Source organism: Cervus elaphus, chromosome 15, assembly GCF_910594005.1.
Source record: "Cervus elaphus chromosome 15, mCerEla1.1, whole genome shotgun sequence".
Taxonomy (NCBI): Eukaryota; Metazoa; Chordata; class Mammalia; order Artiodactyla; family Cervidae; genus Cervus; species Cervus elaphus.
The window spans coordinates 59,426,185-59,498,273 of NC_057829.1; the positions used below are offsets into that span (position 1 = coordinate 59,426,185).

The 72,089-nt window shown below is 39.3% G+C and overlaps 1 protein-coding gene across 1 annotated transcript; it reads left to right on the forward strand.

Moving 5' to 3' along the window:
• The first annotated feature begins 8,424 nt into the window (after positions 1-8,424).
• LOC122709268 (cytochrome P450 2C9-like) lies at positions 8,425-42,878 on the forward strand. Its single transcript, XM_043926489.1, has 9 exons — positions 8,425-8,649; positions 11,041-11,203; positions 11,361-11,510; positions 23,639-23,799; positions 25,062-25,238; positions 31,036-31,177; positions 36,843-37,030; positions 39,729-39,870; positions 40,596-42,878. Exons 1-9 carry the CDS (start codon positions 8,482-8,484, stop codon positions 40,775-40,777), a joined length of 1,473 nt encoding a protein of 490 aa, XP_043782424.1. The 5' UTR covers positions 8,425-8,481; the 3' UTR covers positions 40,778-42,878.
• Positions 42,879-72,089: the final 29,211 nt, after the last annotated feature.

The following is a 72,089-nucleotide window of genomic DNA, read 5'->3' on the forward strand; positions in this document are numbered from 1 at the left end:
CTACAGTCAGCTCCCAGTCTTGTTTTTGCTGACTGTATAGAGCTTTTCCATCTTTGGATGCAAAGAATATAATCAATCTGATTCGGTATTGACCACCTGGTGATGTCCATGTGTAGAGCCTTCTCCAGTGGCTGAATGGCACTGGAGTGGTGGCTGCGTGGGGCTAGAGCAACTTTGAGGAGATATCCCATGACCAAAGCAGAGAAGCCCTAGCAAGAGGGTAGACATTATAGTGGCAGCTGCATGGTGATGGAGCAACTTTGAGGAGATACCCCATGTCCAAGGGCAAAGGAAAAGCCCCAACAAGACAGTTGGAGGGGCAAAATCAGTTTAGAATCAAACTTCATATCTGCCAGAGATGCTCAGAGGGCTCATAAAAACCTTGTGTGCACCAGGACCCCCAAATCCCCAGAGAATGAGACAGAACTGTGTTTGAGTATCTTCTGTGGAGATACAGGTCAGCAGAGGACTGTTGCAGGGGAAGGGACTCTGGGTACAGTAGACCTGGGTATGGCATAAGCTCTCCTAGAAGTGACCATTAACCCCACCATAGAGCCACCAGAACTTTCACAGGACTGGGGAAACAGACTCTTGGAGGGCACAAACAAAACTTTGTGTACACCAGGACCCAGGAGAAAGCAACAGTGACTCCACAAGAGACTGACTCAGACTTGCCCATGAGCATCCAGGAGTCTCTGGCTGAGGTTTGGGTCAGCAGCAGCCTGCTGCAGAGTTGGGGGCATTGAGTGCAGCAGTGGGTGCATGGGACCTTTTGAAGGAGGTGGTCACTTTCTTCATTACCTCCACCATAGTTTGGCCTCAGGTCAAATAACAGGGAGGGAACAAAACCCCACCCATCAACAGAAAATTTGATTAAAGGTTTACTGAGCATGGCCCTGCCCATTAGAACAAGATCCAGTTTCCCCCTCAGTCAGTCTCTCCCATCAGGAGGCTTCCTTAAGCCTTTTATCCTTCTTCATCAGAGAGAAAACAGAATGAAGAACCTATCATAGAGCCTGTAAACTCCAAGACTGGATATAATAGTGCAGATGGTCCAGGATCTTTGTAAAAGAATGGAGAAAATGCAAGAAATGTTTACCAAAGACCTAGAAGAACTGAAAAACAAGTAAACAGAGATGAACAATACACTGGAAGGAATTAATAGCAGAATAATGGAAGCAGAAGAACAGATAAGTGACCTGGAAGACAGAAAGGCAGAAACATTGGTATAAAACAGAATGAAAAAAAAGAATGAAAAACAAAACGAAGATAGCCTAAGAGTCTTCTGTGACAACATTAAATACACCATCCCTTGCATTATAGGAGTTCCAGAAGGAGAAGACAGGAAGACAGCTTCAAGAAGGGAGAGTATAAGGATGTGCACTCATCTTCTCCTGCGAGAACACCAAAATCACAAATAGCTGCTGAATAACCATCTACAGGATAATGCTGGAACACACTAAAAGAAGATACCCTACATAAAAGGACAAAGAAGGGGCTGCAACAAGATGGTAGGAGGGGTGTGATCATATTTAAAATCAAACCTCATACCCACCAGAGATGCTTGGAGAACACATACAAAACCTTATGCACATCAGGACCCAGGGAAAGGAGCAGTGACTCCCACAAGAAACTGAGCAGATTTTGTCTGTCTTTGAGTGTTTGAGGGTCTCTTGCAGAGGCATGGATCAGCAGTGGCCTGCCAGAGGGACAGGGTAGCAACAGTGGGAGGTGTGGCATGTGGCATAAGTCCTCTTGGAGGAGGTCACCATTAATAATATAGAGCTGCCAGGTGGGTGATCCACAAGCTGGAAAACAATTATACCAAAGAAGTTCTCACAGTGTTACAAAATTTCTAGGCCCCCAACAGACTTCCCAACCTGGGGATCCAGCAAAGGGACTGAGAATCCCCAGGGAATCTAACTTTGAAACTAGCGGGACTTGATTATGTAATTTCCACAGGACTGGGGAAACAGAGAGTCTTGGAGGGCACAAACAAAACCTTGTGCACACCAGAACCCGGGGGAAATGAGCAGTGACTGCACAAAAGAGTAAGTCAGACTTGCCAATGAGTGTCCGAGTCTCTAACAGAGGCATGGGTTGACAGTGGTCAGCATGGGGTCAGGGACACTGACAGCAGCAGCCCTAGGGTATGCTTTCATAAGTCCTTTTGGAGGAGGTCATAATTTTCGCTACCATAGTTTGGCCTAGGACAAACACAGCCCCACTGATTAGCAGAAATTGGATTAAAGATTTACTCAGCATGACTCTGCCTGTCAGAGCAGACCTAGTTTTCCCCACAGCCAGCCCCTCCCACCAGGAAGCTTGCACAAACCTCTTATCCTCATCCATCAATGGGCAGACAGAATGAAAACCATAGTCACAGAAAACTAACCAACATGATCACATAGATCACAACTTTGTGTAACTTAATGAAACTATGAGGCATGCCATGTGGGGTGATCAAAGATGGTTGGGGTCATGGTGGAGAATTCTGACAAAACATGGCCCCCTGGAGAAGGGAATGACAAACCACCTCAGCACTCTTGTCTTGAGAACCACATGAATAGTGTGAAAAGGAAAAAAGATATGACATGGAAAGATGAAAACCCAGTTTGGTAGGTGCCCAATATGCTACTGGAGAAAGAGTGGGGCAATAACTCCAGAAGGAATGAAGAGCCTGAGCCAAAGCAGAAATGACACCCAGTTGTGGATGTGACTGGTGGTGAAAGCAAAGCCCAGTGCTGTAAAGAACAGTATTGCATAGGAACCTGGTATGTTAGGACCATGAATCAAGGTAAATCGGAAGTGGTCAAGCAGGAGATGGCAAGAGAGAACATTTTAGTAATCAGTGAACTAAAATTGGCAGGAATGGGAGAATTTAATTCAGATGACCATTATATCTACTATTGAGGGCAACAATCCCTTAAAAGTAAGGAAGTAACCCTCATAGTCAACAAAAGAATCTGAAATGCAGTACCTAGGTGCAATCTCAAAAACAACAGAATGATCTCAGTTCATTTCCAAGGCAAACAATTCAATATCTCAGTAATCCAAGTATATGCCCCAACCACTAATGCTGAAGAAGCTGAAGTTGAATGGTTCTGTGAAGACCTACAAGGCCTTCCAGAACTAACACCAAAAAAATTATCACCTTTACATCATAGGGAACTGGAATGCAAAAGTAGGAAGTCAAAAGATACATGGAGTAACAAGCAAGTTTGGTCTTGGAGTACAAAATGAAGCAAGGCAAAGGTTAAAAGAGTTTTGCCAAGAGGACACACTGGTCATAGCAAACACCCTCTTCCAATGAAACTCTACACACGGATGTCACCAGATGGTCAGTACCAAAATCAGACTGATGATATTTTTGACAACTGAAGATGGAGAAACTGTATACAGTCAGCAAAAAACAAGACTGGGATCTGACTGTGTCTAGATCATGAGCCCCTTATTGGAAAATTCGGACTTACATTGAAGAAAGTAAAGAAAACCACTAGACCATTCACATATGATCTAAATAAAATCTCTTATGATTATACAGTAGAAGTGACAAATGGATTCAAGGGATTATATCTGATAGAGTGCCTGAAGAACTATGGACGCAGGTTCGCAACACTGTACAGGAGGCAGTGATCAAAACTATTCCCAAGGGGGGAAAATGCAACAAGGCAAAATGGTTGTCTGAAGACGCCTTCCCAATTGGTGAGCAAAGAAGAGAAGTGAAAGGCAAAGGAGAAAGGAAAGATATAACCATCTGAGTGAAGAGTTTCAAAGAATAGTGAGGAGAAATAAGAAAGCCTTCCTAAATGAACAAAGCAAAGAAATAGAGGAAAACAATAGGATGGGAAAGACTAGAGATCTCCTCAAGAAAATTAGCTATACCAAGGGAACATTTCATGCAAAGATGGGCACAATAAAGGATAGAAATGATATGGATCTAACAGAAGCAGAAGATGTTAAGAAGAAGTGGCAAGAATACACGGAAGAACTATACAATAAATGTCTTAATGACCCAGATAATCACGATGGTGTGATCACTCACCTAGAGTCAGACATCCTGGAGTGTGAAGTCAAGTGGGCCTTAGGAAGCATTGCTATGAAGAAATCTATTGGAGATGATGGAATTCCAGTTGAGTTATTTCAAATCCTAAATGATGAAGCTTGTAAAAGTGTTGCACTCATTAGGCCAGAAAATTTGGAAAGTTCAGCAGTCACGGGATTGGAAAAAGTCAGTTTTCATTCCAATCCCAAAGAAAGGCAATGCCAAAGAATATTCAAGCTACTGCACAATTGCACTCATTTCACATGCTAGTCAAGTAATGCTCAAAATTCTCCAAGCTAAGCTTCAATAGTATGTGAACAGAGAACTTCCAGATGTACACACTGGATTTAGAAAAGGCAGAGGAACCAGTGATCAAATTGCCAACACCCATTGGATCATAGAAAAAGCAACAGAATTCCAGAAAAAAATCTACTTCTGCCTCATTGACTACACTAAACCCTTTGACCACATGGATCACAATTAACTGTGGAAAATTCTTAAAGAGATGGGAATACCATAGCAGCTTACCTGCCTCCTGCAAAACCTGTATGCAGGTCAATAACCAACAGATAGAACTGGACATGGAACAACAGACTGGTTCAAAATTGGGAAAGGAATATGACAAGGCTGTATATTGTCATCCTGCTTAATTAACTTAAATGTAAAATGCAACATTCAAAATGTTGGGCTAGATGAATCACAAGCTGGAACCAAGATTGCAGGGAAAAATACCAATAACCTCAGATGTGCAGATAATACCACCTTAATGAGAGAAATAAAGAGGAACTAAAGAGCCTACTGATGAAGGTGAGTCCTTCATTGGAAGGACTGATTCTGAAGCTGAATCTCCAATACTTTGGCCACCTGATGTGAAGAGCTGACTCATTGGAAAAGATCCTGATGCTCAGAAAGATTAAGGGCAGGAGGAGAAGGGGGAGACAGAAGGTGAGATGGTTGGATGGCATCATCAACTCAAAGGACATGAGCTTGAGCAAACTCCAGGAAATAGTGAAGGACATGGAAGCCTGGCGTTCTGCAATCCGTGGGATTGTATAGAGTCAGACGTGACTGAGCGACTCAACAATGAACAAGAAGGCGAAGAGAGAGTGAACAGGACTGAGAAAACATTCGAAAAGATAATAGCTGAAAACTTCCCTAGCATAGGAAAAGAAATACTCAGCCAAATCTAGGAAGCACAGAGAGTCATAGGCAGGATAAACCCAAGGATGAACACACCAAGACAGGTAGTAATCAAACGGACAAAAATTAAAGACAAAGATAAAATATTTAAAAACAAGGGAAAAGTGATAAATAGCATACAAGGGAACTCCCATAAGTTTATCAGCTGATTTCTCAACAGAATCTCTACAAGCCAGAAGGGAATGGCACAATATATTTGAAGTGATGAGAAGGAAGAAGATATAACCAAGATTACTCTACCCATCAAGACTGTCATTCAGATTTAAAGGAGAAATCAAAAGCTTTACGAAGGCAAAAGTTAAGAGAATTCAGCACCACCACTCATTTGCTTTACAACAAATGAAAAAGGAACTTCTTTAGGCAGGAATCACAAGAGAAGGAAGAGACCAACCTATGAAGAATAAACTCAAAACAATTAAGAAAATGGTAATAGTAGCATATATATTGATAATAACCTTACATATAAATGGATTAAATGCACCAGCCTAAAGACAGGCTTACTGGGTGGATGAAATATAGCATGTATGCATTTCCACTTATGCATTTCCACATCACTCTACTTAAGCCTCCAAAATGTAATTATTTTCTACAGTTAGGTTAATTATGTTTCCATTATGGCTTGCAATTGCAATTATGCATTTTTTGTCTGGCTATTAATTGTGAAAACTGATAAACATCTTTCATTATTGTGATTACGTGACTAGTGTTCATTTAATACAATTGTGTCATGATTGTTCAACAGAAAATAATAGAATTCTATATCACTAAAACTACCATTTAATAGAAAAACCTGTAATTACTTTTTCAAATCCAGATGCATGTTAGAATTATCTGCGAATTTTTTGAAAAATACAAATGCTTAAGTATTGTTTTTTTCTCCAAAGTTCCAGATGTGATTCTAGTGAGCAGCCATGTTTAAAAGTAACTGGATCATATGCTAATCTTTTATTTTTATCTAGTTTGTTTCACTTTTTCTCTTTCGTATTCAGTGCTCCCATTTCATTTAGTTTGTTTTCCAATTTCTCTGTCTCTTTTTGTTGTTGTTCTTTCTCAAACCTTTATCAAGTGTAGCAGAAAAGCTTTCACTTATATATGTATAATACAATACATAACTTTAGAAAAGTTATGAATTTTTGCTTAGCTAAAAAATGTATGACATTTTGGTTCCACTTGTTTTACTACGTATGAATAGAATGCTAGAATGCTAGCATTCTAATTTATATTCACTCAAACCATTGCTATAATTCCATTTATTCTGGCATCAAGTATTACTGCTGAAAGTCTAGAAAGCTTATTATCTCAGTGATTTTTTAAAAATTTTGAATGAGGCTTGAAACTTCTAATCCAATTCTGAAAAATAGTAAAGAGATGCTATGTTGTAAACAAAACAAAACAAAACAAAACAAAAAAACCAGGAAATTAACATGTGGTACAGTATTAACTGGGCTTCCCTGGTAGCTCAGCTGGCAAAGATTCTGCCTGCAATGAAGGAGACCCCAGTTCATTCCTGGGTTGAGTAGATCTGCTGGAGATAGGCTACCCACTCCAGTATTCTTAGGCTTCCCTGGTGGCTCAGATGGTAGAGAATCTGCCAGCGGTGTGGGAGACCTGGGTTTAACACCTGGATTGTGAAGATCCCCTGGAGAAGGGCATGACAACCCACTTCAGGATTCTTGCCTAGAGAATTCCCATGGACAGAGATGAACCTGGTGGGCTACAGTCCGTGGGATCGCAAAGCAACTCGGACATGACTGTATTAATATTTAGTATTAACTAAAGTACAGATTTTGTTCAAATTTCACAAAATTTTATGCTAGTGTCCACTGTTTGTTTTCATACCTTATTCAAGATTCCACATTGTGTTTAGTTGCATTGAGCTGCTTCAGCTTCATGCAACAAATTCTGATAAATGCTCTTTTCATTTTTATTCCATTACAAATATTTTCTAATTTCCCTTGTTATGACTTCTTAGATATACCCATCATTTAAAAGTGGATATTTAATTTCCAGATACCTGGAGTTTTAAAATTATCCTTGATACTAATTTCTCATTTAGATGCTTTCTTCTCTTCAATCACCCTCTGTGTTTTTTCTTTTAACCTTTTTAAGGTTTTCAATGTCTAAGTCAAAGATCTGTCTTGATAAATATCACATTGCACTTGAAAATATGTGGGCTGTTTAAAAATATATTTTGATATTGATTTCTGACATAATCCACAGTGGTAAGAGAACACACTGTATGATTTCAATATCTTTAGATCATGAAATTTTTGCACCTTGTTTTATGTCCCTGGATATGTTCCACTGTCTCCTGGTTTATAGTATATGGGAACTTGAATAGAATTTGTATCTTGCTATTGTGTGAAAATTGTATAAATCTAGCTATGTTGAATAGGTTCATAGTGCTTTTCAGATCTACTGTATACTTCTACTTTTCTTTCTATTCATTCTATTAATTATTGAGAATTTGATATTGAAACTCCAACTAAAAACGTTAATTTATCTACTTAAAAAGATCATTGCAGTACACAGTGGAAATATATGCAAATTTGTTCTATATTTTCCATGTTGCCTGTAAATGTGGCATCATACTTTCAGAATTTAAAGTATTAAAAATATTTTAAAATGAAAAATAGATAACTAATTAGGACTTATTGTATAGCAAGAGGGTCTACTCAATATTCTATAATTGTCTATATGGGAAAATAATCTAAAGGATAAAAGGAATGGATATATGTATATGTATAACCTATTCACTTTGCTGTATACTTGAAACTAACATTTGTAAATCAAGTATACTCCAATAAACTTGTTTAATTTGGTAATAAATAAATAAATAAAAATGGCATAGAATATACTGATTGTCTTCAAAGTCATAAATTTGCAACTGATTATTGACTTGAATCCAGAGTTTTGAGCTGTTTTTGGGCATCAAATTATTTATTTCAGTGGTTCTCAATCCTGACTGCACAGTGGGATTTTTTTTTTTTTAATTATCAAACATGGATCCCAGCCCAGTACAAGTAAATGACAATCTCCAAAGTCATCACTGGACAGAGGGAAAACAAGATTAAAGGACACTTTAATTTTATCTTTATCAGTGGCCAAAGTCCACTCAAAATAGTGTATAAAGTGGATATGATTGATTGATACCTTTAGTCAGAGAGACCAGTGTTGAATCAGCAGGGACTTAGGTTTCAGGCTCACAGTTGTCTGAGTGAGAAGAGACGGCGTCAATGGATCTGGCTGTGGCCCTGGTGCTCTGTCTCTGCTCTCTGCTTCTCCTCTCACTCTGGAAACAGAGCTCTGGGAGAGGGAAGCTCCCGCCGGGCCCCACTCCTCTCCCGATTCTTGGAAACATCCTACAGTTAGATGTTAAGAACATCAGCAAATCTTTAACCAATGTAAGTAGACTTCATGTTCCTCCAGTGGCTTGAAAAGGGTAAGTAAATTAAGTCCAGTTTTAAAAATCATATATATTTCTCTGGGCACATTGTTTTTTTTTTTTTTTTTTTTTTTTTTTTTTTTTTTACTTTTACTTTTTAATGTGTATTTATTTATTTTTGAGTGCATTGTGTCTTCCTTGCTGCACACAAGCTTTCTTGAGTTGTGGCAGATTGGAGCTACTCTCTAGCCATGGTGCACAGGCTTCTCATTGTGGTGGCTTCTCTTGTTGTGGAGCATGGGTTCTAGGGCACATGGGCTCAAGAGTTGTGGAAAACAGGCTTAGTTGCCTTGTAGCATAAGGAATCCTTCTGCACTAGGGATTGAACTTTCATTAGCAGGTGAATTCTCAACCACTGGACCACCAGGAAAGTCCTGGGCACGTTGTTAAAACAGATCAGCAAATTACTCCCTGTAAATCCTAGTATTTCTTTTGCCTTCTCTGGCCTGTCATTGTCATAAGTAAGAAACAAAGTAATGTCTTTTGTGAGTAGGGAAATATTTGTCTTTGCATAATGTAATAGAATAAAAATAATAAATTGGCAAAAGCTGCAAGTGTTACTTCCCTTCTTTGTTTCACAGCCATTTGCTGTGGTTTGGGACTGAAAGTAAATGATAAGTGTTTTGTGATTAGAGATTTCCTTGCAGAAGTCTTTTACTATATAAGCTGTGTGTTTTGTAAAAAATGGCCATGAAAATAAAACTTTTCTGAAGAAGCACATTGTGCTTGTTGTTAAGGAAATAGCTCTGCATTCAGCACAAGCACGAGTGAATGAGAGAAAGAAGTCACCAGTCAGGGTCCCACTGGGGGCAGCAGCACTCATTTGGATTCTGCAGGAAGCTGCTGTCTGTACCCTGTGAATACTGCAGGATGGAAGATATTGTTCCTCCATGAGATATGCATGTCCTGATACTGCCTCTATGATGCTTCGTGACACCAGTGGATCTCAAACTAAGCTGCGCATTAGAGTTATCTGAATTTATTTTTTAAAATATGGAATTCTAGTATTCATCATAGGGCTAGGGAATATGAATTCCCATTGGAAGAACCCTACACGTGGTTCTGAAGCAGTCAGTTAGGTGATGGTTTAAAGGTGGGCCTCGGGGATTGATGCATTGCTCCTTAAGGATCAGAAGGTGAATAAGAGTTTCAAATTTAAATCTTCTATGTGGTACCCATGGGACGCTGGAAGGAAATGGAATTCCCCAACCTGTTTCCTTATTTATTGTTGTTGTTGTTCAGTTGCTCAGTTGTGTCTGACTCTGCTACCCTGTGGACTGCAGCACGCCAGGCTTCCCTGTCCATCACCATCTGTCGGAGCTTGCTCAAATTTATGTCCATTTAGTCAGTGATGCCATCCAACCATCTTGTGCTCTGTTGTCCCCTTCTCCTCCTGCCTTCAGTCTTTCCCAGCATCCGGGTCTTTTCAAATGTGTCACCTCTTCCCATCAAGTGGCCAAAGCACTGGAGCTTCAGCTTCAGTATCAGTCCTTCCAATGAATAGTCAGGGTTGATTTCTTTTAGGATTGACTGGTTTGATCTCCTTGCAATCCAAGGGACTCTGAAAAGTCTTCTCCAACACTACAATTCAAAAGCATCAGTTCTTCAGCACTCAACCTTCTTTATTATCCAACTCTCACATCCATACATAACTACTGGAAAAACCATAGCATTGACTAGATGGACTTTTGTCTCTGCTTTTTAATATGCTGTCTAGGTTGGTCATAGCTTTTCTTCCAAGGAGCAAGCGCTTTTAATTTCATTGCTGCAGTCACCATCTGCAGTGATTTTGGAGTCCAAGGAAATAAAGTCTGTCACTGTTTCCATTGTTTCCCCGTCTATTTGCCATGAAGTGATGGAACCGGATGCCATGATCTTGGTTTTTTGAATGTTGAGTTTTAAGCCAGCTTTTTCACTCTACTCTTTCACTTTTATCAAAAGGCTCTTTAGTTCCTCTTCACTTTCTGCCATAAAGGTGGTGTCACTGCATATCTGATGTTATTGATATTTCTCCTGACAATCTTGATTCCAGCTTGTGTTTCATCCAGCCCAGCATTTCTCATGATGTACTCCTTATTTATAAGCCAGGCAAATAAACCTGCTGAAGTTGCTAATATGAGGATTAATTATAATCTGGGTACCAGTTACTTGGGCCATCGCCTAGCATAATGGGCCATCCGTAAATGGAAACTGTAACAATCGCCATCATATTTATGTATTAAATTCAAAAATATTTAGGCTGTATGTGGCAGAATGAAAGCATAATAGTAGGATGATAACATTCTGCCTCAGGCACAATATAGTTTCAAATATTGACTTCTTTTGCTCTTTTGTGCACCTCCTTTCACAGATCTCAAAAGTCTACGGCCCTGTGTTCACTGTGAATTTTGGTGTGAAGCCCGTCGTGGTCTTGCATGGATATGAAGCAGTGAAAGAAGCCCTGATTGATCTGGGAGAGGAGTTTTCTGGAAGAGGCATATTTCCATTGGCTGAAAGAGCTAATAAAGGAAATGGTATGTGTTAAGCATTGGCAATGGAAGTGGGCAGGATGGAAACAGGAATTTGAAGAGCTCTCCAGCAGAGCTTCATCCATGTGGGAGGCTGCCAAGTGTCAGCTTACTTCTCCTTCCCTTGGACCTCCCTCCTAGTCTCTGTTTCTCCTCCTGGTAGGAATCATTTTCAGCAATGGGAAGGCTTGGAAGGAGATGCGGCGCTTCTCCCTCATGACCCTGAGAAATTTTGGGATGGGGAAGAGGAGCATTGAGGACCGAACTCAAGAGGAAGCCCGCTGCCTGGTGGAGGAGTTGAGAAAAACCAGTGGTGGGTGATTCTATGCTCTGTAACTCTATCATTAAGTCTTCTCTCTCTCCAGTGATGCCCCTTGGAAGCATTTCAGGATAGGCCACACCTTTCCTATGGGTCATGACTGTCAGCCCTCATGTGGAGGAGAGAGGGTTTGAAGCAGAGAACGAAGTGGGCTTTTGTGTATCTATGCTTGCTATGTGTGGACTTGAATGATTACACATACTGTGTGGTTACAAAAGGTCATCTATTCATAGTGTCTCCTGAGCCTTGTTTTAATATCAGAAATTGCTAAGAATAGTTTTGAGTCATTTCATGAAAGAGAGAGCAGTGGTTTTCCTGTATCATAAATGTGGTTATCTGTTTTGGAGCATTTCACCAGGGAATACTTGTTAAGTGGACAGGGTGGGAATGACCTCCTTATGCCCTTATGGAGCATGAACCAAGTGTCATATGTGTTTACTTAATTGAACTATATTGTTATAGTCAGTCTCACAGAAATAACTGACAGTTACTCCAGGATCCAGTCCTACAGTTCTGGCCAATAGTTATGTCATCTATGATTTCAGTCCATTAGGAATATCTCAGTTCAGTTCTCCTCAATCGTTGAGTTCCTCTGTAAAGGCACGAGTGCATGCTAAGTCCCTTCAGTCATGTCCGACTCTTTGTGACCTTATGGACTGTAGCCCACTAGGCTCCTCTATCCATAGGATTCTCCTTGCAAGAATACTGGAGTGGGTTGCTGTCCCCTCCTCCAGGGGATCTTCCCTACCCAGGGATTGAACCTGTGTTTCCCTCTTAAGTCTCCTGCATTGGCAGGCAGGCTGTTTACCACTAGCTCCACCTGGGAAGCCCTCTCTGTAAAGGCAGCACTATTTAAAGACACCAGCATCAATTATTTCTTGCTACTCAATACTCACTATATTTATGTTTTGAAAAAGTATATGCTACATCATAATTTGGCACAATACACCAAACCAAGTGATTAATATGAGATGTTTTATTTAACTAGATTTCAACCTAATGAATACCTTTTTACCCTGCCTTCTTGAACTAGAATTTGAATCTGTTTTCAGTTTACCAAACTTTGTTTCATCGTTATTGGGTTTTGATAACAAATTTATGGTAATTATTTACTTCCCACTACCAGGCACGAAGTATTTGTCATAATGACTCTGATTTTTCAGCTTGTATTACAGATTACACTGTTTTAATTTTTTTATTAAATAAAATAAAATAATTAAAGAATTAAATAAAAGTAAAGACTGAAAATCAGATTTCATGTGAATCACATATAGATGAAATTTCCCAAAGTTTTCATAATCACCTTCTACCTATAAAGTAAAATAAACTTTACTTTATCCTTACAAGCATGGAATATAAGGGAGATTGGCATAGGAACCACTAAGTATACATGCTCCTTTTGTTCCATGCCCTACCTTTCTTTACAACACTTGAAAAGTTTTTTATACTAAACAACATGTAACACGAGATCTATCCTCTTAACATTTTATTGTGTGCAGGGCAGTATTATTAACTATAATCACACAGTAAGCCTCTAGAGCTTTCATCCTTCATGACTGTTATTCTCTACCCATTGGATTCTCCATTTCCTTTCCCCAAGGCCCTGCTAACCAGCAATCTACTTTCTATTTCTGTGACTTTGACTTCTTTGGCTACTTCATCTAAGTGGAATTATGCAACATTGGTCCTTTCATGACTGAGTTTTTTATTTAGCAAAATATGCTCATGGGTCATCTATATTGTAGTATGTGACAAGATTTCTTTCATGTTTATGACTGAAATGTATTCCAGTGTGTGTATTTGCATATTTGATTTTTTGCTAATTATTGAGGGATATTTAGGTTCTTTCCACCCCACGGCTATATCTATTTGAGATCCCAAATCAGTTCAGTTCTTTTGAATAAGAACTCATAAATGGGACTTCTGGGTAATACAATAATTGTATTGAATATTTTTGATTTTTGAGGAGCCTCCACAGTCAAAATATGTACACAAAGGCTAGTCCAACCACACCTTTGGTTATTGATAAGCTGAGACAAGCACAAAACTTAATGATTAGTGATGGTGGCGTCATTTCAGATACCTATTGACCAATCTTCTTTATTTTTTTAAATGAACACAAGTAAAAAAATATTATATAACTCATTAATGAGGAAGTCAGTTACAAAAAGTAGTAACAGAGTGTTCCAATCAGGTTATAGGACAAGGATGGGAAAGTACAAATTTATTTAGAGTGAAAAAATGTTGATATGAATGTGCAAATGAAGACAAAACTAGGTAGGAAAGTCAACTGAATCTCTACTCTACAGAACAGAGTTTGTATGTTTAGAGATAAGAATTATTTTGTGTCACTATCTATTGTTGAAAATTGAAAAAGTTGCAAAATAACTCCCATAGAATTATAGAAGGGTGAATTATAGATAGTGCATAGTTTTCTACTGAACCATACATTTTCCCTATGTGGTAGCTGTAACTACACCTACATATCCAGGTTTTTAAAAAATCAACTTCCCAATATCTGCCTCCTTAGCACAGTAGGCAGTGCATCAGTCTCATAAAAAATCAACTTCCTGAATGCATGTGGTCTACACGCAATATTTCCCCCCAGCTTTATTGAGATATAATTGATACTGTGTAAGTTTAAAGTATACAATATGTTGATTTTATATACTCATATACTGCAATAGATTACTACCATAGCATTGTCTAGCACCTCCATCAAGTCCCATAATTACCTTTCTTTAGAGAACACATAAAAGCTAATTTCTCAGTAATTTTTAGGTATGTAATATGGCTATGTTAACTCTAATAATATTGTTGTGCATTACATTCCTAAGAACTGATTCATTTTCTAACTGGAAATCTGTACTCTTGGAGCGACATCTCCTTATCTCCCCAACCTCCTGCCCCCTAGAAACCATCCTTCTACTCTGTTTCTATGAGTTAGTTTTGTTTTTTTAGATTCCACATATAAGTGATTTCATAAAGTATTTGTCTTGTCTGTCTTATTTCACTCAGCATAATATGCTCACGATATATTGAGTGGTAGCAAATACAAGCATTTCCTTCCTCTCATGGCTGAATAGTATTCCACCTTGTGTGTGTGTGTGTGTATGTATATATCACTCAAGTGCTGCACTTAAAGTGATGTATATACAGTAGACACTTCAACAACATGGATTTGAACTCATTGGTCCACATATATGTGAATATTTTCCAGTAAGTACTTGCTACAGTACCACATGACCCATGCTTGCTTGGATCCTGGAATATGTAACTGCAGATATGGAAGGGCAACTGTAAAGTTATGCATGGATTTTGAACTGTGGCCAGGTGGAATGGGGGTCAGTGCTCCATTCACATGTTGTTCAAGAGTCAACTCTGTGTGTATATTTATTTTTTCTTTATCCATTCAGCAGCTGATGGAGACTTCTTTGTCTGCATATCTTAGATATTGTGAAAAATGCTGCAATAAACATGAAGTACAGAAACCTCTATGATATTCTGTTTTCATTTCATTCAGAAGTAGCAATGCTGAATCATATGGTAGTTCTATTTTTAATATATAGAGGAACCTCTACTCTGTTTTACATAGTGACTGTAGAAGTTTACATTCACACCAATAGTGTTTAAGTGTTCACTTTTCTCCACATCGCAGTCAACCCTTGATATCTCTTGACTTTTGATGGCAGCCATTCTAACGTGTCTTTTGTGGTTTCGATCTCCATTTTCCTGATAATTGGTAATGTTTAGAACCTTTTATGCACTTGTTGGCCATTTGCATGTCTTTTGGGATAAATGTCTGATGTCTGTTCAGTTCCTCTGCCCATTTTTAACCAGGTTGCTTTTCTTTTTATTGTGTTCTATGAGTTCTCTATATATTTTGGATATTAACCCCTTATAAGAAATATGGTTTGCAAATATTTTCTCACATTTTGTAGATTTCCTTTCATACTTATTTTGCTGTGCAGAAAAGCATTTTTCTTTGAGGTAGTCCCATCAGTTTACTTTTGATTTTATTGCTTGTGCTTTTGGTGTCACTTTAAAAAAATCACATTGCCAAAACCATTCTCAAGGAGTATTTTCTCGAAGCTTTATTCTAGTAGTTTTGTGCTTTCAGGTCTTCCATTGAAGTCTTTAATCCACTTAAAGTTAACTTTTGTGAGTGGTAAAGATAAGGGTCCTCTTTCATTCTTTTGCATGTGAATTTCCCATTTTCACAACACCATTTATTGAAGAGACTATCCTTCCCCCTTTAAGTATTCTTTGCTCCCTTGTCAAATATTAGTTGATAATATATGTATGGGTTTATTGCTGGGCTCTGAATTCTGTTGCATTGGTTTATGTGTTTGTTTTTATGCCAGCACAGTGCTTTATTGATATCTTAGCTTTGTAATATGATTTGAAATCAGAAATTTGAATGTGTTCAGCATTTTTCATTCTTCTTGGGACTTCTTTGGGTATTTGGGCTCTTTTGTGATTCCATGTGGATTTTAGAATTATTTTTTGTATTTCTGTAAGAAATGCCATTAGAATTTGATAGAACTTGATAGAATTACAGTGCTACAGACTGCTTTGGATATTAGGGACATAACAATAGTATTAATACTTCTGATTCATGGACACTAAATAGTTTTTCATTTATTCATGCCTTATTTAATTATTTTCATTAGTGTCTTTGAGAGATCAGTATACAACACTTTTATTTTTTTGGTTAAATTTATTACTAAGTATTTTATCATTTTATTGTGAGTAAAAATGGGATTATTTCATTTCTTTTTCAGAGAGTTTGTTTTTAATGAACAGAAATGCAAATCATTTTTTTTTTTTTTTTTGCAAATCATTTTTTATGTTGACTTCACATCCTGCAACTTTATTGAATTCACTGACTAGTTCTAACAGTTTTTAGTAGGGTCTTTAGGCTTTCCATAGATAAGATCATATGTGCAAGCAGACATTTTTTACTTCTTCTTTTTCCTTTGGACACATTTTATTTCTTTTTACTGAGAGATAACTGTGGCCTGGACCCCCAGTACTATGTTGAATAGGAGTGGTAAGAGGGGGCAATCTTATATTTTTCCTGATCCTAGAGGAAAAGCTTTCAGACTGTCACCTTTGAGTATGATGTTAACTATAGGTTTGTCATATATCACTTTATTATGTTGAGGAATATGGAAGTGTTTTTATCAAGAAAGAATTTCTAATTTTGTCAAATGCTTTTTCTACATCGATTGTGATGATTTTTGCTTTTCATTTTAATAATGTGGTATATCGCATTGATAAATTTGCATACATTCAAAAGAGTTTGAGAAGGATTGGCAATGTTTCTAATCATTAAATGTTTGTGCAATTCACCAGTGAAACCATCTGGTTCTAGGCTTTTTTTGTTGTTGGGTTTTGATTACTGATTTAACAACATTATCATTTTTGGTTTGTGAGATTTTCTGTTTCTTCATGATTCAGTTCTAACAGCTTATCTATCCATTTCTTCTATGATATACAATTTGTTGATGTCATAGTAGTTGCTTCAACATTTTTTGTATTTCTGTGGTATCAGTTGTAACATCTCATCTTCACTTCTGATTGTTTTTCATTTGAATTTTCTTTTTTAATTAAAAATTTTTTCCATTTATTTTTATCAGTTGGAGGCTAATTACTTTGCAATATTGTAGTGGTTTTTTGTCATACATTGACATGAATACACATGTAATTAAAAAATTTTAAATAGCACTTATTATTTGGAGTGAGACTTTCTTGTACACCTTTTCATCCATTTATTTATTTGTTGTGTTTTGGCTGCATGGCATGTGGGATCTTTGTTCCCTGACCAAGGATCAAACACATGCCCCCTGTATCAGAAGTGCAGAGCCTCAACCACTGGACTGCCAGGGAAGTCCCTGCCCTCTCTCTCTCTCTTTTTTTTTTAGATAATCTAGGTAAAGGTTTGTCAGTTTATCTTTGAATTTCTATACTAGAGGTAATGGTGGTTTATGCACCACCTCTACATTCTTGTGGGATTTTGGATTCATCTATATATTTACCTATATCAGCAAGCTTTATACTTTTGTGCTTTTGTGTTGCTGTTCAGTGTCCTATTGTTTCAACTTTAATGACTCATTTTAGCATTTCTTGTAAGACATGTCTAGTGGTGATGAACACCTTCAGCTTTTATTTGTCCTTAATTGGAGAATTGTTTTGCCAGATATATTAAGAGTTTTCTTGGCTGACAATTTTTTTTTTCTTTTTACTGTATCATCCCACTCATTTCTGGCCTGCAACATCTCTGCTTAGAAACCTGTTGTTAGTTAGTTGTATGATGCTTCTGTTGTAAGCGACTACTTCCTTGCTGCTATCACATTTCTCTCTTTATCTTTGGCTTTCGGCAATTTGATTATAATGTATTTCAAAGTGGATTCTTTTGTTCATCCTAGTTAGAGTGTGTTGGCCTTCTAGAATCTAAGTGTCAGTTTTCCCCCTGATATGGAAAGTTTTTGCCACTATTTCTTCAAATAAGGTTTCTGTCCCTTTCTATCTCTCTTTCCCGTAATATGCATATTGATATAATTATTGGTATTCTGTAAGTTCCTTAGGATTTCTTCATTCTTTTTCATATTTTTCCCTTTTGATCTTCTGATTAAATAATATTAACTTGGGCTTAGTTACTCTGAGGCATATAGAATCTTAGTTTCCCAACTAGGAATGGAACCCAGGTCTCCTGCACAGGAAGGCGTATTCTTAACCATTAGACTACCAGGGAAGTCCTTTTTTGATTCTTTTTTGTATTTTGTCTCTTTGTTGACATTCTCATTTTGTTCATGAATCATCCTCTTGAACTGGTGAAGTATCTTTATCACATTTTAAAAAATTCTTTGTTCATATAAGTAATATCTCCATTTTTTTAGGATCAGTTTCCAGAGATTTATTTTCTACCTTTGAGCCATGTTTCCTGCTTCTTTTTGTGTTTTGTGACTTAATGTTGGAATCCAGGATTTTGAAAAAAATTGCCAACCCTCCCAGTCTTTTTTTTTTTTTAAATGGGTAGTTCAGAGATGATTCTGCCTTCTTTTTTTGATTATTTAAATTTAATTTAATTATTTTTAATTGGAAGATAATTTCTTTACATTATTGTGGCCCAGTCTTTATGGGCCAACTTTATATGAGGCAAAACTCTCACAGGTATCTTGGCTAGGGATTCTGGGGGCCTCTGAAACCTTTTTCTTTTGAAAATGAAGATGCGACTTCTCTGACCTTGAGTGTAGAATTTCACAATTAAGAAAACTTGCCAAATTCATTTCAGGTAATCTCTTGTTCCCTTTGTTGTCTGTCTGCAGCAAGTTCCCCCTTAATACCCTGAATCAGATGAGACAGATACCATTCTCTTGGGTAGCTCTGCAAAAAGTCAGAGCACCAGATGCAAGCTCTACTTCTCTCCCATCCCCTTCAAGAAAAAGTCTGAAGTGGTTCAGTTTCTCTAGATTATGCCAAGCCATGCTGGCCATAGCAAACCACTATCCTCACTTTCCTTTATTCTCAGTGGTCCCAGACATCCATGCAATTCTAGTTCTGAGAACACCCCAAGTGAGTTAAGATAGAAACCATTTCCTAAAGAAGCCTCTGAAAAGTCAGTTCTTCGGATGCATGCTTCATCTTTCTCTTTCCTGCGATGGAGTAATCACCACCTAGGACATCCTCTTCCAGCATTGAGTTATGCCAGGTTGGGGGAGTTGCTAATACAGGAAAAATGAAATTTCACTTTTATAAGTTTTAATATGGCTGTTCTTAGCTGTGTATTCATCTATGGTACTGCCACACTTAACTGGATTCTGAAACCTCATTAAAATTTTTATTGCATTTATAATTTCTAAATCAGTGTTTCTAAGGGAGAACAAGGGCTAAGACTTCCTATTTCACCATTTTCCTTATGTCACTCTGTCAGTTGATTTTTAATTGAAGTAAATCTTAATCTATAGATATGAACATTTAATCTCTGGACATAATGAATTTTCATTGATCATTTCATTGAAGCAATTTTGTTTTATAGATCTCCTACCAAAAAAGAAAACTTTTCCTCTAATGTGATTTCTTTACTGGAAATATGAAAATTTTGGTTTAAATGATGCATTTAAAACTGATTGAAATAAACTAGTCTATTGCTAGCTACACAGAACAATATCACAGATGTTCACATAGGGCAACTCTGCCCAAATAATTAATTTTTGATCCGAAAGGAAATGATAAACATTTAATTCCTAAGGAGACAATTTTTAAAACATTTTCATCAATTTACCTTTTCTGCTTTACTTACCTGGGATTTATGCTTGAAATAGAAATTTTACATTTTATTCTTATTTTTCTATGATCCAGCATATGTTGGCAATTTGGTCTCTGGTTCCTCTGCCTTTTCTACATCCAACTTGTTCATCTGGAAGTTCTCGGTTCACGTACTGCTGAAGCCTAACTTAAAAGATTTTTGGGATCATGGAAAAAGCAAGGAAATTCTAAAAAAAATTCATCTATCTGCTTCTGCTTCAGTGATTCTGCTAAACCTTTTGACTGTGTATTATTGTTGTTCAGTTCCTCAGTTGTGTCCGACTCTTTGTGACCCCATGGACCACAGCATGCCAAGCTTCCTTGTCCTTCACCATCTCCTGGAGCTTGCCCAAACTTATGCCCATTGAGTCAGTGATACCATCCAACCATTTCATCCTCTGTCCTGCCCTTCTCTTCCTGCCTTCAGTCTTTCCCAGCATCAGAGTCTTTTCAATGCGTCAGCTCGTTGCATCAGGTGGCCAAAGCACTGGAGCTTCAGCTTCAGTATCAGTACTTCATTGAATATTCAGGGTTGATTTCCTTTAGATTAACTGATTTTGTATCCTTGTAGTCCAAGGGACTCCCCCACAACCTTCTTCAACACCACAGTTCAAAAGCATTAACTCTTCCACACTCAGCCTTCTTTATGGTCGAACTCCCACATCCATAACATGACTACTGGAAAAACCACAGCTTTGACTAGACAGACTTTTGTTGCAAAGTAATGTCTCTGTTTTTACTACGCTATCTAGGTTGGGTCATAGCTTTTCTTCCAAGGAGCAAGCATCTTTTAATTTCATGGTTTAAGACACCATCCGCAGTGATTTTGGAGCCCCAAAGAATAAAGTTTGTCACTGTTCCCATTGTTCCCCATTTATTTGCCATGAAGTGATGGGACTGGATGTTATGATCTTAGTTTTCTGAATGTTGAGTTTTAAGCCAGCTTTTTACTCTCCTCTTTCACTTTCATCAAGAGGCTCTTTAGTTTCTCTTCGCTTTTTGCCATAAGGGTGGTATCATCTGCATATCTGAGGTTATCAATATTTCTCCGAGCAATCTTGATCCAGCTTGTGCTTCATCCAGCCCAGCATTTCCCATGATGTACTCTGCATAGAAGTTAAATAAGCAGGATGACAATATACAGCCTTGTCATACTTCCTTCATAATTTTGAAAAGTCTGTTGTTCCATGTCCGGTTCTAACTGTTGCTTCTTGACCTGCATACAGGTTTCTTAGGAAGCAAGTTAGGTGGTCTGGTATTCCCATCTTTTAAAGAATTTTCCACAGTTTGTTGTGATCCACACAGTCAAAGGCTGTAGTGTAGTCAATGAAGCAGAGGTAGATGTTCTTCTGGAATTCTCTTGCTTTTTCTAAGATCCAACGGGTGTTGGCAATTTGACCTCTTGTTCCTCTGCCTTTTCTAAACCCAGCTTGAACATCTGGAAGTTCTTGGTTCACATACTGTTGAAGCCTCACTTGGAGAATTTTGAGTATTACTTTGCTAGCATATGAAATGAGTGAATTTGTGTGATACTTTGAACATTCTTTGGCATTGCCTTTGTTTGAGATTGGAATGAAAACTGACCTTTTCCAGTCCTGTGGCCACTGCTGAGTTTTCCAAATTTGCTGACATATTGAGTGCAGCACTTTCACAGCATCATCTTTTAGGATTTGAAATAGTTCAGCTGGAGTTCCATCACCTTCAGTATCTTTTTCACATGATGTTTCCTAAGGCCCACTTGACTTCACACTCCAAGATGTCTGGCTCGAGGTGAGTGTACACACCATCATGGTTATCTGGGTCATGAAGATCTTTTCTGTATAGTTATTCTGTGTATTCTTGCCACCTTTTATTAATATCTTCTGGCTCTGTTAGGTCCGTGCCATTTCTGTCCTTTATTGTGACCATCTTTACATGAACTGTTCCATTTGTATCTCTAATTTTCTCAAAGAGATCTCTAGTCTTTGCCATTCTATTGTTTTCCTCTGTTTCTCAGGATTGCTCACTTAGGAAGGCTTTCTCATTTCTGCTTGCTATTTTTTGGGACTCTGTATTCAGGTGGGTAAAACTTTTCTTCTCTCCATTGACTGTGTGGATCACAACAAACTGTGGAATATTCTTAAGAAGATCGGAATACCAGATCACCTGGTATGGATTGACTGGTTTCATCTCCTTGCTGTCCAAGGGACTCTCAAGAGTCTTCTGCAGCACCACAGTTTGAAAGCATCAGTTCTTCATCACTCAGCCTTCTTTATTGTCTAACTCTCACATCTATACATGACTACTTTAAAAACCATAGCTTTGACTATACGAACCTTTGTGGGCAAAGTGAGGTCTCTGCTTTTTAAAACACTGTCTGCCTTTGACATAGCTATTCTGCCAAGGAGCTAGCATCTTTTAATTTTGTGGCTGCAGTCACTGATTTTGGAGCCAAAGAGCATGAAATCTGACACTGTGTCCACTTTGTGCCAGTCTATTTGCCATGAAGATAGGATCACATGCCATGATCTTAGTTTTTTGAATGTTGAGTTTTAAGCCAGCTTTTTTCACTCTCTTCTTTCACTTTCATCAAGAAGCTCTTTAGTTCTTCTTCATTTTCTGTCATTAAAGTGGTATCATCAACACTGAATATGCTTTGGAAGGACTGATATTGAAGCTGAAGCTCCAATACTTTGTCCAACCAGATACGACGAGTTGACTCATTGGAAAAGATCTTGATGCTGGGAAATATTGAGGGAAAGGGGTGATAGAGGATGAGATGATTGAATGATACCACTGACTCAATGGACATGAGCTTGAGCAAAGTCAGAGAGATAGTGATGGACAGAGAAGCCTGGCGTGCTGCAGTTCGTGAGGTCACAAAGAGACAGACATGACTTAGTGACTGAACAATAACAACAATTCATATTTTAGACAAGAAACCCATTTTATAAAAAGTTACTTTTCTTGTTCTCATTTATTTTATTTTTTTTTAATTGGAAGATTTTTGCTTTACAATGTTGTGGTGGCCAACATTGTTCATTTGTATTAGTTTTTCTTCTCATACAGCATGGATACTTGTTGCTTTTTAAAATCTGTTCCTTCAAATACATGAATTCACCTACAATCTCTGTTTAAATTCCTTGTTGATTCTAGAGATGATTCTTTCAACTATTCATTATATAAAATGCATGTTGAGGTTCTCAACTATTCTCTTTTTTTCTTTATCAGTGCTTTATTTTCTACAGACTTTGCAAACAGATAATATTCAGTGCTGATAAATTTAGGTTATAAAATGATGTAAAAATAACCTTTTAAACTGTTTTCTTTTTTTTTTTCCCCTTGAACTTAGCATTCATTTTGGGTGAAAATAGTACAAGTAAAGGCAGTGGGTTTTAATTGAATTTTTTTTTCAAAAACCATTATTTACATAGCTAGGGTGAAATGATCTACTCAGGTTAAGGTAAAAGTGATGTGTTGATTTTATGCATGTGTAATACTTTGTTGTTAAGGGAATTAGTAGGTAAAATATTGCTTTGTGAAAATGAAAGTCATTCAGTCATGTCTGACTCTTTGCAACCCCATGGACTATCCGTGGAATTCTCCAGGCCAGAATGCTGGAGTGGGTAGCCTTTCCCTTCTCCAGTGGATCTTCCCAACCCAGGGATTGAACCCAGGTCTCCTGCACTGTAGGTAGATTCTTTACCAACTGAGCCACAAGGAAGTCCAAAATATTGCTTTAGAGTTCCTAAAATTACCTTTACCTGTTATCTTAAATACAAATGTCTCGTGTATGTTTTAATGACATGTTTAAGTTGTTTGTTATTCTTTAGGGTTGCCCTGTGATCCCACTTTCATCCTGGGCTGTGCTCCCTGCAATGTGATCTGCTCCATTATTTTCCAGAACCGTTTTGATTATAAAGATCCGATTTTACTAGATCTAATGGAAAAATTGAATGAAAACGTCAGGATTCTGAGCTCTCCATGGGTTCAGGTGAGGTCAAGGTCCTTTCTTCTCTGGGAATCATTTCTGCTCTTTTCTCCATGAGGTCCAGATACATCAAGCTGTGAGGTGAATGTGTGAACAGCACAGTCCTGCCCAGAGCTGAGAATCACAGAGTGCTCATCTGGGGATGATGGTGGAGCCCTTTAATGATAGACAGGAAAATTCATGCCCAGAATACAGAACTGTAATTCAGTCCTATTGACACTGTTCTGCAGTTTTCCCATCAATTTCCAAAGCCACTTTCCATAAACTATTTTGGTAGCTTCCTGAAAGTATGCCTACAGCAGTAGAAGGACTTCCGTGTCTTGGAAAGCCTTCCATTGCCCACAAGTCTTGTCACCCAGTCACCACGTAAGGACTTCTTTAGCACATTAAGTTGGCAGAAATATCTGTGTTTGGAAAGGAAAAGAATGTCTCAGGGGGAGAGTACTGCCAGGGGACACTGACTAGGACAGGAATGTTTGGTGCTTCAGTTTGCATCTTAACTGACAAGGTAATTGCTTTGGGGATGATAAAGGTGATTGGGGTTTTTTGGTGTAGGTACCACAAACCAACATCACAGGTGTAGATTTGCTGAGCTGACATGTTCTGCCCTCTACCTAAAAGACGATGATGTGACCTTGCAGAGGTCACTTAATTGCTCTGGGTCCCAGTGACTTTATCACGTTGAGTTGAGTTTCATGGTTTTTTTTTTTTTTTTAACCTTGACCAGATGGACCTTTGCTGGCAAAGTAATGTCTCTGTTTTTTAATATGTTGTCTAGGTTGGTTATAACTTTAGTATTCTTTCAATCCTGAAATATGATATTATGTTTGAGTCTATGAGGTAGCAGCAGAAATGTCAGGGACCAGCTCTGGACTGGATATCAGGTTGTCCAAACTCTCTTAACCTCTGCTGTTTGTCATCTACAAAAAGTGAGTCTTAGTATTTCATGCCATCCCATATTTCATGATAGTAGGGAAAAGTTGATATAAGAAAATGAGATAATTTTTATAAGAGTGCTTTTATACTATACATAAAATATATGATTATAGGAAATGTTTATCATCTTTGATCCCTGGTCAGAATGTTCTCCCTCATAGACATCTATCAGTATAGCAAATTGTGTACCTGTAAAGTAAGAATTTCCCTCAATACAGAGACCATATTATATTAATACTTATAATACCATTTCTGACCAGGGTTTGGCATATGGTATAGAATTATTATTAAAGTGATCTTTATTTAATTAACAGTTGTTTCTCTCCTAGGTTTGCAATAATTTCCCTGCACTTATTGATTATTTACCAGGAAGTCATAACAAAGTACTTAAAAATGTTGCTGATTTAAAAAGTTATGTGTTGGAGAAAGCAATGGAACACAAAGCATCCCTGGATATTAACAACCCTCGGGACTATATTGATTGTTTCCTGATCAGAATGGAGCAGGTAAAATGTTAATGACAGTTGAGTTATCTGATCGATTGTGCATTCTGTGGTTCAGTGACTAGTTCTGTATTCACCAGAGTTATTTTAATGGTCAGGCAAGCATTTTAAATACCTATTGTGTGCATGCTAAGTAGAAAAATTGATCCTGTTCTTTGTGCACTAAGAATCTACCCAAAGAGAGACAGAATGACACCTCAGGTGAAATGTAAACAATTATAAACAAGTTGTTTATTCGCTAAGTTGTGTCCGATTATTTTGATAATATCAGCAAATATCTTGCTGATAATACAGCAAATATCTTGTTGTAATATGAAGATGGTCACGGTAATTGCACACACTGTGTGAGGGAATGGAAAAGAATGGTTTAAGGCAGCTGTATTCGCTAAGTTGTGTCCGATTATTTTGATAATATCAGCAAATATCTTGCTGATAATACAGCAAAATATCTTGCTGTAATATGAAGATGGTCACGGTAATTGCACACACTGTGTGAAGGAATGGAAAAGAATGGTTTAAGGCAGCTGGCCTTCCTGTATGTCCAGTGGTTGGAAATATAATAATATATTTGCATTGAAGGACAGGGGAGGGAATTTCAGATAGGTGTATGCTGTATTCAGCAGTGCAGAGAAGTGTGATGGGAAAGAGTAGGTAGATGGAAGAGAGAAACTTTAATTGAGTGTAAAGTAAAATGGGTTGGCATAGATATGGAGTTGAAAGTTGGTGTCTGTGAGCACCATTTGTGGAAAAGACTTTTTCCCACATGAGTCATCTTGACATCCTTCTCAAAAATCAGTTGACTCAAAATATGGGGGTTTACTTGTGTAATCTCAATTCTATGTCAATAATCTCTGCCACTCCTTATGTCAGTATCACATCATCTGGTGGTCTTAATTACTAGCTTTGTAGTTAATTTTGAAATTGAAATGTAACTCAACTTTGTTGTTCTTTCTAAAGATAGTTTTGGCTTTAGTGGTCTCTTAAATTTCCATGTGGATATTAGAATAAACTTGTCAATTTATACCAAGAAGGCAGTAGTGATTTTGATAAGGATTGCAAAATTTTAATGAGTCTATGCCTCTGGACTGTAAACTTCATGTGTGTTTCTCAGTGTTTTTCTCCCTCCTTAGATGGGGCAGGAAAGCGAGAGTGGGCTAGAGCTGGGAATTTCACTTCTCCCACATGGAATGCTAGAGCTAAGTGGATGGGATATTTCTCCACCCTCAAGTTGGTTAGTGTCTGATAAAACCCCAGCAGGTGAGGCTCTGGTTAACTAGCTTCTCTTGAGGACAGGCCTTCTTAAGACTTTATTTAGCTACTCAATCTTGCAATATCTTTTTTCTTCTTTCTCATTCAATGTGTATTTGGGTCTTAAGTGACTTTCTTGTAAATAATGTACATTTTTATTTTTAATTTGAGGAATTAATATAATAAACATATAACATATTAGCTTTAGATGTACAACATAAAGATTCAATATATGCATGTATTGCAAAATGACCACCACGATAAGTCTAAATAACATCCATCTCACATACAAGTGCATTTTTTTCTTGTGATAAGAATTTTTAAGGTTTACACTCCTAGGAACTTGCAAATTTACAATACAGTATTAACTATAGTTATCATGCTGTATAGTACATCCTTAGGACTTATTTATATTTTACAACTGGAAGTTTGTAATTTTGACCACGTTCATTCATTTTGACCCCTTTTCATCTCTGATAGTCACCAATGTGTTCTCTGCATTTATGAGTTCAGATTTTTATTTTATAGTCCACGTATGTGTGCATGCTCAGTCACTCAGTTGTATCTGAACTCTTTGCGATCCCATGAAGCTCTTCTGTCCATGGGATTTTCCAGGCAAAAATATTGAAGTGAGCTGCTATTTCCTATTACAGGGGATCTTCCTAACCCAGGGATTTGAACCCAGGTCTCTTGTGTCTCCTGCTTTGGTAGGTGAATTCTTTAGCACTGCACCACTGAGAAAGCCTATAGTCCATGTATAAGTGAAATAATATGATATTTTATTTTCTCTTCCTGATTTATTCCATTTAGCGTAATGCCTTCAAGTCCCATCCACACAATCATAAATTGCAAGGTTTCCTTCCTTTTTATGGCTATATTATATTCCATTGTAAATGTGATATTTATCTACACAGTTTAAAATGATTAGATGTAGTGAATGATTTACTTCAGTATACTACTGTTTATTGTAAAAAGCACAATGCCAGAAACTTTCTGGTAAATTTTAAAATCTTTCTGGTATTGTACTTTTAGCTCCCAAATTTCTATTGGTTCTTTATTATAATGTTGTTCTCATTATTGATATTCCCTATTGTTCTGATACTTTTCTGATATTCTTAGTTCTATGTACATGGTTTAATTCATCTCTTTGCACATACTTAAGACATGTATCTTATCTAGTATCTTTAACATGTTAACATGTTTAATATCTTATCTAGTATCTTTAACATGTATCTTTTAACATGTATCTTTAATCTAGTAATTCCAGTGTCTGGGCTTCCTCAACAGTGGTTTGTGTCAATTTTTTTTCAGCTGTTACCGGACTATACTTACAAGTTTTATATGATGTGATAACTCTGGAAATAAGATTTTACGCTCTTCTAACAATTGTTATTGTTATTTGATGAAGACTGTATTCATTTCTTTTTGTAGTAACTTTTCCAGATTATTTTTGCCAAGACTATTTTATTATCTTGAATGGTCACTTGACTTTCTGTTCTATTATCTCCTTAGTTGGATAGTGACCTTACAAAGATTCTCTTAAATACCTGTACCTAAATATCAATAGGAAAAGAAGGCATTCTCTTTATGTTTTCAATGAAAGCCATGGAGATTGAAACAGTGGTTTTTCTCTGTGCCAGCCTCTCAATGATCCAAACACACAGTCCCAATGTAGAAGAATGTGGTCTAGTTTCCTGCTCTGAGATCCACTGGGTACACCACAAATACAGTCCATGCTTCCCATAACTGTCTGCCTTGGAACTGGGTTTTGAGGAGTGTTAGGCAGCATGGGAAATGTCACATTTACGAAACATTACACTTAAGCACATTGGCTGCAAGTGTGTAACTAGTTTTACAGAGTCCCAAAGTAGTCACTCAGATACTTTGTGCATGGCCAGTTGTTTCAGTGGAGGGATGGATTTCTGAAACTTCCTATCTGCCTTCTTTGGGACATTAATTCAGTAAAGCTATCATAACAATACTGAGTGTTTTGATCTACATTAAGAAAGGTTTTTTATTTATATGCATGCTAAGTCACTTCAGTCCTATCTGACTCTGTGGACTGCAGCCTGCCAGGCTCCCCTGTCCATGGGATCCTCCAGGCAAGAATACTGGAGTGAGTTGCCACGCCCTCCTCCTAGAGATCTTCCCAACTCAGGTATCAAACCTGTGTCTCTTCCATCTACCTGCACTGGCCAGTGGGTTCTTTACCACTAGCGCCACCTGGGAAGACCTTTATTTATATAAGTTTTCTTTAATCTTTCAACATTGTTTTATATAATTCCTTTCAGCAGTGTTTTCTATAGCCTAATAATGATAGGCTATGTACACATAACCACTTTATCTTCAAATCCAATTCAAGAAATGAAAATACTAGTATTGTTTTATGAGTTCACTGCATTTCTTACTGACTTTGAATAGTTTTGAATTGACAAGCTTACAGCTTGTGTAAAGTCAAAGGCAATGACTCTTTCTCTAAAAAGTATACTCTTTCAGAGTGTTTGGTCTCCCTTCAGTGTGTTTATTACGTAATATTAGACATGGCACTGGACCACTGGAGGTTGCAAATGCATTGTGAAATGAATACTGGCCTAAGGACAGGTTCACAATGTTTTTGCATGTTAACAGTCCCTTCTACTCAGTATTGAAAACAGCCTGTTTACTTTTACTTGTTAAGTGCTTTTCTTGTTGTTGTTCTAATTCTGTGAAAAAATGACCTTGGTAATTTGATAAGGATTACATTGATCTGTAGATGGCCTTGGGTCATATAGTAATTTTCACAATATTGATTCTTCTGATCCACGAACATGATATATCTCTCCATCTGTTTATGTCATCTTTGATTTTTTCATTGGGATCTTATAGTTTTCTGAGTACAGATCTTTTGCCTCGTTAGGTAGGTTTATGCCTAGATACTTTATTCTTTTTGGTGTGATGGCAAATGAGTCTGCTTCCTTCATTTCTCATTCCAATCTTTCATTGTTAGTGTATAGGAATGAAAGAGATTTCTTTTCTATGTATTAATGTTGTATCCTGCAACTTTACCAAATTCATCAATGAGATCTAGTAGTTTTATGGTAACATCTTTAGGATTTTCTGTGTATAATATCATGTATAATACCATTGGTTGCAGTGTGGTGGGTGTGTGCTCAGTCATGTTTGATCCATTGGTTATTTAACAACATATTGTTCAGCCTCCATGTGTTTGTGTTTTACACACTTTCCCCTGTAATTTATATCTAAATCTCATAGCCTTGTTGTTGGAAAAGTTTCTTGATATGATTTCAATTTTCTAAAATTTACGGAGTTTTGATTTGTGACCCAAGATGATATCCTGGAGAATGTTCCATGTCTGCTTGACAAAAAAGTATATTTTGTTGCCTTTGAATGAAATGTCCAATTAATATCTAGGACAGTAAGTTTATCTAGTCTAATGGGTTATTTAGGGCTTGTGTTTCCTTCTTAATTTTCTGCCTGGATGATCTGTCCAGTGCTGTAAGTTTAAGTTGCCCACTATTATTTTGTTACTATAGATTTCCCCTTTAATGGCTGTTAGCATTTGCCTGATACCCTGAGGTGCTCCTATGTTGGGTGCATATGTATTTACAACTGTTACATCTTCTTGGATTGATCCTTGATCATTATGTACTGTCCTTCCTTGTCTCTTGTAACAGTCTTTATTTAATCTACTTGTTTATCTTTATTTATTTGGCTGTGCCAGGTCTTAGTTGTGGCATGCAGGATCTTCTAATTGTGGCATGTGAACACTTAGTTGCAGCATATGAGATTTAGTTCCCCAACAAGGGATCAAACCTGGGCTGCCTGTGTTGGGAGTGCAGAATCTTAGTCACTGGACCACCAGGGAAATCCCAGTCTTTATTTTAAAGTCTATTTTGTCCAATATGAGTATTGCTACTCCAGCTTTCTTTTGATTTCCATTTGTATGGACTATCTTTTTCCATGCCTTCACTTTCAATCTATCAAATACTTGTTTTGAGTAAGAAAGAGGAAATGTACCAGTAGGCTTCTAATTATATCTTGTTTGCAAAAAATTAAGCTGCATAGCCTGAAAGTGAATGTGTTAGTCACTTGGTTGTGTCTGCCTCTTTGCGACTTCATGGACTGTAGCCCGCCAGGCTTCATGGAAGCCTGTCCATGGAATACTCCAGGTAAGAATACTGGAGTGGGTGGCCATTCCAACATCCAGGGGATGGAGAAGCCATTGCCTTCTCCAGGGGATCTTCCCTACCCAGGAGTCAAATTTCAGTCTCCTGCATTGCAGGAAGATTCTTTACCATGACAACCACTACTTAAATGCAAAAGAGGCTGATGAATGGAACTTTTAGGCAAATGAGGAATAAGGCAGGAGAAAGTGACATTTAAGTCAACTGATCTACAGTATTTTGTTTTTCTATACAGTGTTTTTGTTTTTTTTCTGTAATTGCCAAGTAGTTTGTATGTTGCCTTAATTTTAAAACACCATGAGCTATTTTGGATTAAGGGCAATTCTGGTAAACTAGCTTGTCAAACAATTTTATCAAATCATTCCTAGGAAAAACAAAATCAACAATTGGAGTTTACTTTTGAAAACTTGACAACCACTGTATTTGATTTGTTTGGAGCTGGGACAGAGACGACAAGCACCACTCTGAGATATGGGCTCCTCCTGCTGTTAAAGCACCCAGAGGTCACAGGTATGGTACATGGCGAGCTGGGTGACTGGAGAAGAGATATTGGAAAGAGACTGGGAGTGTCTTCCATCTTGTTGCTCTTAGTTCAGTTCAGTTCAGTTGTTCAGTCATATCTGACTCCTTGCGACCCCATGAATTTCAGCACACCAGGCCTCCCTGTCTGTCACCAACGCCCGGAGTTTACTCAAATGCATGGCCATCGAGTTGGTGATGCCATGAAGCCAGCTCATCCTCTGTCGTCACCTTCTCCTCCTGCCACCAAACCCTCCCAGCATCAGGGTCTTTTCCAATGAGTCAACTCTTTGCATGAGGTGGCCCAAGTACTGGAGTTTCAGCTTCAGCATCAGTCCTTCCAATGAACACCCAGGACTGATCTCCTTTAGGATGGACTGGTTGGATCTCCTTGCAGTCCAAGCGACTCTCATGAGTCTTCTCCAACACCACAGTTCAAAAGCACCAATTCTTTGGCACTCAACTTTCTTCACAGTCCAACTCTCACATCCATACATGACCACTGGAAAAACCATAGCCTTGACTCGGCAGACCTTTATTGGCAAAGTAATGTCTCTGCTTTTTAATATGCTATCTAGGTTGGTCATATCTTTCCTTCCAAGGAGTAAGTGTCTTTTAATATCATGGCTTCAGTCACCATCTGCAGTGATTTTGGAGCCCCAGAAAATAAAGTCTGATGCTGTTTCCACTGTTTCCCCATCTATTCCTGATGAACTGATGGGACCAGATGCCATGTAATTAGTTTTCTGAATGTTGAGCTTTAAGCCAAGTTTTTCCCTCTCCTCTTTCACTTTTATCAAGAGGCTTTTTAGTTCCTCTTCACTTTCTGCCATAAGGGTTGTGTCATCTGCATATCTGAGGTTATTGATATTTCTCCAGCTTGTGCTTGATTCCAGCTTGTGCTTCTTCCAGCCCAACGTTTCTCATGATGTACTCTGCATATAAGTTAAATAAGCAGGGTGACAATATACAGCCTTGACATACTCCTTTTCCTATTTGGAACCAGTGTGTTTGTCCATGTCCAGTTCTAACTGCTGCTTCCTGACCTGCATACAGGTTTCTCAAGAGGTGGGTCAGGTGGTCTGGTATTCCCATCTCTTCCATAATTTTCCACATTTTATTGTGATCCACACAGTCAAAGGCTTTGGCATAGTCAATAAAGCAGAAATATATGTTTTTCTGGAACTCTCTTGCTTTTCTGATGATCCAGTGGGTGTTGGCAATTTGATCTCTGGTTCCTCTGCCTTTTCTAAATCCAGCTTGAACATCTGGAAGTTCTTGGTTCACCTATTGCTGAAGCCTGGCTTGGAGAATTTTGAGCATTACTTTACTAGTGTGTGAGATGAGTGCAGTTGTGCGTTAGTTTGAGCTTTCTTTGGGATTGGAATGAAAACTGACCTTTTCCAGTCCTGTGGCCACTGCTGAGTTTCCCAAATTTGCTGGCACATTGAGTGCAGCACTTTCACAACATCATCTTTCAGGATTTAAAATAGCTCAACTGGAATTCCATCACCTCCACTAGCTTTGTTCATAGTGATGCTTTCTAAGGCCCACTTGACTTCACATTCCAGGATGTCTGGCTCTAGGTGAGTGATCACACCATCGTGATTATCTGGGTCATAAAGATCTTTTTTGTACAGTTCTTCTGTATATTCTTGCCACCTCTTCTTAATATCAGTCTCTGTTTGAGCAGCTTAATGTTTTCAGATTTAACAAAGGATTGGTGTTGGGACATCTTTACATAATACAGGAAGATGACAGACAGGCGTGAAGACACTGTGGAAAGTAACAAAAGTGATAAAGCAACATCTGGATTTCATGGGAGGTCATTGTAGCCCACTATTCTTGCCTGGAAAATCCCATGGACTGAGGATCCTGGTAGGTACAGTCCATGGGGTCGCAAAGGGTCGGACACGACTGTGCGACTTCACTTCACTTCACGTGTAGCAGGCACTCCCAGCATGAATTGGCCTTGGGCTGCATAATGGCTTTATTATGGAAAGGCCACTTTGTTGCCACCTCATTCTGAAAATGCAGTGTTCTAAAGCCAGGGTAGGGAAAATGGAAACTCTCCTTGCTGCTGCTGCTGCTGCTAAGTCACTTCAATCGTGTCCAACTCTGTGTGACCCCATAGATGGCAGCTCACCAGGATCCTCTGTCCCTGGGATTCTCCAGGAAAGAATACTGGAGTGGGTTGCCATTTCCTTCTCTGGAAACTCTCCTTACTGAAGCCTGAATGGAAATCCTAGAAAGTTAGAGAGGTAGCCAGAGATAGCGTCTACTTTCTAGGAAGTGACCTAAAAATTTAGATTCACAAGAAATTGTACTATTCAGGTTTAAGGTGCCTGTAAAAGTATTTTATTAATCCAGAAGTCTGGTTGTGGAGAAACAGTGCTTGCCAAAATAAGAACTTTGGTGGTCTATAATTTTATCCTTTGCAAAGAACATTATATAATACTTACATTTAAAGAGTTATGATTATTCACAGCAATTTAGAAACAATGTCCTGTCATGTGTCAGGATGTCTCTACAATGACTATGAACTATTACAAATGAGAATCAGTTTTCTAAAGTTGGACAAGAGGAGGCCAGGAAACAGCCACGGATAGATCTTTAACAAATTTCTAAAACACAGAGAACATATTGAAGGGTAATAATGAAGTCAGTAGAGAAGATGAAGTTGTATCCTAAATATCAGAAAAGGAAGATATTTCCCTGGAAGCTCGGTTGGTAAAGAACCCACCTGCAAAGCAGGAGACCCTGGTTTGATTTCTTGGTCAGGAATGTTCCCCTGGGGAAGGGATAGGCTCCCCAACCAGTATTCTTGGACTTCCCTGGTAGCTGAGATGATAAAGAATCCATCTCCAATGCGAGAGGCCTGAGTTCGATCCCTGGGTTGGGAAGATCCCCTGGAGGAGGGCATGGCAGCCCACTATAGTATTCTTGCCTGGAGAATCCCCATTGACAGAAGAGCCTGGCAGACTACAGTCCATGGGGTTGCAAAGAGTCGGACACAACTGACTGACTAAGCACAGCACAGAGAAGATTAAGTTGTGTCCTAAATGTCAGAAAAGGAAGATACATAATCAGGAAAAGTTATTTATATCCCTACCATCCTGTAAGTTTCAGCATTTAGAAGTAGCAGGTGTCAAACAGAATAGAGGGAGACAAAGGCTGATAAAAGTAGCTCACCTAGCCACAACTCTTTGACAGCTCCCTAGAGGCTCAGAAAGTAAAGAATCTGACTGCAATGCAGGAGACCCAGGTTCAATCCCTTGGTCAGAAAGATCCCCTGGAGAAGGGAAAGGTAATCCACTCCAGTATTCTTCCCTGGAGAATTCCATAGACAGAGGAACCTGGAAGGCTACAGTCCATGGGATCACAAAGAGTTGGACATGACTGAGAGACTAACACTTTCAGTTTATCAGATCGCTGTGTTCCCCCAATAGGATGAGAGAGGTTTACTCTCTAGAGAAGTAGAATCTAAGAGGCCCTATGCCCAGGACACTGGGCAGAGACAGGAGGAAAGAGTGAGGTCACAGCGTGGAAGAAAGTGTAGGGAAGAATTCACATCTTGAATTCAGACTCAGCCCCTTTCTGCATCTTGCTTCCTGAAATTCAGCAGCAAAAGAAAAACTCCAGAGAGTGAACACTCTGGAGAAAAGACCTCCAAATATTTCCATGTAGATAGATAATTCTCTTAATGTGTCTAGCAGAGTGAATGAAATAAAAACATTCACCCCAAGTTAGAGGGTCGTGAAACTTCAGAACACCAGGATAAAAGAGGAAATTGCAAAAACTTTCAGAGAAATTTAGCAGGTCATAGATAAAGGATTAGAGTCCACAACAGCATCAGAATTCAAGAGCAACTATCAAACTGGGTATTGATTTTATAAAGGGTAATTTCAGACCAGTGTGTTTGACAAAATTTTTACCCACTCTTTCCTTTTTCTCATCCAAATGCCTGAATCATGTCATAGGAAGTCATGGCTCCAGACATCTTGAGAACTCATGAAGGAGAATGAAAGTGTCAGGACTATTGCTAGTTATCAGTCATTTTGAAAATATCCACTTCAAAATGGATTAGATAGATAAAGCAGCTATGAAGAGAGACACCAAGCAAAAGAGAAGTGATTGATGATCTGAGATTTCCTTATAAAAGGAAAATTATTATTTGGAGTTTGGAATATTTATCTCAGTATTTGGAAATAATTCTAGATCAAGATACAGAAATGTATAAGATGAAATAAAAAGACCTATTTAAGTCCAAGAAAATACAAAAAATTAAACCTAATCATAGTTGTCTGATCAGGAAGCTTTGTTTATGTAGTCAGAATGATGATAAAATGAAATTCTAACAGCTGAAAGTTGTGATCTAAATATATTGGGGGAGATGGAGTAACAGGAATTATGTATGTTATGTGTGTTCTGTATGAAGTGGAGATGGAGCTATACTAATAAATTATCATCTCCCATAGGACAATATTCTCTAGAAATAGGTATGTTAAAAATAGAAACAGTGAATTATTATTTAGAAGTATAGCATCAATTTCAGAAGAAACTGCTAGAATACTCAGTGTGGTGGCTTATGGAAATTGGAAGATGAAAAGAGTACCATTGCAAATTGTACAAATACACAAATACACAAAAACATGTGTAATTTAACTTTTCTACCTCTATATTATTTTGTTAAAAATTAACATCTGATTCCTATTTTTCTTTCAGCAAGGACTATAATGTCTTGAGGTTATGTTCTGTTTATATTTTAAAACAGTTCATCATTTGTTTTTATCATGTATGTTTATATAGAGATATGTATAGATGCATTGTAAGCCTAGTTTTTAGGAGACTTACATACATCTATATTACAGTCATTTTCTCTCTATGTCTGGGTGTACTTCTGGGCATGTAACTGATTTTTTTTAAAAAAATTTGTTTATTTATTCATTTAGTTTTGGCTGTGCTGGGTCTTTGTTGTTGCATGTGGACTTTCTCTAGTTTTAGCGACTGGGGCTACTTTCTAGTCGCTGTATTCAGGCTTCTCATTGTGATGGCTTCTCTTGTTGTGGAGCATAGGCTCTAGGGCACACAGGCTTCAGTAGTGACAACACATAGGCTCAGTAATTGCGAGGCTCAGGGTTCAGTTGCCCCGCAGTATATGGAATCTTCCAGACCAGAGATTGAACACGTGCTCCCTGCATTGGCAGGCAGATTCTTATCCACTGCATCACCAAGGAAGTCCTAACTGATGTTTATAATGATGTTGGAACACCTTCATAATGCCTCGTGTATCCCTGAATTCAGTCCTGAATATTCATTGGAAGGACTGATGCTGAAGCTGAAACTCCAATACTTTGGCCACCTGATGTGAAGAACTGACTTATTGGAAAAATCCCTGATGCTGGGAAAGTTTGAAGGCAGGAAGAGAAGGGGACGACAAGGAAGGAGATGGTTGGATGTCATCACCGACTCAATGGATATGAGTTTGAGCAAGCTCTGGGGATTGGTAATGGACAGGGAAGACTGGTGTACTGAGGTCCATGGGGTGCAAAGAGTCAGACATGGCTGAGCAACTGAACTGGACTGATCCTTGAATTGGTATGCAAATATGATATGCGTTTTTCTTTTTTGCATTAGTCATACTATCTCTTATCAGCTAAGGTCCAGGAAGAGATTGACCACGTGATTGGAAGACACCGGAGCCCCTGCATGCAGGACAGAAGCCACATGCCCTACACGGATGCTGTGGTCCATGAGATTCAGAGATACATTGATCTGATCCCTTCTAGTCTACCCCATATGGTGACCCATGACGTTGAATTCAGAAACTATATCATCCCCAAGGTTAGATTGATTTCTCTTACAGTGACTTCAGTGGTCTTGATATTCCCATTTCACGGTATGGGTGCAATCCTTAATGAGCACAGATGAGAGAAGCACAAAAATCATATGTGTAGCAATTCAATGGTTTGTGTATCGTTTCCAGGTTAGTTTAGAAAGCTTTATAACAGATTTTGACAGGTAGCAGTGTAAGTCTCCCAAATTTGTTCTGCTTTGTTAATATTGTTTTTCTGATCTTAGCTTTTTACTTTTCCGAACAATGTTAGTACTAGTTTGTCAATTAACCAAAGCTCTCTGCTGGGATTTTTATCAGTGTTATATTTGATATATTTAGAAAAGTTTAACATCATGACTCATTTTATCTTTGCATTAATAAATATGGTATATACTTCCAGTTTTGTGGGGTTTATAGTTCTCTCAAAAATTTTTGGTGTACTGATTGGCTTGCAAATCTTTTGTTGTTTTTTCCCCGCTAGATGCTTAATATTATTCTTGCTTTTATAAAATTTTTGGCCTTTTCTATTTCTTTTATCTGGAATATGGGAATATAATCAGCTTTTATCATTTGATGATTTTAATGGTAGGAAACTTGCTAATTTTAAAATAATTACTAATAATCTTTCTCTAAATTAATGGCAATATCTATACATTGCCCTGTAATCTGGGTTAATATCCATGTTTCATCTTTGTTTAATTTCTGATCTATAGGAGAGTGGAGGTTAACCTCTCACTACTGAGCATGTTTTATGTACATTTTGGTAGATTTTAAAAATTAGATTAGGAAAATTTACCCTCTTTATTTTTTATGATTTGTAGGTTATAATTGCTATACAATTTTTTCATATTGATTTCTGCAACTATTGCTATGATTGTATGGCCTCAAGTTCCCACTAAATATATATATTATAAGTATACACACAGCTGAATTCGGTTTGCTACATTTTGTTCAGAACTTCTCTGTTTAGAGTAAAGAATTTTGGTCTACTATATTTCTTCCTCAAAATTTTCTTGTCATATTTCTGATAGTAAGATAATGTTGTCCTTATAAAGTGAGATGAGAAATATTCCCTAATGTGGGCATATTTTATAAGTCTTCCCCTCTTCTACTTGTGGTCACCTAGCTGTGCCTTTGATGTGCCTAATAACATTTTGTTGAGTATCGATTGTTATAAATGAGAAAATGCTGAGTTTTAGGCAATGTTTATATTCTTCCACAAAATGTTCATCCTTCTCCTAGTGGATATTTGGAATGATATAACACCTCCCTTTTAAGTAAAATGTGGGCATTGACACAAACTAAAATTATTAATAACTTTAGATGTTAAAGCAGTGGAAGCATGAGTCTTAACCATTGGGCCACCAGGGAGGTCCCCCAGTCTGTACTTCAAAATTTCCCACTTTTACTGGAATATCCTTTATAGTCTTTTTTTCCCCTTTTCAACTCAATATCCAACCAAAGAACAAGCATGAAATCTGGCTATCTTTACTTTTTAATCTTCCATTACGAGTTCTCTTTGCCCTCTTTGTTTTCCTTCAGTGCATTTCACTTTGTGAAGTGTCCAGGCCAATACTCATGTAAAACATTCTTCAAACTGGTTCTCTAGAAATTAGATCCCAGCTATGATTGGGCAAGAGAACTACATAGGTGCTTTGTGTTTCCCACTGAAATTAGTTGGGAAGGTGGGAGGCCACATCATGTCACTTACCTCGTTATTGGTTATGCACTGTTGTTCACATAATAAAATAGTATCTGTCAGGTTTCTCCATGGCCTAAGTTCTGGCTTTATATTTACACTTAATAAAAATCTATGGCACATATTGGTGGTGGTGGTTTAGTCACTAAGTCATATCTGACTCTTGCGACCCCATGGACTGTAGCCTGCCAGGCTCCTCTGTGAGATTTTCCAAGCAAGATTACTGGAGTGGATTGCCATTTCCTTCTTCAGGGGATCTTCCTGACCCAGGAATTGAACCTGGGTCTCCTGCACTGCAGGCAGATTCTTTACCAGTTGAGCTATGAATTTGGTAAATTTCATGCTTAACATTCACCCTACAGTTTTAGCATTAATAGGTAAATGTTGCTTAAGTCAGTGACCCTAAGATGAATTGTCATAAAATGATTTTTCTATTTTTTCATCCTTTCTTTGCTTTTAAGCTAGCATCCATCTCTAATGAACCCTGCCATATACTTTAAGAAACAATTCACATGGCAATGATAAATACTAGGAGTTGTTATTATATTATTGTTATTATCACAGAAGTTATTATTAATTAGATGAGAAATCTCTTTATAAAAGCCTTGTGAACAGATAATCCAGACATCATAAGCTCTAACAGAGTCTCCCCATTTTAAACCATAATCCACATATTAGGTGAGTGAAAACCAAAGTAGAAATAAAGCAGCTGATGGGGACAGACACCAGTATGATAAGCAGAAAGGATTCATAAGGTCTAACACCCTAGGATCCATGGACTCACTACTTCAAATGCCACTGAAGTCCACATTAGCAATATCACTGTCACTGGCCTTAAGCTTATTCCTTGTTTATTACTTCTTTGTCTGGCTCAAAATGCCATTGTCTTTCTTTGGACCTAGGATTCCTCACCTGTAGGTCATAAGATTGGAATAAATAATTTATAACATTTCTTCCAGCTCCATGACTTCTTTATAATTCAGTTTATCTTCATCTTTTCCTCCCAGGGCACAGAAGTATTAGTATCTCTGACTTCTGTGCTGTATGACGACAAAGTATTTCCTAACCCAGGAGTGTTTGACCCTGGCCACTTCCTGGATGAGAATGGTAACTTTAAAAAGAGTGATTACTTCATGCCTTTCTCAGCAGGTAACAAAATTTTTTCCTTCGTTACTTCAAAGGATAAGATGCTTTGGGGAGGGATTAATTGGAACTTCTTATAAAATTCCCACTCAGGGGCTGATTGAACTGCTCTTTTCCTATACTCATTTGTAGCAATTGCAATGCCCATACACTTTCCCTCCTTATGATATATGCTCTTTATTGGACTAAGTCACCAAAGCTTTGGAAAGATGACCCAATTCTTTCAAATTCAGAAATAAAATTTGAGCTAGGTGCTGAAAATATAAGAGAAGTGCACCTTAACCAGAAGGAACCATGTGTTGTATAACTTGAAACTTCAAGATGTGTTGAAGATTGGTGAAGACGTAGTTAGAGCAGAGAATAGAGGCTGTGAGGAGTAGAAATAAAGATGATGGGGACATCAGACTAAGAACATAAAATATAATGTACTGTGTGTTTCCAAGAGAAGGAAAAGATTTATGAAAACAAGAAATATCAAACTGCATGAGAATAGTTAATGAAGTACTTGGCATAGTGCCAAAGCTCATTGAAAATTTGTGTAAATAAGGATAGCCATTAAGATATGAAATTATGTGGACAGCATGTGTATCCAGCCTATGTCTGTCTATCTAACTGTTGTGGCTTACATTTATCCATTCAACCATTCATCAGTGGTTACTGTATAGTCTGTTTCTGACAGCCAGAAACACAGTGTTCAAGGAGTATGTACTCTCTGTGTTTGTTATTTTCAGGAAAACGGATTTGTGCAGGAGAGAGCCTGGCCCGCATGGAGGTGTTTTTATTCCTGACAGCGATTTTACAAAAATTTACTTTGAAATCTGTGGTTGACCCAAAGGACATCGACACCACCCCAATTGCCAATGGGTTCGCTTCTGTGCCACCTCCTTACAAGCTCTGCTTCATTCCTCTGTAAGAAGGTGTCTCCTATGATGTTGTCTTCAACTCCTTCTCATCTGGGGCACTGGTCACTTCCTTCCTCTTCATCTTCTGCCTAGGAATGCCTTCTCAACCTCTTTTCTTGTTATGGTGTAGTTTCACTGCAGAAATGTACCTGCTATTCTCCATGTCCTGTAACATTTTTATTGGCCATCACATATGCTAATGCTTTATCTATTATTGAGTAGCACTATGTAGTCAATACAAAATAGAACAAGATGATTAGCATATGGCAATGGAGAGTCATTATTCCAGTGCATGTTCCTAATAAAAGGTGTAATTTGATGAGCCAGTTCTCAGAGTTTCCTTATGGTGTGCATAATACAAGTAAGAAAGGAAGGAAAGTAATCCAAAGAAGTCATGTTGGTCTCATAGTGATCAGCACAGAGGACTAGGGAGATTAAGCAGGAAAGTTCTCTTGGCTGCATGTCACCTAGAGTTACTTGAGGTTTGCATTTGAAACTGAAAGAGATTGTGTTCAGGTGTGCCTCAATAGGAAAATATGATAGTGATAGTAAGGAATTAAAGGAATTAAATCCAAAGTAAGCCACAGAAAACTACAAATGAAAATTAGAGCAGAAATCAGTGAAATTGCAAACAAGGAATCAAGATAAAAGTCAATGAGACCAAAGCTAATTCTTTGAAAGGTTGAATAGAATTGATAAACCCATAAGTAACCTATTCCCCACTCCGAGAGAGAAGACACACATTATTAATAATCATTGCTAAAAGAGGGACCATAACTTTAAGTCCCAGAGCACTATAAGGATAATAAGGGACTATTATGAAGCTGTATGCCCACCAGTTTGAGAAGTTCAATGACATAGTTAATTTCACACACAATCTTTCAAAATTCACACACGAAAGAGTAACATCAGTAACATGGCACAATAGGAAGACTTGAATGTTTCTTCTCCTAATGGACACATTAATTCACAGAAACACATGAATATATTCTCTTTATAAAAATCCAAAAACTACTTGAAAGACTTCTGTACCCTTAGTGAATGTGAACCTAGCCATGTCAAAGCCAGAAAGAGAAGCAGATCCTCTCTCACTACAACTACCAAGCCCAGCAATGTGCCATATAACTGGGCAGGAATCCCCCTCCCAGCTCTCAGCTTCCCCTTGAGGAGCAAAGGAGTTGCCATGCACATCTGGCATTCCAACTTCTCACAGCTGTGGGGGAGCTTCATGAGGAACTGGCCTCTGTGTTACTTTTCTTGGAGCATTGAAAGGACTCAGCAAGCTGAAGACACCTGGGAGTTTCAAGAACATAAGAAGCAGGCTGGACTAGCACACTAGCACACAGATTTGAGAGACCTCCAGAATCTCTGGCTGAGCTGATTGGTGAAGTTCTTCTTCTCCATGTGACTAGTCAGTGAAGACTGAAACTAGCTTTTGTCTAATGTGCAAACAGTAATGGAGAGAGTCAAGGAAAATGTAGAAACAGGAGATGTCTGATTGACCTGAAACATCATTCAAAATTAGTCATGAAGTCGATCACTGGGGTCTGGAGAACAGTAAAGAAATGAAGTAGGAATTTCAACAACAGGGCAGAAAATTCAAAGGTATGAAACAGAAATCATAGAGCTGAAGAGTACTTTTTGTATTTAAAGAAAATCATTAGTGGATGTAACAATAGGCTAGATCAGGCAGAACAAAAGATCAGCAAACCTGAAGATAAGTCATTGGAAATTATTCAATTGAGGGCAAAAAGAAAAAAGAAGGAAAAAGAAAAGGAGTTTAAGGGACTTATAGAACACTATCAAGTAGATCAATACATGCAGTCAAGGAGTCATAGACAGAGAAGAGAGAAAGAGAAAGGACCAGAAAACTTATTATTCCAGAAAACTTATTGAAATTAACAATGGCAGAAAACTTTCCACATCTGGGAGAGGAAGTGCACATAGAAGGAAGGAGGTACCAAGTAGGACACCCCTTACTCAGGGAATAAAGTGGTTACTCCAAGAAAGTGATAGCTTTTTTTTTTCCCAGAGATTTTTCTTTCTTTTTTTTTTTTTTTTCATTTAATTTTATTAGTTGGAGGCTAACTACTTCACAATATTGTAATGGTTTTTGTCATACATTGACATGAATCAGCCATGGATTTACATGTATTCCTCATCCCGATCCCCCCTCCCACCTCCCTCTCCACCCGATCCCTCTGGGTCTTCCCAGTGCACCAGGCCCAAGCTCTTGTCTTATGCATCCAGCCTGAGCTGGTGATCTTTTTCACCCTAGATAATATACATGTTTCGATGCTGTTCTCTTTAAACATCCCACCCTCGCCTTCTCCCACAGAGTCCAAAAGTCTGTTCTGTACATCTGTGTTTCTTTTTCTGTTTTGCATATAGGGTTATTGTTACCATCTTTTTAAATTCCATATATATGCATTAGTATACTGTATTGATGTTTATCTTTCTGGCTTACTTCACTCTGTATAATGGGCTCCAGTTTCATCCATCTCATTAGAACTGATTCAAATGAATTCTTTTTAATGGCTGAGTAATATTCCATGGTGTATATGTGCCACAGCTTCCTTATCCATTCATCTGCTGATGGGCATCTAGGTTGCTTCCATGTCCTGGCTATTATAAACAGTGCTGTGATGAACATTGGGGTGCATGTGTCTCCTTCAGATCTGGTTTCCTCAATGTGTATGCTCAGGAGTGGTGTTGCTGTGTCATATGGCAGTTCTAATTCCAGTTTTTTAAGGAATCTCCACACTGTTCTCCATAGCGGCTCTACTAGTTTGCATTCCCACCAACAGTGTAAGAGGGTTCCCTTTTCTCCACACCCTCTCCAGCATTCATTGCTTGTAGACTTTTGGATAGCAGCCATCCTGACTGGTGTGTAATGATACCTCATTGTGGCTTTGATTTGCATTTCTCTGATAATGAGTGATGTTGAGCATCTTTTCATGTGTTTGTTAGCCATCTGTATGTCTTCTTTGGAGAAATGTCTGTTTAGTTCTTTGGCCCATTTTTTGATTGGGTCATTTATTTTTCTGGAATTGAGCTGCAGGAGTTGCTTGTACATTTTTGAGATTAATGCTTTGTCTGTTGCTTCGTTTGCTATTATTTTCTCCCATTCTGAGGGCTGTCTTTTCACTTTGTGTGTAGTTTCCTTTGTTGTGCAAAAGCTTTTAAGTTTCATTCGTTCCCATTTGTTTATTTGTGCTTTTGTTTCCAATATTCTGGGAGGTGGGTCATAGAGGATCCTGCTGTGATTCATGTCGGAGAGTGTTTTGCCTATGTTCTCCTCTAGGAGTTTTATAGTTTCTGGTCTTACATTTAGATCTTTAATCCGTTTTGAGTTTATTCTTGTGTATGGTGTTAGAAAGTGTTCTAGTTTCATTCTTTTACAAGTGGTTGACCAGTTTTCCCAGCACCACTTGTTAAAAAGGTTGTCTTTTTCCATTGGATATCCTTGCCTCCTTTGTCAAAGATAAGGTGTCCATAGGTTCGTGGATTTATCTCTGGGCTTTCTATTCTATTCCATTGATCTATATTTCTGTCTTTGTGCCAATACCATACTGTCTTGATGACTGTGGCTTTGTAGTGGAGTCTGAAGTCAGGCAGGTTGATTCCTCCAGTTCCATTCTTCTTTCTCAAGATTACTTTGGCTATTCGAGGTTTTTTGTATTTCCATGCAAATTGTGAAATTATTTGTTCTAGTTCTGTGAAAACTACCGTTGGTAGCTTGATAGGGATTGCATTGAATCTATAGATTGCTTTGGGTAGTATAGCCATTTTGACAGTATTGATTCTTCTAATCCACGAACACGGTATATTTCTCCATCTGTTTGTGTCCTCTTTGATTTCTTTCATCAGTGTTTTGGTTTTTTTTTCTTTTTCTTTTCTTTTTTTGGTTTTTTTTAGTTGGAGGCTAATTATTTCACAACATTTCAGTGGGTTTTGTCATACATTGACATGAATCAGCCATGGAGTTACATGTATTCCCCATCCCTATCTCCCCTCCCACCTCCCTCTCCACCCGATTCCTCTGGGTCTTCCCAGTGCACCAGGCCCGAGCACTTGTCTCATGCATCCAGCCTGGGCTGGTGATCTGTTTCACCGTAGATAGTATACATGCTGTTCTTTCGAAACATCACACCCTCACCATCTCCCACAGAGTTCAAAAGTCTGTTCTGTACTTCTGTGTCTCTTTTTCTGTTTTGCATATAGGGTTATCATTACCATCTTTCTAAATTCCATATATATGTGTTAGTATGCTGTAATGTTCTTTATCTTTCTGGCTTACTTCACTCTGTATAAGGGGCTCCAGTTTCATCCATCTCATTAGAACTGATTCAAATGAATTCTTTTTAATGGCTGAGTAATAGTCCATGGTGTAAATGTACCACAGCTTCCTTATCCATTCATCTGCTGATGGGCATCGAGGTTGCTTCCATGTCCTGGCTATGATAAACAGTGCTGCGATGAATATTGGGGTGCACGTGTCTCTTTCAGATCTGATTTCCTCAGTGTGTATGCCCAGAAGTGGGATTGCTGGGTCATATGGCAGTTCTATTTCCAGCTTTTAAAGGAATCTCCACACTGTTTTCCATAGTGGCTGTACCAGTCTGCATTCCCACCAACAATGTAAGAGGGTTCCCTTTTCTCCACACCCTCTCCAGCATTCATTGCTTGTAGACTTTTGGATAGCAGCCATCCTGACTGGTGTGTAATGGTACCTCATTGAGGTTTTTATTTGCATTTCTCTGATGATGAATGATGTTGAGCATCTTTTCATGTGTTTGTTAGCCATCTGTATGTCTTCTTTGGAGAAATGTCTGTTTAGTTCTTTGGCCCATTTTTTGATTGGGTCATTTATTTCTCTGGAACTGAGCTGCAGGAGTTGCTTGTATATTTCTGAGATTAATGCTTTGTCTGTTGCTTCATTTGCTATTATTTTCTCCCAATCTGAGGGCTGCCTTTTCACCTTGCTTATAGCTTCCTTTGTTGTGCAAAAGCTTTTAAGTTTCATTCGTTCCCATTTGTTTATTTGTGCTTTTGTTTCCAATATTCTGGGAGGTGGGTCATAGAGGATCCTGCTGTGATTCATGTCGGAGAGTGTTTTGCCTATGTTCTCCTCTAGGAGTTTTATAGTTTCTGGTCTTACATTTAGATCTTTAATCCGTTTTGAGTTTATTCTTGTGTATGGTGTTAGAAAGTGTTCTAGTTTCATTCTTTTACAAGTGGTTGACCAGTTTTCCCAGCACCACTTGTTAAAAAGGTTGTCTTTTTCCATTGGATATCCTTGCCTCCTTTGTCAAAGATAAGGTGTCCATAGGTTCGTGGATTTATCTCTGGGCTTTCTATTCTATTCCATTGATCTATATTTCTGTCTTTGTGCCAATACCATACTGTCTTGATGACTGTGGCTTTGTAGTGGAGTCTGAAGTCAGGCAGGTTGATTCCTCCAGTTCCATTCTTCTTTCTCAAGATTACTTTGGCTATTCGAGGTTTTTTGTATTTCCATGCAAATTGTGAAATTATTTGTTCTAGTTCTGTGAAAACTACCATTGGTAGCTTGATAGGGATTGCATTGAATCTATAGATTGCTTTGGGTAGTATAGCCATTTTGACAGTATTGATTCTTCTAATCCACGAACACGGTATATTTCTCCATCTGTTTGTGTCCTCTTTGATTTCTTTCATCGTTGTTTTATAGTTTTCAATGTATAGTTCTTTTGTTTCTTTAGGTAAATATACTCGTAATTATTTTATTCTTTTTTTTTTCAATGGTGAATGATATTGTTTCCTTAATTTCTCTTTCTGTTTTCTCATTGTTAATGTATAGGAATGCAAGGGATTTCTGTGTGTTAATTTTATATCCTGCAAATTTACTATATTCATTGATTAGTTCTAGTAATTTTCTGGTAGATTCTTTTGGGTTTTCTATGTAGAGGATCATATCAAGTGATAGCTTTTTTATTCAAAAGAAGCTGGTCTGATTCTATTAGACTTAGAGACATGTGAGTTAGACAGGAAATTAGTGCTTTGGCTTGTCCTGGTTAAAATGTTCCCTGAGACATGCATTCACTTAATTTTCTTTTCATTTATTTTTATTAGTTGGAGGCTAATTACTTTATAATGTTGTAGTGGTTTTTGCCATACATTGACATGAATCAGCCATGGATTTACACGTGTTCCCCATCCCGATCCCCCCTCCCATCTCCCTCTCCATCCCATCCCTCTGGGTCTTCCCAGTGCACCAGCCCTGAGCACTTGTCTCATGCATCCAACCTGGGCTGGTGCTCTGTTTCACCCTTGATAGTATACTTGTTTCAATGTTATTCTCTCAGAACATCCCACCCTCGCCTTCTCCCACAGAGTCTCAAAGTCTGTTCTGTACATCTGTGTCTCTCTTTCTGTTTTGCATATAGGGTTATTGTTACCATCTTTTTAAATTCCATATATATGCATTAGTATACTGTATTGGTCTTTATCTTTCTGGCTTACTTCACTCTGTATAATGGGCTCCAGTTTCATCCATCTCATTAGAACTGATTCAAATGAATTCTTTTTAATGGCTGAGTAATATTCCATTGTGTATCTGTACAATAGCTTCCTTATCCATTCATCTGCTGATGGGCATCTAGGTTGCTTCCATGTCCTGGCTATTATAAACAGTGCTGTGATGAACATTGGGGTGCATGTGTCTCTTTCAGGTCTGGTTTCCTCAGTGTGTATGCTGAGGAGTGGGGTTGCTGAGTCATATGGCAGTTCTATTTCCAGTTTTTAAAGGAATCTCCACACTGTTCTCCATAGCGGCTCTACTAGTTTGCATTCCCACCAACAGTGTAAGAGGGTTCCCTTTTCTCCACACCCTCTCCAGCATTCATTGCTTGTAGACTTTTGGATAGCAGCCATCCTGACTGGCATGTAATGGTACCTCATTGACGTTTTGATTTGCATTTCTCTGATAATGAGTGATGTTGAGCATCTTTTCATGTGTTTGTTAGCCATCTGTATGTCTTCTTTGGAGAAGTGTCTGTTTAGTTCTTTGGCCCACTTTATTATTGGGTCATTTATTTTTCTGGAATTGAGCTGCAGGAGTTGCTTGTATATTTTTGAGATTAATGCTTTGTCTGTTGCTTCGTTTGCTATTATTTTCTCCCATTCTGAAGGCTGTCTTTTCACTTTGTGTGTAGTTTCCTTTGTTGTGCAAAAGCTTTTAAGTTTAATTATGTTCACTTAAGTGAACTTTATGGGTTCACTGAAATTCTAAAGGTTACAGAAGCAAGTTTTTCTGACTACAGTTTAATAAGCTGGCACTGTAACTATTAACTGTATTAATATGTATTTTGAAAGTCATTGATTAGTGTGAATCATGGAATATTGAACAATAGTGCCATATAAAGGAATTATAAAAATCAAACAATGCCCATAGTCAGCATAATGAAGGAATTAATAAAAATCACAGTGGAAATAAGGTAAACAGAGACTAAAAGAATGATAGAAAAGACCAACAAAACCAAGAATTGGGTTTTTTGATAAGGAAAAGAAAATTTGGTAAAATTTTAGCCAGACTCATTAGGGAAATTAACAGTGGAACATATAAAATTAGAAATCATTGAGCAGTTACAACCAATATCACAAAAATACAAAGAATCATCAGAGAATACTACCAACAGTTATTTGCCAACAAGCTGGACAACCTAGAAGAAATGGATACATTCCTAAAAACATATAATCTTCCAGGACTAAATCAAGAAGAAATAGATAATCAAAACAGATGAATTACTAGTATTGAAATTGAATAAGTAATAATAAAAAAATATGCCTACAAACAACTGCTCAGGACTGGATGGCTTCACAGGGGATTTTACCAAACATTTAAAAAATAGTTGATAGGGGTGGACTACCTCGAGTTCTGCGCCCGGGAGCCTGGCACTCCCGCTCCTGCGCCCTCCACGCCCGAGGCTGCCGTGCTGCGCCACGTGGCCGTCCGTGTCCAGGAAGCAAATCGAAACGTCTTGCTCCTTTAAAAAAAAAAAAAATAGTTGATAATTCCCTGATGATTCAGTGATTAGGACTTTGTGCTTACACAGCTGGTGATCAGATTCAATTCCTGGTCAGGGAGTGAAGAACCCACAAGCTGCACAGCACAGGCAGAAAAAAATAGTTAATACCTATCCTTCTCAAACTATTCCAAAAAACTGAAGAGGAGGGAACACTTCCAAACTCATTCTGTGAGACCATCACGACTTTGATACCAAACCAAGACACTACTATGAAAAAAACTACAGGTCAATATCCCTGATGAACAAAGAGAAGAAGTCCTGTAAAAATATTAGCTGGATTCAACAAGACATAAAAATGATCATATACCATGGTCTAGTGGGATTTATTTTAAGGATGCAAGGATGATTTAACACTTACAAATCAATTAAAGTGATATACTATATTAACAAAGCAAAGGATTAAAATCACTTGATCATCTTCCCCGATGCAGAGAAAGCATTTGAGAAAATTCAATATCCATTCATGATAAATATATACATAAAAAATAGACTCTCAACAGACTTGGTATAGAGGGAACATATTTCGAGATAGTAAAGGCTGTTTATGACAAACCAACAGCTAACATCATACATACAATGGAATTTTACTCAGCCATAAAAAAGAATGAAATTTTACCATTTCCAGAATATGGATAATCCTGAAGGGTATTATGCTTAGCCAGATAAGTCATATAAAGAAAGACAAATACTGGACATTTTGACTTATATGCGGACTCAAAAATAAAACAAGTGAACTAATACAACAAAACAGAAGGAGACTCACAAACACAGAAAATAAGCTAGTGGTTACCAGTGCAGAGAGGGGTAGAGGGAAAGGGTAAGATAAAGGAAGGGCATTAAGAAGTACAAACTACAAAGCATAAAATTAAAATTAATAAGATACAAGGATATAATGTACAGCACATAGAATATAGCCAATATATCATGACAGCTTTACATGGAATATAAACTGTAAAAATATCTAATCACCATGTTGTACACCTGAAATTAATATAATATTTAAGTTAACTATGAAAAAAGTGAAAGTGTTTGTCACTCAGTTGTGACTATAGCCCACCAGGCTCCTCTGTCCATGTTCATTCTCCAGACAAGAGTACTGGAGTGGGTTGCCATGCCCTCCTCCAGGGGGTCTTCTCAATCCAGGGATCTACCCCAGGTCTTCTCCATTGCAGACAGATTCTTTACTGTCTGAGCCACCATGGAAGTTTGAGTAAACTATGACAATAAAAAAAGAAAAATGGGGCTTCCCTGGTGGCTTAGACAGTAGAGAATCTGCCTGTTAATGTGGGAGCCACAAGTTCTATCCCTGGATCAGGAAGATCCCCTGGAGGAGGGCATGGCCACCCACTCCAGTACTCTTGTCTGGAGAATCCCGTGTGCGGAGGAGCCTGGTGGGCTACAGTCCCTGGGGTCGCAAAGAGTTGGACACTTCCACTTTTTTCAATAAAAAATAATTTGGGGTGTCACTAGCTTTACATTTTATGGACAACTTCAGAAATTTACCTTTAAGGAGACTCTGTATATGCATAGCAGATTAGAAACATACTTAATCTTGTCCTGTGTCAGAATCTCACTGAAATGACTATAATCTCAATTACAAATGAGACTTAGTCTTTTATAGTTGGAGAAGTGTATCCCTTAATACACCACTATGCATATCCCAAGTACAAATATCTTCTCATTCATAACTGTAAAAAAATTTGTGTTCAGGAGTTATTATTGATACAATAGCATCTAATATATAATCTATATGTAAGTTTTTCTAACTTTCCTAGAATATTTATTATAGCTTTTTTTTTCCCTTTGCAATTCAGTATCCGGTGAAGAAAACGGCATATAATTTGGCTATCTTTTCCTATTGGTATCCTGTAATCAAGAATAAATTCACTTTGTTTTTTATTCCCATTCATTATATTTACCTTTTTGGGGTCCAAGCTAGTAGCCATGTGAAATGTTTGATTGTTTTCTAGAGATTAGATTTCAGCTACGATTTTGGCAAGAGAACTACATAGATGCTATATGTATGTCCCACTGAATTTCATTGGGAAGATGGAGGCACGTAATATCATGTATCCCATTATTGGTTATGTCAACCTCCTCATTAAACAAAGAGGTATGCCCAGATGTCCCCATTGCAGAGGTTTCATCATTTAATACATAATTAATAAAAATTTATGACATGGTACTTTAAGACCTTTTGAATATTCTACAGTCAAAACATTCACCCAAGAGCTTTAGCATTTGTTGATGGTCCTAATCTGAATTGTTGCCAAATGATCATTTTTTTCTATTTTATCCTCTCTTCTGTGTTTTTAAGCTAGGATCAATCCATAGTGAAGATTTTCCCCATATTTTTTAACTAAGGGAACAAATTACACTTCAGTGATCAACACACCTTAGTTGTTACTGAACTCTTTCTCATTATCTCAGAAGAGGTCCTTTTTCATTAGGTCAGATTTATTTGTATATTTACAAAAACCCTGGGAGTGGATACTTCAGACATTTCAAGTGCCAGCAGAGATGAGGTGAATGAAAACTAAAGTAATGAAATAGAGCAGCAGATGGGTACAGACACCAGTGTCCAGACTCCGTGATAGCAGGACAGATTCAGATCTGGTAGCCAACCACCCATGTCCTTGGTACTTCAAATGCTATGGGAGGCTACTCTAACAAGATTGCTGCCACTAGCATTAAACTTATCCATGCCTATTGCTTTGTCTGTCTGGTTTGAAATGCCTTTGCTCTTCTTTGGACTGAGTTGCACCATTTCTTCCAGCTCCATGACTTCATAACACATTTCAGGACACAACCATATTTACATTTCTGACTTCTGTGCTGGATAATGACAAAGAATTCCCCAACCCAGAGGTATTAGACCCCAGCCACTTCCTGGAGGAGAGTGGCAACTTGGAAAAGAGAAATTGGTAGAAAAAATTTATTTCCTTCAGTATTTCATGGAGCAAGACATCTTTTTGAGATCAGATAGAATTTACATGGTGCCCACTCTGGGACTGGTAGGATGGCTGTTTGTCAATGATCAGAAGCACCAGTCCCTAAGCCCACGTGGTCCCTCCTCTTCATGATACACCATTATTAGGCCAGATCACTGAGGTTTCAAAAGTTGATCCTGTTCTTCCAAATTGAGAAAACTAGAATATGAGTTGATGAAATTCTTCCCCCAGACACATCACTGTGTGTCTGAGAACTCCTCAGAATGTAAAACTCATTAAGACTTTCCTCACCTGCCATGAGAAAGGCACCGAAATTTGACCAAATACAAAAATGCACTGAAAGGATCATGCGCCATGATTAAGTGGGATTTATTCCAGGGATGCAATGATGATTCAATATCTGTATTTGGCTTGCTAATTGTTTGTAGAGAATTTTTGCACACAATGCTCTCTAATGCATTCATCATCTCATTTATTGAGTTCTTTACCTCAGAATTTGTTTGGTTCCTTTTAGAGTTTCAAACCCTCATTGGTATGCTTTCTATTCATCAGTTGTTTTCCTGAGCTTCTTGAACTGCCTCTCTGAGTTTTCTTGTAGTTCATTGAATTTCCTCATGACTGCTATTTTGAATTCTCAGATCACATATTTTGTGACTTTAAGTTTGGTTTCTGGGGATTTATAATTTTCTTTTTGTGGTGCAGTATCACTGTGGTACTTGATGAGTTAGTTGTTCCTCTGCAGGCTCATTTGAAGTCCTGAGTACCTTTTTTCTTCAAGTAAAGGCTTTAAAAAATCGATCAATCAAACAAACAAACACAAAAAAATTTGATTCTAATCATTCAACTGATTAGAAATTAGAAGCCTTTCTTTTATTTTCCAGTAGTTGGCAGTATAGCACAGGTTTTTGGTTTCTCTCCCCTGAGCTGCCTCTCAGTTCAGTTCAGTTCGGTTGATCAGTGATGTCCAACTCTGCAACCCCATGGACTGCAGCACCCCAGGCTTTCCTGTCCATCACCAATCTGTGTTCAGACTTGCAGTGACTCCCCTGGTTTTCCATCCATCTGATTCACCACAGGTGTCCTGACACCTTCCGTCTGGAGCTTCTGATAAGCTGCCTCCAGAAAGAGCTTAGCTTGCTCACACTCTGCAGTTGTTGGTTAGGTTCTACTTTCCTCACGTTTGCCAAAACGTTACTACTCATTCACATGCAACATACTTTTACTTCCAAACTTCCACTGTTACTGTCTCCCTGCCAAGTCTATTTATCCTTGTGGTTTCACCTTATACATTATTTTCTTTACTATTTTAATGGAATTCTAGGAGGGAGTGGAGGTAAACACCTTTGCTCATTTTTTGATGACTACTGGGAAGTGTCTCATAAAATTCTTATAAACATTTTATGCGCTATTGAAGTTCAATACAGTATCCTAGAACTCTTAGAGCAAAACAACTATTTTGTGTGTGGGTGCATGCATTTGTGTGTGTGTATCCAGAACAAGAGGTCATCAGTGCTAGACTCAGATGTTTCAGTTCAGTTCAATTCAGTTCAGTCGCTCAGTTGTGTCCGACTCTTTGCGACCCCATGAATTCCAGCACGCCAGGCCTCCCTGTCCATCACCAACTCCCGGAGTTTACCCAAACTCATGTCATCAAGTCTGTGATGCCATCCAGCCATCTCATCCTCTGTCTGCCCCTTCTCCTCCTGCCCCCAACCCCTCCCAGCATCAGGGTCTTTTCCAATGAGTCAGCTTTTCGCGTGAGGTGGCCAAAGTATTAGAGTTTGACCCTTAATTTTATATTGTTACTATATGTAATCACAAATATGATCTTTACTGCTTTCTCCACTAGAGAGAGAGAGAGAGAGAATGCACATACATATATAACAAACTTTTAAAATAAAAATTTTATTAAGCTTTTGACAATAATATTTAAACAAATGTCCATATCGGCATTGTCATTTAAGCTAGTTCCTAAAAGGCTAAATCATTTACTGAAGGAACAGAACATTTTTGTAGTTTTGTCTTAGAATTTCTTCTGGTCTTGTGGATTAGAGCCACAGACTGAAGTCAGTCTGGTAATTTTATAAACAGTTCATTCACTGGTCTCCATCTGATCTACTTTCTCTATGGACACTTGTGTATTTCACCCACAATCCCTTGGGTGTTTGGTCTTTCCCCAACCTTATTAGCCATAGTGGGATGCCTCACCAGGTGGGAGATGCAAATGCCAAACTCTTGTTTTCCCTGACTCCCATGTGGCTAGGGCATGGTCTGGTGAATTTCAGTGATTTGTAAGCAGGAACCAATGACTCAAAGGGGTAGAGACTGGGAGCACCCCCTTGCATTGAGTTCCTAGGGCAGCAGTGGCAGCCGGGCTGCGCTGGAATGTCAAGTGCAGCGCTGGAGGGCTTGGAGGTGCAAGATGTGGAATCTTTCACTTGTCGGTGGTGGTAGGGATGTCCACACTTGAGTTGTGCCATGTAGTAATGGACATTGATCCCATGTTTCATAGAACCTGTTCATTTATTCTAAAAATTTTGTGAACTACCTAGTCTCATTATCAGAAATTCCTTTCTTACTGAAATCAACCTGAGTTGGTTTCTGTGTTCTGCCACTAAGACCTATGAACTGATGGCCTTCTCTTTCTCTGTGTCATCATGCCTTTGTGCTGTGTGCTTAGTCACTCAGTCATGTCCGACTCTTTGTGACTCCATGGACTGTAGTCTGCCAGGGGGATTGATTGTCCAGGCAAGAATACTGGAGTGGGTTGCCTTGCCCTTCCCCAGGACATCATGCCTTTCGTTTTATGTTTATTAACTCAAATATGTCATTGCTCCATTTGACCTCTGTAACTTGAATTTTCTGGCATTAGATAGAAAAGGGGTTCTTGAAGAAGGTGGGAGGGGAGAATATAAGGCCACAGTAGGCCTGAGAGGCAGAGAGAGCCGTTCTGGAGATTCACCAGAAATCAGACCAGCTGAGGGCTAGCTCAGCGAGGACAAGATGTCCCTGCAGAACCAGCTTTGTTCTAAGTCCCAGCTCATTTATCCTCATATATCACATGCTCCAGAGCCACTGCTCACCAGCCACACAGAACTCAGGAGAAACCACTTAGCCCCAACCAGAGTCAAAAATCACTTGGGTACAAGTCTGACAGCATGGTTTAAATGTAAACATCATAACAGAAATAATTTTGTGATGTAAGTATATCCCCTTAGGATTAAAAAAAGAATGCAAAAGCAAAACTCATTACTGTTTATGTGAAATTCAAACTTTTAATTTTTTAAAATGTTCTTTGATTTTTAATTGGTGCATAATTACTTTACAATATTTTTCCAGTTTCTGCTATACATCAACATGAGTCAGCCAAAGGTATACACATGTCCCCTCCCTCTTAAACTCCCCTCCCACCTCCCTCCCCATCCCATCCCTCTAGGTTGTCACAGAGCACCTGCTTTGGGTTCCGTGCATCATACAGCAGTGAAATCCAGATTTAAGTCGATATCCTGTATTTTTCATTTGTTAAATTTGGCAACCTTGCCTACAGGACCACCGTTAGTGCAGATAATGAGGAACTGATCTTGTACATGACTCATGATTTAGGTCCATGTCCATCCAACTAAAGAATAAATCTTACCTAGAGTGTCACATCTGCCTAAGAATCTTTCAACATCTGTTTCTGCTGCTTTCAGATACATCTTCAGTGTTTGACAGAATTATAATTCTATGAGAACAAGGTGAAAGCTGACAAATATCCATTCAAAGTATCTCGCTGCCTTCATACTTAAAAAAAAAAAATTCTTACTTGGCTCTCTGGGTTTTCATGAAACTTCCATATAACTCCCACCTCATCATCTTTCACAGGAAGCTTCTTAGAAGAGAGGATAAGAGTAAAGTATCTTAAAGTAGTTGGCCTGAGTGCCAATCCCAGTTAGAACTCAGTGGAGGTGGAGGACACCACTCAGTGCCCAAATCCCTGTTCCCACTGGCACTCCTGCGTTCACAGTGCTCATGCTGTGGTCCAGCCCTAGCACAGAGAGGGTAAACTGTAAAATGACTGACATGGAGACCCAGAGGCTCTGCCCTCAGGCACATGGAGATGTGGGGTGGGACAAAAATGCAGGAGTGGGGATGACAGTGACCAAATACAAGAGAACAGAGGATTCAGAGTCTCATCCAGCTCTTTGGGAAGTGGGAGTGGAGTGAACCACTCCTTGTGAGAGAACACTTGAGCTAGGCTCCAAATTTGGAGAGGAATTGACATGGAAGATGGGGAAAGGGCCTTCCAGAATAAGGAAGCAGCCTGAGAAAGCCCAGATGGGAGAGTACAGGGCACGCTTGTGTGGCAGGAGGGAGGGTGCTGAAGGGCAGTGGGAGGGATGATTAGAAGGAGGCCTTGAGTGTGGAGAACAGGTCCTCGGTACCTGGAAACTATGGAGAATTTCATAAAAGTGACTGGTGTGACCCATCCCCCCCACAACGTGGAGGCAGAGGTGGTAGAGATAGGGTCACAGTGAGGACGCCAAACCAGGGAGAACAGAATCCATAGGATATGATGTTCAATTCCTGGCTGGGCATGAAGCTCCCAGAAGGAGCCACAGAAACCTTGAGCTCCAGCTGGACACAGATCAAGGGTGCTGGCCCAGAAGTCAGCACACAGCAGTCACAGGACTGTTAAGATGATGAAGAATTCTGTGCTGCCCGTGTTGTATTGTGGTTGGTGCAGGTGGAGGGTTCAGGGACTCCTTCCTCAAGCCAGCTCTAAGTCATGCATCCTCTGTGCAGGGGCTCCCAGTGTGGGGGGATGGAGTGATCCAGACTCAAAGTGACTGCTCCCAATGAGTGGGCTCAGGACAAGTTACAGAGCAGTGTTTTCTTCACTGCCCTGGACTTGGCATTGGATTCTTGGGCTGAGGGCTGGGTGAAGGGTCTCTTGGATCCTCCAGGTCCTTTGAGGGGAACTCGTGCATCTGAGGAGAAACCTGGGGGTACCCTGGAGCTCTAGAATGTTTCTACTAGAAAACATTAAAAAAAGGGAAGAGTGTTTGGACATTTCAAATGATTCCGGTGGCTGATCGCTCACAGAAAATATCATATTTTTTAGGGAAAGGTAGACTGATATCTTGAATTAAAGTTTGCTGCTAATCAGGACATCTCTGGTGGTCCAGTGCTTAAGAATCTACCTGCCAATTCAGGGGATGCAAGTTTGACCTCTTAAGGGGGAACTAAGATCCTACATGCTATGGGGCAACTAAGCTCACACACCACAACAAGAGAAGCCTGGGAACCATAATGAAAAATGCCCAGCACAGACAAAAATGTTAAAAAAATTTTTTGTTAAATGTTGCTTATCTAAATAATGTGAAGAACAACATAAATGAGTAAACTATTTTGTGTAGTAAAAACCATTCAGAAAACTATAATATTGGCAAGGTGTGAAGTGAACACAAGTGAAATTATTCAGGGAGCTGGTCCTGGGTGGAAAACTTTACCATCAGAGAATCTACCTCTTGTGTTACCCCATCACTCTATCCTCTCCAGAACATGCTGATTTGAGTGACTCTGCAGTGACTTCTGTGAGCTGTTTTCTTGTGAATAATTTCTCTAGGTTGAAACACTGTTATCCATGGCAAGATTGGTTTGATCAAGTAACTCCATCATGTATCAGAAGGATTAACTTCTCCACCATATCAATGGACTTAAATGAAAGGATAACCCACTTCCCCTCTAATTCCAAGCTTCTGCTCTAGAATGAGTCACTGTGAACAAGGCTGGGCAGCCAGTTTTAACTGCTTTCAATGCCTGATCTCAGAATGTCTGCAAACCCTTCAGACAATGAAGGGGAGAGTCCCTTGGGGCCACACTTAGAGGTGAGGTTCTTCACAAGGTTTTTTCATTCTTAGGACCTGCAATGGGACCCAGAGCTTTCAAAAAATTGGTTCTAACTAAAGCGGGGACTCTTGCCTGGAGAATCCCATGGACAGAGGAGCCTGGCAGGCCACAGTCCATGGGGTCACAAGAGTTGGACACAGTTAAGTGACTAAACCACCACCACCACAAATTGGGGACTTGGATTTGGATTGTGAGGAAAAGAGAGACTTCCCTTTCTTTGATTTTAAGACCAGCTCTTTAGGACCCAAGGGAAATTTCAGGTTAGGAATAAAGGAGGACAGCCTTCCCTTAAGGGGAAGATCCAGGGAAAGAACATGGGACCCTCCTGTCTCAGAGGAAGCAGCACCCTTGGGCAGGGATCAGGAAGCACATACTCCAAGAGTTCCATGCACCAGCTGGTTCCAAGCATCAGATCCTAAGGTTCCATGCCTGGAAGCTGGACTTTAATCACAGCTGGGTAGATCTTTTTGTGAAGTATATAATCTCCTCCCCATAGATGAAGAGATTTTGTCCAACCTCCCAGGATCTCAACCAAAGAACACAAGATTTTAGTTCCAGGAAATAGAATCTGCCTTTGCAAAGAAATGATTCTTTGAAGTATTTCTTTGAGGTTTTTAAAATCATTTTCTGTAGGTCTTAAGGAAAATTCCACTTCTTGCTCCAAGCCACAATCTGCCTTGACAGGTAATACCTCCAGGTGCTCTCCTTTTTTATGTTAATAAAGTTCAGTTATTTAATTTCCTTTTTCTCAACTTGTTGATATACTCTTTCAAAGGAGCCTTCTTCAGTCTGGAAAATTTTATGATGACATGTCAGGTGGGTTTTTATTTCTCTTCTCAGCCATGTTGGTGTAAGATGGATTGTTCTCTTTGATTTGAATGGTTAAATGAGCACTTGACTTGCAATCTACCTCCAAAGTCCTCTGGGCTTCCCAGGTGGCTCAGGTGGTAAAGAATCTGTCTGCAATGCACAAGACCTGGGTTCGATCCCTGGATCAGGAAGATCCCCTGGAGGAGGGCATGGCAACCCACTCCAGTATTCTTGCCTGGAGTATCCCATGGACAGAGGAACCTGGCTGGCTACAGTTCATGGGGTCACAAAGGCAGACACTACTGAGCCAATTGCCACATCATTAACTTTCACTCTGTCCCCTGATTTCACGTTACCTACTGCACCCACTCCCACATCGGGCAGAGAAGCTGCCTGGACTTTGACCTTGAGCCAGCTTCCTGCAGAGGTGTGACTGGACTCTCAACACAGGACCTGGAGCTCATCTTGGAGACTCTGAGGCTTTTTTCAGTTTGTAATAGTTTCGGTACATAGGATTGGGCTAGTCTTGATGCCTTATTTGTATTTAAAATGTTTTTTCATTTTAAGTATAAAGAGTGAAAGGACAGATTCTGATTCTCATGGATTCTATTGGAGGGTTACTTTGAAGAGGGATGGAAGTGCAGACCTTCTATCTGGGATGTGCCTGTTCATGGCATAACTGAGCAGGACCCTCTGGGGCCTTCCCCTGTATCCTCTGCTTTAGCCCCTCTCTGAATTACCTAGATACTAGTATTTGATCCACAATTCCTGAGTTGTTTTGCAGATGTGAATATCCCTTACCAACAAATGGGGGAACCGATCGATGACCATAAGCACATACATAGCCCCAGGCCTGCTGGAGCCTAAGGACTGATAATATTAACCCCTGTGACACCACTCTGCCACCTCATCATCAGCCAGTCTGAGAAGTGTGCCCAAGGCTGATCACATACCCTGCAGATGGCATCCCGTCCCCTGCCCCACCGCACGTGCCCTTTAAAAAAAAGCTTTGCCAAAGCCATTCAGGAAGCTCAAGGCTTTTTAGTATATGAACCACTCAACTTGCAATAAATCTTTCTCTGCTCCAAATTCCAGCCTTTCAGTTTGTTTGGCCTCACTGTGCATCGGGCACACAAACTTGCATTAACGATGGTTGTGGGATGAATCAATGAGAAAGGAAATGAGTGAGCCAGGGACAAAGCCATCATTGGCTGATGCTGAGGTTGCACAGTGAACTCTGAACTCTGCAAAAGGTTCCCCTAAGTACAGCTTAAAACCCTGCTGGAAAAGCACACACTCATGGGAGATTTGGGGGGTAATGTAAACCGGACTCACACCCTGCTCCCAGAATGGGTGCTCTATTCATGGGAAGCTGAGAGTCTCATGTCCAAATGTGAAAGCTGAAAATTAAAGAGCCTGTGCTCCTCCCTAAACTTCTTAATTTCGTGGGGTCCAGGACAGGACAGAAAAGTGGATGCCACTAGCCTGGGAGACAGGCAATTCTGTCTTTCTAGCTGTCTCTTCAACCCATGGTCCTCAGACATCATATAGATATTATGTGTACCTGTCTTTTTCCAAAGCCGGTGTTCAGTTCAGTTCACTTCAGTCACTCAATCGTGTCCAACTTTTGCGACCCCATGAACCGCAGCACACCAGGCCTCCCTGTCCATCACTAACTCCCGGAGTCTACCCAAACCCATATTCATCGAGTCGGTGATGCCATCCAGCCATCTCTTCCTCCATCGTCTCCTTCTCCTCCCGCCCTCAATCTTTCCCAGCATCAGGGTCTTTTCCAGTGAATCAAGTCTTCGCATGAGGTGGCCAAAGTATTGGAGTTTCAGCTTCAACATCAGTCCTTCTCATGAACACCCAGGACTTATCTCCTTTAGGATGGACTGGTTGGATCTTCTTGTAGCCCAAGGGACTCTCAAGAGTCTTCCCCAACACAACAGTTCAAAAGCATCAATTCTTTGGTGCTCAGCTTTCTTCACAGTCCAACTCTCACATCCATACATGACCACTGGAAAAACCATAGCCTTGACTAGATGGACCTTTGTTGGCAAAATAATGTCTCTTCTTTATAATATGCTTTCTAGTTTGGTCATAACTTTCCTTCCAAGGAGTGAGCGTCTTTTAATTTCATGGCTGCAATCACCATCTGTGGGGATTTTAAAGCCCCCAAAATCTGATGCTGTTTCTCCTGTTTTCCCATCTATTTGCCATGAAGTGATGGGACCAGATGCCATGATCTTAATTTTCTGAATGTTGAGCTTTAAGCCAATGTTTTCACTCTCTTCTTTCACTTTCAACTAGAGGCTCTTTAGTTCTTCTTCACTTTTTGTCATAAGGGTGGTGTCATCTGCATATCTGAGGTTATTCATATTTCTCCCAGCAGTCTTGGTTCCAGCTTGTGCTTCTTCCAGCCCATCATTTCTCATGATGTACTCTACATATAAGTTAAATAAGCAGGGTGACAATATACAGCCTTGATGTACTCCTTTTCCTATTTGGAACCAGTCTGTTGTTCCACGTCCAGTTCTAACTGTTGCTTCCTGACCTGCATACAGGTTTCTCAAGAGACAGGTCAGATGGTCTGGTATTCCCATCTCTTTCAGAATTTTCTACAGTTTATTGTGATTCACACAGTCACAGGCTTTGGCATAGTCAATAAAGCAGATATAGATATTTTTCCGAAACTCTCTTGCTTTTTCAATGATCCAGCAGATGTTGGTAATTTGATCTCTGGTTCCTCTGACTTTTCTAAAACCAACTTGAACATCTGGGAGTTCACGGTTCACGTATTGCTGAAGCCTGGCTTGGAGAATTTTGAGCATTTACTTTACTAGTGTGTGAGATGAGTGCAATTGTGCAGTAGTTTGAGCATTCTTCGGCATTGCCTTTCTTTGGGATTGAAATGAAAACTGACCTTTTCCAGTCCTGTGGCCAGTGCTGAGTTTTCCAAATTTGCTGGCATATTGAGTGCAGCACTTTCACAACATCATCTTTTAGGATTTGAAATAGCTCAACTGCAATTCCATCACCTCCACCAGGTTTGATCATATTGATGCTTTCTAAGGCCCACTTGACTTCACATTCCAGGATGTCTGGCTCTAGGTGAGTGATCACACCATCATGATCATCTAGGTAGTGAAGATCTTTTTTTGTACAGTTCTGTGTATTCTTGCCACCTCTTCTTAATATCTTCTGCTTCTGTTATGTCCATAGCATTTCTGTCCTTTATCGAGCCCATTTTTGCATGAAACGTTCCCTTGGTATCTCTGATTTTTTTTGAAGGGATCTCTAGTTTTTCCCATTCTGTTGTTTCCCTCTATTTCTTTGCACTGATCACTGAGGAAGGCTTTCTTATCTCTCCTTGCTATTCTTTGGAACTCTGTATTCAAATGGGAATATCTTTCCTTTTTTCCTTTGCTTTTCACTTCTCTTCTTTTCATAGCTACTTGCAAGGCCTATTCAGACAGCCATTTTGCTTTGCATTTCTTTTCCATGGGGATGGTCTTAATCCCTGTCTCCTGTACAGTGTCACGAACCTCCTCTGTCCATAGTTCATCAGGCACTCTGTCTATCAGATCTAGTCCCTTAAATCTATTTCTCAGTTCAACTGTACAATCATAAGGGATTTGATTTAGGTCATACCTGAATGGTCTAGTGGTTTTTCCTACTTTCTTCAATTTAAGTCTGAATTTGGCAATAAGGGGTTCATGATCTGAGCCACAGTCAGCTCCCAGTCTTGTTTTTGCTGACTGTATAGAGCTTCTCCATCTTTGGCTGCAAAGAATATCATCAATCTGATTTCAGTGTTGACCATCTGGTGATGTCTGTGTGTAGAGTCTTCTCTTGTGTTGTTGGAAGAGGGTGTTTGCTATGACCAGTGCGTTCTCTTGGCAAAACTCTATTAGCCTTTGTCCTGCTTCATTCTGTACTCCAAGGCCAAATGTGCCCGTTACTCCAGGTGTTTCCTAACTTCCTACGTTTGCATTCCAGTCTCCTATAATGAAAAGAACATCTTTTGGGGGTGTTAGTTCTAAAAGGTCTTGTAGGTCTTCACGGAACCATTCAACTTCAGCTTCTTCTGTGTTACTGTTTGGGGCATAGGCTTGGATTACCATAATATTGAATGGTTTGCCTTGGAAATGAATAGAGATCATTCTGTCATTTTTGAGATTGCATCCAAGTACTGCATTTTGGACTCTCTTGTTGACCATGATGGCTACTCCACTTCTTCTAAGGGATTCCTGGCCACAGTAGTAGATATAATGGTTATCTGAGTTAAATTCACCCATTCCCGTCCATCTTAGTTCACTGATTCCTAGAATGTTGACGTTCACTCTTGCCATCTCCTGTTTGACCACTTCTAATTTGCCTTGATTCATGGAGCTAACGCTCCAGCTTCCTATGCAATATTGCTCTTTACAGCATCAGACTTTGCTTCTATCACCAGTCACATCCACAACTGGGTACTGGTTTTGCTTTGGCTCCATCCCTTCATTCTTTCTGGAGTTATTTCTCCACTAATCTCCAGTAGCATATTGGGCACCTACCGGCCTGGGGATACCTCTTTCAGTATCCTACCATTTTGCCTTTTCATACTGTTCACGGGGTTCTCAAGGCAAGAATACTGAAGTGGTTTGCCAGTCCCTTCTCCAGTGGACCACATTCTGTCAGACCTCTCCACCATGACTCATCCGTCTTGGGTGGTCCCACACAGCATGGCTTAGTTTCACTGAGTTAGACAAGGCTGTGTTCCATGTGATCAGATTGGCTAGTTTTCTGTGATTATGGTTTCAGTGTGTCTGCCCTCTGATGCCCTCTTGCAACACCTACCATCTTACTTGGGTTTCTCTTACCTTGGACATGGGGTATCTCTTCATGGCTGCTCCAGCAAAGCGCAGCCGCTGCTCCTTACCTTGGATGAGGGGTATCTCCTCATGGCAGCCCCTCCTGACCTTGAACATGGAGTAGCTCCTTTCGGCCCTCCTGCGCCGGTGCAGCCGCTGCTCCTTGGACGTGGGGTAGCTTCACTCTGCCGCACTTCTGCGCCACCTGTCGCATCAGCCGTGCTTCTGCAAAAGCAGGTGTACTTTTGCATTTTTCTTAGAATCTGACAGTACTGGGTTTCCCACATCTTTTCCAATTATTACTGTTTTTGAAATTTATCCTTTTTCATGAAGTGTGAACCCCTGATGAATAATTTTGCTGTATCACTTTTTTCATCTACTCCTTGAACTTTCATATTTCCTTCTTTGTGGATTATCATTACAAGATGTGCACTTAAAAAAAAATTTATTTGACTGTGTCGGGCCTTAATTGTTGCATGTGAGTGTGAGATCTTTAGTTGAGGCATGTGGAATCTAGTTCCCTGTCCAGGGATCAAACCCGGACTCCCTGCATTGGGAACATGGAGTCTCAGCCACTGGATCACCAGGGAAGTCCCAAGGTATGCACATTAAAAAAATTACTTTGTAATTTTATTTTTGAAGTTTGATTTTTTTTGGAAAATGGTTATTTAGTGAGGTATCTTGGCTTGGGGTGGGGATGATGGGGCAGAGGCAGAGTATGTGACAACCTGGGGAGGGGACTTAGCATAAAGTAGGGTGAAGAAAGCACTCCCACTGAAGGACACCCCAGTATGGAGTATCACACCCAAGAGAGGTAAGAAGGGCACCACATGGAGCAGGTGGGGGAGCTACCTTTCTTGAAAAGTCATAGCCCATCCACGTTGATGAGAAGAGGCTGACAAATACTAACCTAACCAAGTAATCAAAGCAAATAGCATCTGTAATGAACAGATTGAAACTGTCACCTCACAGGATGCAATAAACAGAAAAAACATTATTTTGTAATATTCCTGTCAAAGATGCACAACCTGAATCTAATCATGAGGAAACATCAGACAAACTCAATCTGAGGGATGTTTTACAAATGCCCAGACTATACTCTTCAAGAGTGACAAGGTCCTGGAAGTCAAGGAAAGACTGAGAAACTCTTCCAGACTGAAGGTGACTAAGGAGACATGAAACTAATTGCAGGATGTGATTCTAAGGAACTGGACACAAGGAATATCTTGGGAATGTATTGGTGAAAGACAGAGATAAGAATTAGATGGTCCAAATGCATCAATATTAATTTCCTGTTTGTATTTAAGTCTGTATTATTGTCATGCAGGAAAATCACCTAGTTTTAAGAAAATGCATACTAAATATTCAGATCTTTAGAACATTGGGTCAGCATTTTACTCTCAACCTATTCAAAATGCATACTACCAACTTTCCTATACACTTGCACTATATAATTATGTACATATCTGTGTGTTTATATAGAGAGAGCCAACTATGGGTTCACTCCCAAATACACAAGCCTTTCACAAAAGATTTGATACTGCTAGTGGACATCTGAAAAAGTGCTCAGCATTGTTAATCAGTCTTCACAGAAATGCAAACTGAAACTTCAATGAAGTATTATTATACACCATCAGAATGATTAAAATTGGAAAAGATTATACTAAGTATTGGCAAGAAAATGAAGGAACTGGCACTCTCAAAGTAAACCATAAATTGGTTCAATCATTTGGCCAATTATTTGGCAAGTGTTTACTAATGGCAACCCACTCAAATATTCTTGCCTATGGAAAATCCCACGGACAGAGGAGAATGGTGGGTCCATAGCATCACAAAGAATTGGACATGACTGAGCAGCTGAGCACACACACACATATACTTAAAGTGAACACATGCCTATCCAACAATTCCACTTGTCAGTATGTACTGAACAGAAATGTGGTACATTGGAATATCAAAGAGCCATACTTACAAATTGTTGGTGGGAGAGTAATTTGATACTGCCACTATGGAAAACAGAATGGAAGTTCCTTAGAAAACTAAAAATAGAACTACCCTATGATCCAGCAATCCCACTTCTGAGCATATACCCAGAGAAAATCATAATTAAAAAAGATGCATGTGCTCCAATGTTCATAGCAGCACTATTTACAATAGCCAGGACACGGAAGCAACCTAAAAGTCCGTCATCAGAGGAATGGATAACGCAGATGTGGTGCATATATACAGTGAAATATTATTCAGCCATAAAAAGGAACAGAGTTGGATCATTAGTAGGGATGTGGATGGACCTAGAGTATGTCACACAGAGTGAGGTAAGTCAGAAAGAGGAAAACAAATATCATATATTAAAACATATATGTGGAATCTAGAACAATGGTATAGATGATCCTCTTTGCAAAGCAGAAATAGAGGCACAGATGTAGAGAACAAATATATGAATACTAAGGGGGATAAGGGTGAAGGGGTTAGGAGGACTGGGAAATTGGGATGGACACATATACACTATTGATACTGCGTATAAAATAGATGACTGGGCTTCTCTGGTGGTCCAGTGGTTGAGAATCTGCCTGCCAAGGCAGAGGACATGGGTCAGTCCCTGCTCCAGGAAGATCCCACATGCTGAGAAGCAACGAAGCCTGTGTGCCACAACTACTGAAGGCCGCATGCCTTAAAGCCCATGCTTCACAAGAGAAGCCTTTAGCACCACAACTGGAGAGTAGTCCCCACTCACTGCAACTAGAGAAAGCCATTGTACAGCAATGAAGACCCAGCATAGCCAAAATAAAAATAAATAAATCTTAAAAAAAAAAAAATGTAGCACAGAGAACCTCTTGTATAGCACAGAGAACTCCAGTTAATGCTCTGCCGTGGCCTAAATGGGAAGGAAATTCAAAAGGAAGTGGATGCATGTATATGTATGGCTGATTCATTTTGCTGTATAGTAGAGACTAACACAATATTGTAAAGCAACTATACTCCAATAAAAATGAATTTAAAAGAGAAAGTAGTGTAGAAAGAGATGTTAAAGTTATTAGATCTTAAAAGAAAAAAGAATTTTCATAATGACACCATTCAAAATGATACCAATCTAGAAGCATCTAATATCCATAACAATACCATGCAAAAAATAAACCGTAGAATAGTTATTCATATTAAACAAAGCACTAATCACAAAGCATAATCTTACTACTATTATTTGTAACAACATGAAATAAACTCGGGCTTCCCTGGGAGCTCAGATGGTAAAGGATTTGCCTGAACTCACAAATGAATTATCAAATGAAAAAAGAGGGATACAAAAAAAAAAAAAAAGTATGATTCCACTTATTTGAAGATTGCAAACAGGCAAAACTAACCTATGGCATGAAACAATGCATTTCAGGTCCGGGGTAATTAGTGAGTAGAGAGTATATAAACGGACTTCTGGGTCCTGGCTAATTCTTTTTCTTGACCTGTGTGTTGACTGCACAGTATATGTTCACATGATAATTCACCAAGCTGTACATTTAAGACATAGGCAACCTTCTCTAGGTATATTATGCTTCAGTGACAATGCTTGTTTAAAAAGAAAGTTTCAACTTACAATTCTGCCCAAGCTTTGACTGTGGAGGACTGAATGTTGATGTCCTCCTGGACACCCTTAGTGGTTTAGTTGCTAAGTCATGCCCAACTCTTGCGACTCCATGGACTGTAGCCTGCTGGGTTCCTCTGTCCATGGAATTCTCCAGGCAAGAATACTGGAGTGGGTTGCCGTTTCCTTCCCAGGGTATCTTCCCGACCCATGAATCAAACCCAGGTCTCCTGCATTTCAGGCAGATTCTTTACTAACTGAAATACAAGGGAAGGAATTTCCTGGACACCCATAGGAAATCTCTTTGATGGGACAAATTCTTGAAATGCGTGTTGGGAAACTTAGACACTAAGGTAGGGTCTTGTACTGATATGTTGGTGCCAATTCACCTCACTAAGTCAGCAATTCCTAAAAATAAAGTAGGAATGAGACTAGTGGATTTCTGAGACCCTCCTGCCTCTAAAATATCTATGATTCTTTCATTCTACAAAAAGATAAAGGACCAACAGAAACCTTCTCAGATGGAGGGAGGAGCAGGGCAGAGTAATAAAATGATTACTGTAAAGAGAGTAACTCAGCTTTTTTTTTTTTTTTTTTTGACCCAAAATAATGTACTTCGTCTGTCTCAGAGTGTACACTATGTGATTCAGGTAGCAAATGACAACCCTTCGTCCTGGGTAAAAAATTCATTGCAACCTGGGCTTATTCAAGTCCCAAAGGTTGCAAAACCAACATTTCTGATTCTTATTTTAATCAACTGATACTGTAATTATTAACTCAGTGTTTATTTTTAAGCATCCTTGATTAGGGTGAATCATGGAATACTGAATTACGGTACACATTCAGTACATGTTGGTGACCTTGCTTAAACTGAATGTTTGCTTTGTTGTTGTTCAGTTGCTAAGTTATGCAACCCCATGGACTGCAGCACACCAGTCTTCCCTGTCCTTCACTATTTCCAGGAGTTTACTCAAACTCATGTCATTGAGCTGATGATGGCATCCAACCATCTCATCCTCTGTTGCCCCCTTCTCCTCCTGCCTTCAATCTTTCCCAGCATCAGGGTTTACTTAGAGGGAAGCATACAGGCCTCAGAGGAATTCAGCCTCAGCTCTACTGGCTGCAGACACCATGTCCTTGGCCCAAGTATTAAATTTCTAAGGCCCAGCTTCTTCATCCTTAGAATAGGAATGATTTTACTTTAGGCAAAGGTAATCGAGAGAATCTGAAGGGATATGATGGGTATGAAAATTTTCTAATTGTCAGTATTCCTGTAAACATGTGAGGAATAAGACATTTTGCAGCTGGAATCTCGACAAATCTTAATTTTTCCTTATGAAAAGAGCTTAGAAGTAACTGTATTAGCCAATTTAGAACAAACACCAATACGATAATTTCCTTACAGAGCATGCCTCAGTCAAGCATGGCCATTATTGATCTAGTAATGTATATAATTCCCTGCTATTTAGAATCTCATGATCATTGAATGGCATCTCCTGTTCAGGTCTTAAAGCTGTGCTGTGGGTCTGTTTAATGAAGTCCCTGCCTCCCATCCTTCACTGAATCCACACCTATTGTTCTGTTTAGAATCTCCTTTCCTTACTATGTATATATCATTCCATTATTTCTGAAAATGATTGGAAACAAAAGCAACAGAGGCAACTGTACCTGGAGGTGACTGGGAGGAAGCCCTCCTTCCTAAATTCTCTGAAATGGGCTCTTTCTCAGGTCCTTGAGCTAGTTTCTCCTCTTTAGTGATGGAAGGGGACAATCTTTATCTGATTTTCATTCTTTGAATTCCTATGACCCTGGTATCCTTGGGCTTCCATTTAATGGGAAATCTTTTGTTCTGTGAACCCTGCAGCGACTTTCAAGAGAAGTCACTAGTTTGGTCATTCACATGTGAGTTATATTTGCATTTCTTTTGGTGACTGTAATGAGTACAGTGCATTGAATTATTTAAAAGACTTTCTTCCATTTCCAGGACAATGTATTCTGGTATTTGATAAATCTTTATAGGATACATTTTTATATACAAGATTTAAAATACACTCATCTCTTTCAAAGTCTGATTTCCTAATGGAGCACCAGTCTGAAAAGCCAAAATATCAGGCAGTTTTTTTTGATCAAATAAGTTACATCAGTAATTCTCACTCCTGGCTGTATGCTGTAACTACCTCTGGGGTTTTCTCTTTAAAAAAAAAAATTACCACTACATGGGACACAGCCAAGATGTGTCCAGAGTGGGGCACTGGGAGAAAGAAAAGTGAGACCAAACAGCTGCCAATTTTTATCTTTATCAGTGGGCCAAAATCCAGTCAGAAGAGACAATAAAGTGCTTCTAACTGCGGAGGAGCCAAGATGGCGGAGGAATAGGACGGGGAGACCACTTTCTCCCCTACAAATTTATCAAAAGAACAATTCAACACAGAGCAAACTTCACAAAACAACTTCTGATCAACTTCTGATCGCTAGCTGAGGACATCAGGTGCCCAGAAAAGCAGCCCATTGTCTTCGAAAGGAGGTAGGACAAAATATAAAAGATAAAAAGAGAGAAAAAAGAGCTAGGGATGGAGACCCGTCCCTGGAAGGGAGTCTTAATAGAGGAAGTTTCCAAACACCAGGAAACCCTCGCACTGGTGGGTCTGGGGGAAGTTTTCGAATCTCAGAGGGCGACTTAACTGGGAGGAAAAATAAATAAAACCCACAGATTATGTGCCTAAAAGCAACTCCCAGCAGAAAAGTACCCCAGACGCCCATGCCCACCACCAGCAAATGGGGGCGGGACAGAGAGGAGTGGGCGGCATTGCTTAGGGTAAGGACTGGGCCTGAGTGCCCTGAGGGCAATCGGAGGGAGCTTTTGTGAGATACCAACTTAAACTGTGGGACAGCAAGAGAGAGAGAGAAAATTAACCTGCCCGTACACACTGCCGGCCGTTCGCAGAACAAAGGGTCTGTGCAAGTCCAGAGGAGCTAGCAGGCTGCAGACCGGCCCATCTCCTGGCTGCAGACCGGCCATCTCCGCCGGAGGCAGGAGGCAGGGGGGAGGGGAAAGGAGCAAACTCCGGCCCCAGAGGCAGCATCCCCTACCACACTGCAAACAGGCCTTCAGTTTCTAATCAAAGACTTCCTGAAATCCTGGATGGTCGACATCTGCCAGGAGGGTTGCAGCTAAACACAGAGCGCACGCACCTGACCTGCGCGAGTGGAAACTGAGGCTGGGGCCGGGGAGGGGAGAAGGCGCCCTGCACCCGGGGAAAGTGCGCCCGTCAAGCTCCTGGCTGCCTGAGCTACCCGGGCAGGGGAAGGCACAAAACGCAGGCGCAACCAAGTCCGTGCTTTTGTGGAGTACCGAAAACTGGAACCACACGCAACGCAGGGCACGCTCCATATAGATCAGCCGGGAGCCTGAGCAGCATAGACGGGGAAAACAGCGCCCCCCCTCTCCCTCCAGTGCGAGGGAACTAGCGAACCTAAACAAGAGACCACCTCCGCCGGCCTGTGTCAGGGCGGAAATTAGACACTGAAGAGACCGGCAAACAGAAGCCAAATAAACAAAGGGAACCGCTTCAGAAGAGAGCGGTGCAACAGATTAAAATCCCTGTTGATAACACCGACTACACCGGAAGGGGCCTATAGATATCGAGAAGTGTAAGCTGGAACGAGGAGCTATCTGAAACTGAACCAAACCCATACTGACCACAACAGCTCCAGAGAAATTCCTAGATATATTTTTACCTTTTTTTTTTAATTAAAAATTTTTTTTTCTTTTCTTTTGTATTTTTTCTCTTTTATTTTCTTTTAAAATTCCCTATTACTCCCCCATTACTCCTTAACTTTCATTTTCATATATTTTTACGATTTTTTTAATTAGGAAAATAATTTTCTCTTGTTTTTTTTTCTTTTTTTCCTTTTTCTCTTCTTTTCTTTTAAAGTCCTCTATTACTCCTCTACTACTCCTTAATTTTCATTTTCATTTCACTATAACCTTGCAAAAAAAAAAAAGAGAGAAGCCCTATTTCTAAACCGAACTTCATATATATTTCTAAATTTTTTTATGTTTTTGTTTTTGTTTTTAATATTGTATTTTTAAGAGTCTAACCTCAACTCTAGATTTTTAATCTTTGTTTTTCAGTATATGATATAAATTGTGGACATTTAGGAATCCAATATTCAGTACCCATTTTTACTCAGGAGTGTGTTGATTACTCTCTCCCACTTTTGACTCTCCGATTTCTACCTCAGAACACCTCTATTTCCTCCTTTCCCCTTCTCTTCCGAATCCAATTCTGTGAATCTTTGTGGGTGTCTGGGCTACGGAGAACACTTTGGGAACAGACAATGGTGTAGATCTGTCTCTCTCCTCTTGAGTCCCCCTTTTTCTTCTCCTGCTCATCTCTATCTCCCTCCTCCCTCTTCTCTTTTTCATGTAACTCTGTGAACCTCTCTGGGTGTTGCTCATGGCGTAGAATCTTTTCACCATTAACCTAGAAGTTTTATTATCAGTGCTGTATAGTTGGAGAAGTCTTGAGACTACTGGAAGAATAAAACTTAAATCCAGAGTCAGGAGACTTAAGCCCAAAACCCAAGAACACCAGAAAACTCCTGACTACACAGAACATTAAGTAATAAGAGATCATCCAAAAGCCTCCATACCTACACTGAAACCAACCACCACCCAAGAGCCAATAAGTTCCAGAGCAAGACATACCACGCAAATTCTCCAGCAATGCAGGAACATAGCCCTGAGCATCAACTTACAGGCTACCCAAAGTCACACCTAACACATAGACCCATCTCAAAACTCATTACTGGGCACTCCATTGCACTCCAGAGAGAAGAAATCCAGTTCCACACACCACAACACTGACGCAAGCTTCCCTAACCAGGAATCCTTGACAAGCCAATCATCCAACCCCACCCACTGGGTGAAACCTCCACAATAAAAAGGAACCACAGACCTCCAACATACAGAAAGCCCACTCCAGACACAGCAATCATAAGATGAAAAGGCAGAGAAATACCCAACAGGTAAAGGAGCATGAAAAATGCCCACCAAGTCAAACAAAAGAGGAGGAGATAGGGAATCTACCTGAAAAAGCATTTAGAATAATGATAATAAAAATGATCCAAAATCTTGAAAACAAAATGGAGTTACAGATAAATAGCCT

Coding starts and splice junctions, on each gene's coding strand:
- LOC122709268 (XM_043926489.1), top strand. CDS start 8,482: ATGGATCTGGCTGTGGCCCTGGTGCTCTGTCTCTGCTCTCTGCTTCTC. Junction 11,511..23,638: donor GGAGTTGAGAAAAACCAGTG/GTGGGTGATTCT, acceptor GTTATTCTTTAG/GGTTGCCCTGTGATCCCACT. Junction 31,178..36,842: donor AAAGCACCCAGAGGTCACAG/GTATGGTACATG, acceptor ATCTCTTATCAG/CTAAGGTCCAGGAAGAGATT.